This window comes from Wolffia australiana, chromosome 16, assembly GCF_029677425.1.
Source record: "Wolffia australiana isolate 7733 chromosome 16, ASM2967742v1".
NCBI lineage: Eukaryota > Viridiplantae > Streptophyta > Magnoliopsida > Alismatales > Araceae > Wolffia > Wolffia australiana.
Window position 1 is genome coordinate 11,498,323 of NC_135850.1, and position 72,089 is coordinate 11,570,411.

At 38.8% G+C, this 72,089-nt stretch overlaps 5 protein-coding genes across 10 annotated transcripts in view; 1 reads left to right on the forward strand and 4 right to left on the reverse strand.

Annotated features, from left to right (window-relative positions):
- The window catches only part of LOC144713806 (uncharacterized), a 4,886-nt gene extending 3,045 nt beyond the window's left edge, over positions 1–1,841 (reverse strand). The window contains exons 1-2 of the mRNA XM_078588499.1: positions 1,611–1,841; positions 157–298 (exon numbers count right to left, since the gene is read on the reverse strand). The gene's annotated coding sequence lies outside the window, so the exon portion shown is untranslated. The remainder of the gene's footprint in view (positions 1–156; positions 299–1,610) is intronic.
- A 16,038-nt stretch (positions 1,842–17,879) lies between these two features.
- LOC144713722 (large ribosomal subunit protein eL31) lies at positions 17,880–19,248 on the forward strand. The gene is made up of 2 exons (XM_078588392.1): positions 17,880–18,039; positions 18,836–19,248. The coding sequence occupies exons 1-2, from the start codon at positions 17,954–17,956 to the stop codon at positions 19,116–19,118; spliced, it is 369 nt and encodes a 122-aa protein (XP_078444518.1). The 5' UTR covers positions 17,880–17,953; the 3' UTR covers positions 19,119–19,248.
- Positions 19,249–21,218: 1,970 nt separating this feature from the next.
- On the reverse strand, positions 21,219–41,855 carry LOC144714005 (sporulation-specific protein). Of its 5 annotated transcripts, none has more exons than XM_078588739.1 (13): positions 41,715–41,855; positions 41,567–41,630; positions 40,964–41,080; positions 40,318–40,518; positions 40,094–40,216; positions 39,868–39,905; positions 39,673–39,787; positions 23,809–28,344; positions 22,936–23,070; positions 22,745–22,855; positions 22,515–22,657; positions 21,524–21,789; positions 21,219–21,422 (listed from the first exon to the last, which is right to left on the reverse strand). In XM_078588739.1, the coding sequence occupies exons 3-12, from the start codon at positions 41,039–41,041 to the stop codon at positions 21,555–21,557; spliced, it is 5,715 nt and encodes a 1,904-aa protein (XP_078444865.1). In that variant the 5' UTR covers positions 41,042–41,080; positions 41,567–41,630; positions 41,715–41,855; the 3' UTR covers positions 21,219–21,422; positions 21,524–21,554. The 5 variants fall into 5 exon arrangements, with proteins under 5 accessions (XP_078444865.1, XP_078444866.1, XP_078444863.1 ...); XM_078588740.1 differs by having other exon boundaries at positions 40,094–40,205; positions 40,964–41,113; XM_078588737.1 differs by having other exon boundaries at positions 40,964–41,113.
- An 11,793-nt stretch (positions 41,856–53,648) lies between these two features.
- On the reverse strand, positions 53,649–54,866 carry LOC144714010 (DUF3339-domain containing protein). Of its 2 annotated transcripts, XM_078588745.1 has the most exons (3): positions 54,518–54,866; positions 54,052–54,102; positions 53,649–53,938 (listed from the first exon to the last, which is right to left on the reverse strand). In XM_078588745.1, exons 1-2 carry the CDS (start codon positions 54,864–54,866, stop codon positions 54,065–54,067), a joined length of 387 nt encoding a protein of 128 aa, XP_078444871.1. In that variant the 3' UTR covers positions 53,649–53,938; positions 54,052–54,064. The 2 variants fall into 2 exon arrangements, with proteins under 2 accessions (XP_078444871.1, XP_078444872.1); XM_078588746.1 differs by lacking the exons at positions 53,649–53,938; positions 54,052–54,102 and having other exon boundaries at positions 54,362–54,859.
- A 4,418-nt stretch (positions 54,867–59,284) lies between these two features.
- On the reverse strand, positions 59,285–62,502 carry LOC144713712 (pentatricopeptide repeat-containing protein At4g18520, chloroplastic-like). Its single transcript, XM_078588379.1, has 3 exons — positions 60,560–62,502; positions 60,213–60,487; positions 59,285–59,492 (listed from the first exon to the last, which is right to left on the reverse strand). Exons 1-2 carry the CDS (start codon positions 62,370–62,372, stop codon positions 60,402–60,404), a joined length of 1,899 nt encoding a protein of 632 aa, XP_078444505.1. The 5' UTR covers positions 62,373–62,502; the 3' UTR covers positions 59,285–59,492; positions 60,213–60,401.
- Between the last annotated feature and the right edge of the window lie 9,587 nt (positions 62,503–72,089).

Below are 72,089 nucleotides of genomic sequence, written 5' to 3' on the forward strand. Positions count from 1 at the left end.
AATTAAAAAACAAGAAATTTATCTCAACTAAAAAGGTGAAAGTAGAGTCGTACATCACACGGGTAAATAATTAAGCAAACAAAGTGAAATATAAGGCAATTAACGTAAATTGAAAAATTATCCAATCTGTGTACCATTCGTCACATAAGTACGCACCTTTTTAATTTCCTCCGAGGCAAATTCAAGACTTGTTCAATAGATAGATAAATGCTCTGAACGTTATGGAGAGTACAGAGAACGCCGCGTGGAGCTTTGTATCGGAAGGCAGAAAAATTTTCAGATTACCACAAACGACTTCCTGTTGAAAGAAAATAGAAATCAACCAAAACGTCCAATGGAGATAGTTCAAACGATACTCAGAGAATGAGAGGTAAAGCGAACAAAAAATGGAATCAGGGGTTGATAAAACATAAAGAAATTTGTGTATGCAAAGTTGACAGATAAATCCATAAAATCAGATAATTACAACCATAGAGAAAAATCAGAGAAGTAGGGAGAGAGAGAATTAGCGATAGATAAGGAGGAAAAGAGAGAATAATACAAAGAGATAAAGAGATTACTAGGGTGAGAGGAAGAGAGGATGGCCGAGAGAGAATTAGGGATAGAATTGGGGGACTAGAGAGAAAAAAATAGAGATTTAGGGATAGCCAATTGAAGAAATAGAGAGGGAGAGAGCAAATTAGAGATAGAAGAAGACCAGGTCACAGATTTAGAGACAGACAAAGAGAGATACAGAGATAGTGACAGGGACAAATCAGAGAAAAAAAGATAGAGAATTTGAGAGAAGGTTTGAGTCGGAGATTTAGAGAGGTAGTGAGAAAAATAGGCGAAAGGAGGTTTTGAGATAGTGAAATAGTGAGAGGGCGAGAAGAAGAGAGAATTAGACATAGAGCAAGAGAAAAATCAGAGAAGTAGGGAGAGAGAGAATTAGAGATAGATAAGGAGGAAAAGAGAGAATGATACAAAGAGATAAAGAGATTACTAGGGTGAGAGGAAGAGAGGATGGCCCAGAAAGAGAGAAAAATAGAGATTTAGGGATAGCCAATTGAAGAAATAGAGAGGGAGAGAGCAAGTTAGAGATAGAAGAAGACCAGGTCAGAGATTTAGAGACAAGACAAAGAGAGATGCAGAGCTGCGAGAAAGAAAAAAAATCGTCGATCAGCACTTGAGAATCTTTCAGATTTCAGATTTCACAACAACGGAAGATCTGACCAATTTATCAGTAAAGACTCGATCAGATTTCATCAGAACATCGAAGAACAAAAACATGACAAGTTTATCCACGATGCAGATAAAACCGTCGATCAGAACTCAAGATTTTTTAGGTTCTATCGGAAAAAAACAATTAGAAAGATTGGACTGCTATTTTTCCTTGATCTGACCAAATTTGTTCGCAATGCAGATTAAACCGTCAATAAGATCTCCAAAATCTTTCAGATTTCAACGGAAAAAAACAATTTAGAATGGTATGACTGTTCTTTTTTACGTGATCTGACCAATTTTATCCGCAATGCAGATAAAATCGTCGATCAACACTCAAGAATCTTTCAGATTCCAACCAAAAAAAACAAAAAAGAAAGATATGACCGCTTCTTTTTGCGTGATCGGACCAATTTTATCCTCAACGCAGATAAAACCCTCGATCAGGACACAATAATCTTTCAGGTTCCACTTTGAGCCTTGTCTGCATCCGCCGCTAGAGATGCAAGCTCGGAGTAGAGCTGCCAAATTGGCGGGGAGAAAGACGTGAAGGAGTCCACAAGAGAGAGGCGGGATAAGGGTGTCTAGGGGCCGTCATCGAGACTCGAGAGAGATGGATGGAGGAGACGGGATTGAAGAGAGGAGATGGGATTCCGAGAACGAAGAAGAGACTGGGAGAAAGAGAATGAGCATATTTTTTTCTTAAAAAAACCCTTAAAAAATGTGAATTGCACAGCCATCTGTGCGAAGTTCTGTTCGTTTTCATCAATGTTCTATTCAGTAATCCGAACAATTCGCGCAATTCGGTCCAATTCGCACCGTCCGAACAGAACTACCATGTCTACCTCTGTTCAATTTTTTGTTGATGTCGCTCGATTCGTTCAATTCTTCCGCTGCGAATCGTTTTGATATGTTCATCCAGATCTAGGCCTCTAGAACCCAACAGTGGTATCAGAGCCAGGTTCTGCTTTGATTTGGATGAAGATCGGCATCAAAATCGTCCAAAACGGAGTGCAAAAAGATGTTTTTTTGGTTCATTCCTGTTCGGATGGCCTTCCCGTTCCATTCTGGACTCTCTAGAGCTTGAATGAGCCCCATTCAATGGTTGAACGGGGTCTGTCCAGGGCGAAACAGGTCCCCGTTCAGCTTGAACGGGAACCGTTACCTCCTCAGGGCGGAACGGGGCCTTGTTCTACTTGAGCGGGGCCTTAGCAGGTCGGATGAGGACCCCCATTCAGCGGAACAGGGCCTTCCCAAGGGGAAAGGGGTCCTGTTCAGCTTGAACAGGACCTCCTTACAGCGGAACGGGGTCATGTTTAGTCTGAACGGGGCCCTTTCAATGACGGTGGTCCTCCGGCAGCTTCCGGCGGCTCACCGGCGGTCCAGCGACGGCAAGAGCCCGACCAGCGCCGGTTGACCCGGGCTAGGCCGGCTCAGGCCGTGCGGGGCCCGCCTAGCGTGCCACCTAGCGCGGACGGGTCAAACCTGATTCGCTCTAGGCAGCCCGCACACGTGGCGGATCCATGTAAGCGTCGCACCTGCGTGGCACGCACCAACTAAGCGCGCCGCCCGTGTGGCAGGGCCACGTAGGCGCATCGCCCGCGTCGCGCGCGCCAACTAGGCATGTCACCCCGCATGGCAGGGCCATGTTGGAGCGCCGCCCGCGTGCCTGCACCAGCTAGGCGAGCCGCCCGCGTGGCAGGCCAGCTAAGGGGCGCAAAAATATTCTGGCCCCGATGGGTTTGGAACCCAGGGCCTGGTGGTCGTTGTGTTCGGAATTTGGATTATATTCATTTCCTTAAAAATCGGAATATTTAATTTATTTAAAATAATTAGAAATAATTATTTTAGGCATGAAATAAATTCCAAAAAATTCTGGAAAAATCAGGAAAATTATACTATTGATTCCTTGACACGAGAAAAATTTAAATGTTAAATTTTAATGTCAAATAAATCAAAATATAAATTGGAAATGGTTATTTCCCTTTATTTGAGTTCAATAATTTAAAAGTTAAATTATTTAATGTCATATAAATTCCAGAAAAATAAGGAATGATATGTATTTGATTTTACTCATCAAAATGAATTAAAATTTAATTTATTTGATGTGAATAAAATTCCTTAACTTAGGGAATGCATATATATTTGGAATATTTGAATGGAATAATTTAAGAGTTAAATTATTAAATTCAATAAAATTCCTATAACCATATTAAACTGTTTAAGTGGTTTTTTTTATTTATTTTTCATGATTGTCATAAGTTTTAAATTTGGAAATGGTTTAATGTCATTAAATATTGCTTTCATTTAATGTGATTAAACTTTGCTTTAATATTGCATTTATTTATTTGATTTATTATTTGCAATATTATATTGTGGGATGGTGGATGGAATGAGAACCTAGAAACTCTAGATGGACCTAATATAGGATCCCTAGAACATGGTTATCCAATATAGAGAGATATTGGGATTAAAATTTTGACTAAGGTTGATAGTCAAGATACATTCACGTCCTTGCACCATACACGCCGATATGTATTATTCCTATGTGCTGGATGAAGACATGTGATATGAGATGTCACTTAGTGCTCCTCGTGATAGTTGAGACCAAACAAAAAATCCCTCATATTAAACTCTAATCCATAGCGCGAGAGTGACGAACTCAAGCGTGGTTCTCCTTCATTATAGTCTTAGGATTCAAATCTCTTTAAGTTGGGTTGGTGGAGTCAACTCCAGGCTCACTTATTCAGGAGGTGGGACTAAGTACTAGTGTATGACACAAGGCCGGGGTAGAGGAACCGTGTAGTTTGGTGGGGGTATACACCAAGATTACACGCAAATCTATTTCCGTCGAGTAATGAAGGTACTGCTTAGACCAAACTCAGTGGTTGGTGGGGGTATACTCCAGGCAGCATGGGCATTGGGGACCGAACTATGATCAGATATTGCAATTGATTGCAAGTCCCATGAGATGGCTGCTCAGTGATATGTATTATGACTGGCGCGGGTATACTCCAGGTTGTAGTATGTGTCTTGAGATTCTGATCCCCACTAGGAGAATGTCAGTTTCTCCGCTTCCGTATGCGTGAGGGTTGTATGGATTGATAAATTTTAGTGGGAGCCCTTATAGATGATTAGAACATCTGCTAAAATGTTTTAGGTCTTTTATTGACCTAATATCCTATAAACACTCATCGTCAAGTAGCCCATTAATTACATGTTTGATACAACTCATTGACAAGTCGATAATTATGATGTGCTCATAGACTTGATGAGAGTCTTCAAGTCTAAAAGGTTAGTTTATGTCCTTACGAACAATGACTATGATGGTGATGGGATACGAGTAAAAGGTTGAAGTGAAGAGTTCACTATGACATGGTTCAACGTTAACGCACCATCAATGAGCTGTTAGCTATTGAGGTAGCATGAATACAAAGAACCTAAAGCCATGTAACACTCTATGATAGTTATTTGGATGTGCAATCCAAGAGTCAATTCAAGGCTCACGTGGTCGAGGGATCTTCTGCATATGAGGGTATGGTGAAGATGATTGAAATGACAAGAGACTAATATCTACTAGGAGAATGGTTCTCCGTTCAGTTTATTTCTGATCTTGTCATTCAATTCCTTCATGACTTGAACTTAACTTGCTTAAGAATGTCAAAGGTGAACCTTTAGAAGGGAACATCCCGAGACACCTTATTTGGTATGACCAATTGGAATGTGTTCCATGCTCTTGAGAAGGACAAAGGAACAAAGCATGGTAAGGTGTCCCTATCACATAAGGACATAAGTAGCAACAAATATTTATACCACGGTCTGAAAGGTCACTAGAAGAGGAACTTTGCATAGTAACTCGTTAAGATTGCTCAGAGAAAGTTGAAACATATGGATGTTTTAATTGATTAACATGTGGAAACATGAAGTTGAGGCTATGAAGTATCGTAAAGGTTAGATGATCACTATTTGGATAGTGAACCTCAATTTTCACTTTGGAGATATAGTATCTTTGGAAGATAGTCATGTTCCTATCATGAATAAGAACATCGCATATGCTATGAACAGATTTGGATATTCCCTAACTACTGAGAACAATAGTTTCTCCATTTATTTGAAGAAATAAGTTAATTGCTTTGGCATCGATAGAAAGTGAATAATCCTCCATTATCTCAAAGTGATATTTCTCCTGAGAAGAGCAAGAACTATGTGAAGAAAGCTCATCTTTATGAGCATATATAATATTGTCAAAAGGCATGTAACCTACTATGCATAGGATGCATATTTAGAGCATTTTATTTTGAATCATTTGCTAAATGCTAATAGTACCTTTTGGGTAAAGTACCCATGCCTCCAAACTTATGAAGTGGAGAACATGTCAATGATTTTTGTAGTTGATACATGCGGATGTTCGTTTCTACATATCTGAAAGAGTATAAAAACTTTTTGATGTGATCAAAGAGAATAATACTTATGGATTTCAGATAGTTCATGAATGAAGATGCTACCTATCTCAACTTAGTCATCCACTTATAAGCTGAATGGTTCATCAAAGGCAGATTCACACTGTGTTGGACACAGTGGAGTCCATGATGAGCAACTTAAGACTTCTAGTAAACACATGTGTACGTGAAATCATTGCAATTGCATGAATGCTGAACTTGTTAACCATTTAACCTGTGAATTCTATTCCATAAGAGTTGTGGAAAGAGAATGAAGCCCAACATTATGAATGGGAAGTCTAGCTTATAAGATGACGCTTGACTCAGATAAGATGGAGTTGAGGACTATTAATATCCAAATTGGAAATTTAGGACAGTTGACCATACCCTAAGTCATCCAAGGACCGTCAAGTGGATGAGGGATTATACATATACGTAGACATGGTCCAAACCGTGCGAGCGAATCCCACTCGTGCGGTTGGGCGTAAGTGCAGTGCGGTTGTGCGGTAAATCGCACAGGATTTTCGCACAGGGGTCGGTGCGGTGCGAATATTTGCTGTTGTGTGAATTCCCCTCTAGCCTCCCCGCGCCTCCCCGCACCCTCCCCGCCGGCCCCCACTGCAACCACATCAACATCGTCCTCTCCAATGTCTCCTACGCCTCCTCCTCTGCCTCTCCAGATCCATCTCTCTTCGGATTCTTCATCATATCCGAGGAATCCTTACTCCAAGTCGCCTATGAGTACCAAGATCGCGCCAGCGCCTGCATCCTCTCAAGCAAATACATCAATCTTCTCCTCAAATTCACCAATCTGGGCAGAAATCCGCCCTCTTTCAACAAAACTTTCCCGATCACGCATCCCGACAAGTACAATCTCTTCTTCGCCAACTACGTGCGCGGGGAGAGTGTGTCGATGTCGGTGCGCACTGAGATGTACAATGGCGCGCCAGGCCGATCGAGGGATTACCTCTCCGTCGGCCAATCCAGCCTTCCAACGATCTTCTCTGTCTTCGCGATCGCCTACAGGGGATTGGGCTAATGATCTACCTCTGCTTCTTCAAGAACAAGACTTTCACGCACAAAATTCATCTTCTCATGACGGGATTGCTTATGATCAAAGCTCAGTACATCGTCTGCGTGGCCGAGAATCATCACAAGATCAAAACCTCTGGATCTTCCCACCGAAGCGTGTCAATGTCTGCGCCCCCCCCCCACCCTCCCCACCCCTGCCCCGCCACCCCCCCCTCCCCCGTCTCCTACCCTCCTACCTCTGCCGCCGCCCGCCCCCCTCCACCCGCCGCCCTCCTCCCCCGGCCACCGCCCCCACACACACACCCCCTCCCTTTTCGTCGCCCGTCGCTTGACGACTGCCGCCTTCTCTCCACCCCTCCTTCGGCCGCGTTTGCCGCCTTCACGGGCACCGTCTTCTCCGGCGCCACCGTCTGGGCGACGCCATTCGACTTGTGCAAATTTAGTGTGTTGTGTAGTGCGCTTTTCTGCACAAAAGCGCATTGCACACCGCACATGACATTTTGTGCGTGCAAAAATTCGCACACGCGGTGCAAATTTTCGCACCACACCGCACGACCATCTCTACATATACAGTAACTGATGATTAACAGGTTCCATGAGTGAGTCGATACACACACCTTTGTATCTTCTAGGACATTAGGTGTAGCTTGGCACCCCACGTGTCGGATTCTCGACCTATCGATTGGGTTAAATCAATCCGACATTAATTAATCCATATGATGATATAGTTAAGTAATTTGGAAGGCCAATAAAGGTTATTGGGCCGCTGGAGTCGTTAACTAGACTGATACAGGGGCCTAGAGGGTCACACTCAAATGGTCTTTTGGACGTCGGAAGATATACTTAAGTTTTGGGGGGTTTTATAAAAAATACCCACTTAGTATAAATAGGGGAAGGCCCTGAATGAAATTCACCCAGGCCTGAATTGTTCAAGGGCCTTTCCCCTTCTTCTCCACTCTCCCAACACCCCCTCTCCCTACCTGATGTGATCGGGACGACGTAACGACGCCGACGGTCAAAGAATGGGGCTCGTCAATGAGAAGGAGGAGATCTGACGTGCCGAGGACCGTGTGGATACGTCTAGTGGCTGCACACGTGAGCAGCTCGACTCGGCTCACTCCAGGATCCAAGAAATCACGGATGAGATCCGTGGAAAGGTACCTCTGTTCATTTTTTTGTTGATGTCACTCGATTCGTTCAATTCTTCTGCTGCAAATCGTTTTTATATGTTCATCTAGATCTAGGCCTCTAGAACCCAACAATGGTATCAGAGCCAGATTCTGCCTTGATTTGGATGAAGATCAGCATCAAAATCGTCCAAAACGGAGTGTAAAAAGATGTTTTTCGCATTGTTTTGGTTCATTCCCATTCGGATGGCCTTCCCGTTCCATTCTGGGCTCTCTAGAGCCTAAACGAGCCCCGTTCAATGGTTGAACAGGGTCTGTCCAGGGCGGAACAGGTCCCCGTTCAGCTTGAACGGGACCTGTTACCTCCTCAGGGCGGAACGGGGCCCTGTTCTACTTGAACGGGGCCTCACCAGGTCAGATGAGGCCCGTTCAGCGGAACATGGCCTTCACAAGGGGAAAGGGGGCCCCGTTCAGCTTGAACGGGACCTCCTTACAGAGGAACGGGGTCCCATTTAGTCTAAAAGGGGCCCGTTCAGCAGCGGTGGTCCTCCGGCGGCTTCCGGCGGCTCACCGGCGGTCCACAGGTGGCAAGAGCCCGCCCAGCGCCGATTGACCCGGGCTAGGCCGGCTCAGGCCGTGCGAGCCCCCCCCAGGGTTCCACCTAGCGCGGACGGGTCAAACCTGATCCGCTCTAGGCAGCCCGCACACGTGGCGGATCCACGTAAGCGTCACGCCTGTGTGGCACGCACGAACTAGGCGCGCCGCCTGCATGGCAGGCGCCAACTAGGCGCGTCGCCGCTTGTGGCAGGGCCACATAGGCACGCCCCTTGCATGGCGCGCACCAGCTAAGCGAGCCGCCCACATGGTGGTCGCCAGCTAGGCGCGCCAACCGTGTGGCAGGCCCAGCTAGGCGCGCCGCCAATGGGGCCCGCGCCACCTGGGTGCGAGTCCCGCGTGGCAGGCCAGCTAAGGGGCGCAAAAAAATTTTGGCCCTGATGGGTTTGGAACCCAGGACCTGGTGGTCGTTGGGCAAGGCCCACTACCACCAGGCTATTTGTCTTCCCCGGCGCCGCTATCTGGGCGACGCAGCGGCGCCGCTATCTGGGCGACGCAGCGGCGCCGCCATGGCGCAGCGATAGTGAGATGTGCAAATTTTTGTGCTCTGTAGTGCAAATTTCCGCACAAAATCGCACCGCACATCGCACACTCGTTGCAAATTTTCACACCGCACCGCACGACCAACTCAACAACAATTTATATGTTGAAAAAAATCTCAAAATCAGTACAAAGTATGCTAAAAATTAGAAATTTATCACAGTGTCGAGGATGTGCGGAGTTCAGATCTCAGCCTTCTTTTCTTTGAATCTTGAAATACCTTGCACCAAAAACCACGATTCTAAGTTCTATGGACTTGGATTGATGTTAGGAACATGATCTCTTCAAGGAATGCTCAAAAATTGCTTTAAAGTTGATCCAGGAATTGAGAGATCTCTCTAGCTTTTAGACTGCGATTTTCAATGGGCAAGGCGAAGTGTGGTTTGAAATTATGGCTCAAAACTGCATATATGGATGTGGAATTCTGAAAGGGCATAATGGTAATCTGTCAAAAGTACAACAGTCATATTCATTTATTATGATTAAGCAATATAAAATAATAATCATTTTAATTTCAATTTTTATATGTATAATTTTGTCATCAATTCAAAATACCTTTCAAGAGTTATGAGCAAAAACTAGCCGTTATGCCAAGGACTTAAGCCTTAAAATAATATTAAACTTTTAGATATTTTAGCCACAACATTTAAATAAAGATATCACCATTTGATAATGATACCTTCATGTAATTAATTTTTATTAAATCATCAATAAATTCAGCCTTAAATACTCCAAGGTAGTACTTAAGATTTTGAACCAGATATTCAACAAATAAAAGGAAGGCGAATTTGCGCAAATACCTGAACAATGGTAAAAACTATGTTTATCTTCAAGTCATAAAATTACAAGTCCTAAATACATGATTTGACTTGTTTAGTGTGTGATCAAACTAAGTAACCTTTTAATATATCTAAGGCTCTTATTTTATCTTCACATACAAACAGGCAACTATTTGACTGAGGGCCTATCGCGCTTTGATCAAAACCCATATTGTGGCATGCATCAGTTTGAACATTCATCAAAACACACATTAAAGCATTGTCTAAAAATACCCTTAAAGCTTAATCTTCACAAGGAAATTGGTCGAAATTGAAGAACAAAATCCAACTTAACCCCAAAGGTTCTATCATTTCCTGCAATGTTTTGAAAGATATTAATATGCTTCTCCAATGTTGATTTATGTGGCATTCAAAATTATTGTGTCATTGATTCCTCATGTAAGATCAATTTCAAAGATTTAAAGCATATATTAACTACTTAAACTTTAAATTATGTCAGATTTTTTTTCTAATGGAATGCTTCTCGATGTTCTCTATATTCTCTAAGTGTTCATCAATGAGGATGAGAACAAAAAACTCTTGCTGATACACTCTAAATTCTTGTCAATCTGAAATATATTTTTTTGTCTAGGAGACAAAAAGGGCACAGATTTTTGAATTTGGGCCATCTTATCAGATAATATTACTCATTTATACCCATTGGGGTCGAAGAATTTTTGTTTTCATATTTATATTAATTTCAATTTTCAAGTTATAGAAGCAGAATTAAATAATAAAAGTAATTTAAAAAATGTACCCTACAAAAAGTGATGTTCTTTCACATTCTTTAGAAAGTGACACTATTTCTACCATCTTGAAGAGTCACTTTTGTCTTGTATCAATACACTATTATAAACATGATTTGTAATAATTGGGGTTGGATTACAATCAAATGAATATCAATGTCTTGATATAATGAATCTCTTTAGGTCTTATATGTCTCCTCCATTCTCAAATTTTCCATGTATCCTATCATCAATGGCTATAGAAATGATTGAAGCCGGGAAATCCACATCATAGTACATGACAAAAGATATGACTAAGCCTTGTTCAACCACTCCATAGATATTATCTCTATAGGTTATAATTTATAAACGCATGAAAATGGGCAAGATTCCATGTGTAAATGATGTGAATTTAAGGGATTTCCCGTTTCCCATCAAACCATATAAGAATCATAATATAAAATTAAATATTCCAAAATATGTAATCTTAATGTATATAAGGAGGACCATGGCATCCCTGAACATTCATTCGGAGATTCAGAAGAGAAGAAGTTAGATGGATAAGCAGTGAGATATATAGAGATAATGCATTGGGATGGTTTCTGATAAAGCATAAAATAGAATGTTGATGAACCCAGACTTAGTCTGCAGAGGCGAAAATAGCTAGCAAGATTACAAGAGACAGAATCCAGAAATTTTAATATGATACAGATGTAACAGTTAATATTTTGAACTGCAGAATTAATGTTTTGTACATGTTAATTTATATGCACTAAAGTGGTTATCAATTAAGTTTGGAGGACAGGACGAAAATCCTGTACTCCAAACTTAAAAATTCAGATCAATGGCTTATATTATAATTTACTTGTTTCAACGCATTAAAAAGTATAATAAAATTTAATTTACATAAATGAGTGATTAATATTTTAAAACTTGTCATTCAAGTCATCGAACGAGAATAGGAAGAAATAAGCTCTGAAATAAATATGTTTGTTGCAGCTTGTTAGAAGGAATAGAATAGATCATCAAATGGAAAAGCTGAGAAAAGCTGATTTCATTGTGCTATTTATCGGAGGGGTTCTTTACCCTTCTCCAGTTCAGTACCTCATCCAATGAGTTATTGATAGCACACGACTATCTAATAAAGGAGAGATGAAGCTCATTTTCTAGTACGTTTGCATTATGATGATTGGTAACTTTGCTTTAGACATTTCAACTGGCATTGGCATGACAACTTGTAGCCATTTTTAGTTGTGACACTGCTCAGTTCACTACTGACAGCTTCATCGGCAGTAGCTTGTGGATCCCTTGAACCAATATGCCTTTTGCCCATGGGTTACTAGTTATCTTATGATTAGACTTTACTAGGATGAGTAGGTTGTGGCTGAGAATAAGAATCAAATAATGTGTGTAGTACTTTCAGTGTCATTTATAGTACTTTGTTGACATATTAATGGTTTGAATGGAAAGTTTGTCTTCAAGATGGAGGACATCATCTCATTTTTGAAATAACTCATAGATGTCTCACAAGTTAATCAAATAAATCATAGATGTATTACATAATATCTATTATTCTTGAGAAGTTAGGCCCAGGCTTGAAGCCTGAGGTTCACAAAGAAGTATGAGAAACCAAATAGAAATAACCAGTAGAAAATAACATAACATGGTTTACAAGGAAATAAAAATATCCTAGGTACTAATAAAACCTCTTTATCCAGGAGCATTTGTAACGCTATAAAATTGTGTGGATAGAGTGTATATTTTCAACATTTATGAATGGATAATTTAGTTTAGCAAATGGAAATGATAACGTAAATATAGATGCATGAATTAATGTGTTTTTCCCCATAGTTATTCTTGAAAAATATGTAAATAACACACACTGAGCATTATTTATTGAAAGAAACATTCGAGTCTTAATTGTGGTATTTTATTTATTTATGTTATGAGACTAACTAAACTCTCCTCCGTAGAATTTTAGTAGTTATGTTCTCATATTTTCTTGAGTTTGTTTAAACCCAATGACTTAGGTCTATTTTCATGAGCATTTATGGGGTCAAATGGGAAAAAAATGAAGGCCCAATACATAGAAAGGAGGAAGGTCAAGCCCTGACCTGGACCAGAAAATTAGGCTCAATACATAGAAAGAAGTTGACACAAATTCAAGTCATCATGCCTTTTCAATTGAAATGATCAAATCCAAGGATACACGAGCATTGAAGAACCTCTATTTAAACCACGTCCTCTCATTTTTGGTTTTCATCCATTGATTTAATTACCAACTTCTGGGGGTGAAGAATAATTCATCTCTTCAAGACTCCTTGGGTCCATCTTTGCATCCCAAGCGTGAGGAATCAGGAGTTTCAGATAGGGTGAATAAAGGTTAAGGAAAGAACCAATCTCCCACTAGGCCCATTGACTGAGAAATTTGTGAGATATTTCATCATTGTCCCCATGCGTTTCATACCCTTTTCTAGGTTACCATTTCAGTGGATAGCCTAGACATTTTTTTTCCAATACCACCTTAAAATATTCAACCGGTAATAAAAGTTACTTACAAAAGAATCCAGTACATAATTTAATCATTGACCAACACCAGCGGTGTGCTGCCAACCAACTACCGCATATTTTTCAGGCGACCAGTTTGACGAGGTTGAATCCCTTGATTCAAGGGTCAACTCAGTAGTTCTTGGACTCGATCCGCCACTCTTAGCTCATTTGGTCCATTGATCACAACTAATCTGATCATATGCTTGAATGTTTGCCACTCTCCTTCTTGGCCAAGTGCCACCCCTTCACACTGCTATAGCATTGGCAAGGATTATTTCAAATATAAAAATAAAAATTTCTTTGTCGTTTAAAATTAGTTTAAACTGTTTCCTCTATTTTATTGTCTTTAATTAAATTTAATTCACTTAAAATTAATAAATATGTTTCAACTAAACATTCACTTTTTCAATACTTTCTCTATGTCGTTCAACCATTACTCTATGCTTATTGAACTAGTTACACAAATCAAAGCCTTCAATGAAGGTTTTAACTCCAATGTCTAGTTTATCATGGAGCACATGAGGGCGTGACATATTATTTGATTCAGATAACCTCAATCCTTTATATAAACCCCAGGGGGTTTAGTTTAAAATCTACCCAACACCTTACTTGTAACTCAACCTTGTTTCTAAGCATATTTATGTTAAACCTCTATAAATAATACCTTAATGCCAAAATTTATAAATTTTATTTAATTTGGATGTCAATTATATGATAATATTTAATTGACAATGAATAATGTGTGGAGTTACACTTTATGAGTTCCAAAAATATCCCTGTTTGGCAACATACAAAGGATCATTTGGGAATTTATTCTTTGTATATGTATGAGCTTGAATTCAGTTTCCACACACATTCTAAATTTTTTTACATCATCATGTAAACATAGGAATATAATAATGCCACTGCATTTTTGTGCAGCTAAGTGATTACAATCACATGATTCAGAATGAACATTTCAAAGTAGTCCAACTTTCTGGAGAACAACATGCAAAGTCCCACTTGAAGCTACAAATTTCTCGACGAATAACACCCATAAGAGTAGTATGCTTTATAAATACCGTATGTTGTAACCCTTTCGTAACTGGAGCTGCAATTGTCGAGCCTTTGCCAAAATGACATGTAGGCACCTGTCTGTTTTGAATTAACTATTTAAAACTTGATTTAGGATGAATGATCAATCGAATGGGTAATTATTTTATAGATATCCCTTGATTTGATGCCTCCTAAATGTTACCTCATTTTTTAACACTCCATAATATAGATGAAAAATATAGTATGATGTGGATCTCCATAGCATCCAGCAAAATCAGAATCTGAATTCTCAGATATCTTCAATATCTTTCTTGTATGTGATCATGCGTTCAGTTTTTTCAGTTTTTGTAGCTATTAAGTGGACCTTTCTTGGATTGATCATCTTTTTATCATCTCTATTATGTATGCAATAATTACACACACACATTTGCGCATACATCATAATTCCAAAAAACTGATGAATAAGTAATGTTGCACATTTTTTATCTTAGAAAAGTTTTAGTGCATTGATGATACAAATTTGTCCTCCATTGGAAAATATTTTTTCCTGGTTTGAATTTTTATATGCTAAACCTTTTTTGATTATCTTATCATTTCAAGCCTTTTGTGAAAACTTAAGAATATTTTAAGTATAATTATAGCCCAAGAACAAAAGAGGCTTCATGAAGATCCTTCAGAAGTAAGATTTGATTTTAGATATTAGGCTCATGGCATTGGAGGCAAAAAAAATCAACACAAAACCAGAAATATATGTATTTTACCCCTCTAAACTTATGGTATGTACAGACATCAAATTTATTCACCATGAAACCGTGTGACATGATGAATTATCAAACTTTTTATGCCACCAAAAGGATGCTTGTTTCATTCAATAGAAGTATTTCTTCAAATCACAAACCATTTTTTGTTTGAATCCTATAAAAAAAAGTTCCCTGATTGCATCATGAATATTATTTTCAATGTCTCCACTGAGAATCAGTCTTAAATTCTATTGAATGGAGGTTAATAGAAGTATATGGCCTTTTTCTCAAGTTTATTCAAAATAAATTTCTAGTCTAATAAGAAATTTATTAAATTGTGGACATGGGCACTCTAATCCTTGTATTTCTCCATATTATCCTCTGTATCCCTTTTGATTTGAATTATCCATCACAACATTTGGATTTTCTCACTATTAAGTAATGGGCCAATATAGTTAATGTCATTATCATATATCTACTTCATTTTCCTGGTTATATACATATTCATCTATGATGAAATGTCTTCTTGTTCAACTTCATCTCCTTAAAAGAATTGGTTATTGAGGTTGTAATTTATTTTTCTGATAAAGTGTATTCAAGAGTAATATATTGGTATGGATTCATTGCATCAACTATATCAGCTATTGAGATTTCCATGAATGGGGTATTGTTCAATAATTATATTAAAATATAATTTATCAAACTTTATCACCCCCAAAAAACTCATAATCCTATTAAACGAGTTTTACAAACACCTGTCAGTATTGAGGAAATAGAAACACACAACCTAGTTCACAACTTAAGCCTAACAGGATTTAACGTAAAGAGTAGCTAGAAATAAAAGGACATATACTCTCCACTTGTTGAGAGATTTAATGGCCATGATTTTATGTAAGTTAAAATATATATATGATTCAAGATAGAAGTCCAGGATTAAATCTTAGATAAGAGACATGTAGACATACATGATTTCATCTAAACCTGGCTGTTAAACCTGTTATAACAGCTAGGATTAAACAATAGAAACTTTTCGTTATAACATTTTATATTTTCTAATATAAATATCAACCCACATCTTGCTCTTTGATCTGTAGATCAACAAACCAATTCTCAACCTCAATATCGTGTTATCTTTCTCTCTCCTTCCCCTCCGTCTCTCTTATTCTTGTTCTTCTTGATATGGTTCAAATCTTTACGTAGTATCAAAGATTGACATGTCTGAAGAAGACCTTACCTCCACTGATGCCACCTTAATATCCTCCAACCAGATAAACATGTCCACCGCAGTACAAGTCCCAGTAGTGATTCCATTGGGGACTATACTATCATTAAAGCTGAATAATGTAATTACCAGTCATGTAAAAGGTTCATCATGCCTTCAATAAATGGGTATGATGAAAAAAAAAATTATATTAAATATATCATCCAATTTCTATCACATATTTTCAAGAAAACATTCTAGAAAATGCATGATTTGAGAACCAATGCAGGATTGACCAACAGATCCTTGAAGTCCTCCATCCAAATCTCTGCCAAACAATAATTCCCTACTTCAGCAAAGTGAAACCATTAGGAGAAGCATGTGCAAAGCTACAAGCATAATATTAAGCAGAAATGAATCATGAATAATGAATAATGGAACTACCCATCCATTTCACAATTTGAACAAAGGTACAAAGACCACTAATAAAAATGTGAAATATTTTAGATCAATTACATATTCGTTGGAAGCAGATTTTCTGAATAACCAAGAGTTTTTAATCACTTATTATACCAACATCTCATAATGATGTATATTCTTAATTTCATTGAAAAGGACACTACTACATAACAGAATTCTTCTCCAAGGAACCGCTAAAGATGGACTCTACTACATGGAACCTTGTATGCCGAAATAAGCAGCATACCTTGGAAAAAGAATTTCATCAGAAATATGGAAATCATCACTTGATCATCCACAGCTTTGAACTCCAAAAACTGGTATTCAAATGTTTGGCCTTCCTATACCACATCTTCAATGAAATTAAGAATATACATCGTTATGAGATTTTGGTTTAATAATTGATTAAAAACTCTTGGTTATTCAGGAACATGGAAATCATGACTTGATCATCCACAGCTTTGAACTCTAAAAACTGTTATTTACTATCACATGGATAAATTGGGCTTGCCATCTATAAAAAAGGTAAAATACATGGCACAGCAGGGTCAAAATTCATACAGAAAAGAAATGTGAAACGAAGAGGTACTGTTTGTTTATCCAACTGTATTTGATTCATATGGTTATCTGTTTTTAGAAGTATGTCAAAAGTTTTTACTTTATTCTTTATCAAATGAAACCGATAAGAAGATAATTCAAAGGTATCTTGTTCCTTCCATGATCATGTTAGCCCTGATATATTTTTATGATAATTTTATCAACATCCACTTAGACCATCAAAACTTCATACGTGAATGAAAGGGGTTAATATTTCTGTTTCTTCTCTGGCTCATTGATTATTGAATTCCTAGTTGAGCAAGAAGTTGGACTTGTTGAGCACTAACAGGGCCTATGAGGGAGTAGCAGAGGTTGGATAGTCGACAAAGTAACACAACCTTTATTGCAGAATCAACCATTATATACGTCTTAGCAGGGGAACTTCATAAAAAATTCATTTGTTAGTCTTGTAGCATTTCTAAATTGCATCTTCGTAAACATCTGATATTTTTTTATAAATTGTTCATCCTATACCACATCTTCATTAACATTTCATTTGTTAGTCTTGTAGCATTTCTAAATCACATCTTCATAAACATCTGATATTTGTTTATAAATTGTTCGTCCTGATATATGGAGCACATCACCAGTTTTATCACATTCAGGTCACTCTTATTAAGTTTTCTTTATAGATGATTTCATCAAATATTCCTAGATTATCCTATTAAAGGAAATAACAATTATTTCATTAAATATTCCAAGATTTCATTAAATTCCGAATTGGGTCCGGCCCATCTCCAGTGAACCGCCGGTCCGGGTCAAAACAAGCCGAACCGGTCCTTCTCCAGGCATATAAAAGCTCGCTACGACATCGCTAGTTCTTTCTACGAGTTAGGACTCGAGAAGATTAGGGTTTCGAGGGCGCCGCAGCAGCCATGGTGGAGAAGGGAGCCAAGGGCCGAAAAGAAGAGGTCGTCACCAGGGAATACACCATCAACCTGCACAAGCGTCTCCATGGATGGTAGCTTTCACTTCTCTCCGAGATTCTTTATCCTGGGTTGATGACAGATCCTTGCTATAATGTGCGAGGATGGATCTCGTACGATTTTCTTCTATTTCTGATTATCTTAATCGTGGGTTTTGGTATGATTCTTGTAATCTCTAACATAGCGGCTCTGATAGTCTCGATCGTGGATTGGTGAAGAACGTCGCTTTTATGTGCAAATCTCCGAAAATTGTATCCATAGATACTCATTTTCTCTCTATTCGCTAATATTATCCATGGATTAATGTAACATTGTTGCATATTTTGAAAGATAGATCTCACAAGTGGCGATACCATTTGTTGTATAATCATTCTCTACGATTTTCTATAGCGTGGGTTGGTGAATAATTCGCCTATACTCTCTACTGGTGAATCTCAATAGAGCGCCTCCATTGACGTTTCAGAGAAAAACTTTGTTTTTGACGTGTGAATCTCGTCAAAGCGTCACCATTTATGCATTTCACCATCTTCGATTCACTTAATAGAAGTAAATTTGAATCTGTAAACCTCCAAGTTGCCTCTCAATGAATGAATTTTTCCCTTTCTGCCAGTCTGATTCATGGAATAGATAGAAATCGTTTTTATTTACTGGAAATATCCGTACGGTAACTCCATGTTTAGTATTTCCTCTCCCCCCTGTGACATTGTTTCTTGTTCATTAATCTAAATCCCAAACATTGCGTATCTTTGAATTTTGCTTGCCCTGTCTGGTGATTTTAATTATGGATTAGTTAAACTTATTCTGATTTTTTTATGGGTTTTGCTTCTGTAGCACCTTCAAGAAGAAGGCCCCGAAGGCCATCAAGGAGATTAGGAAGTTTGCACAGAAGGCGATGGGGACTACAGATGTGAGAGTCGACGTTAAGCTGAACAAGCAGATCTGGAGCCGTGGTATTCGGAGTGTTCCCAGGCGCGTACGTGTCCGCATCTCGCGCAAGCGCAACGACGACGAAGACGCCAAGGAGGAGCTCTACTCTCTCGTCACCGTCGCCGACGTCCCACCGGAGGGCCTCAAGGGGCTGGGCACGAAGGTCGTCGACGACGAAACCGATTAGGGTACTCTGTTTCCTTCACTATCATCATCATCATCATCATATCATTATCCTCTTCAGTGTCTACTGCTTAATTTTTGACCTGTTAAGACAAAAACCTTTCTTTTTTTCTTTGAGGAGATCGTTATTTGCATTGTGGGTTGTTGGGATTTTTTTAATTTTGCTATTGTATCACAATGCATAGCAGTTCTGAGAGATTGGGCCATTGTTGGTTAGAATTTTCATTTTCTGTTATAGGATCATAATGCATTGCGGTTCTGAGAGATTGGGGCTATCAAAATTTGCAGCAGTTCCTTTCCTAAAAGAATTGCTGTTGGGTTTTTGCTTCAATTCTATTTTCCTTTAATTTGATGGCCACCTCAGTCAAATGGGTTTAATATAGGTTTTTGAGACTGGGTCATTTAAATCTTAAAGTAATTAATGATCAGGTTATATAGAATTTTTATAACAGCTCATTATCGGGTTCCATTTGTTATATAATTTCAATGATCCTTCAACTATCATTTCAGAGCAATGCGATAAAGGCATAATTCTATAGAACCCGGTAACATTTTATATCGTTTCTTAGAGATTGGGTTACTCAAATTTAAAATAAGTAGAAAGTAGGTTCAATATTCTGTGTCGTTTGATTATTTGTGAGATTTTCCCTGTTTTGCTTAACTTAGTTCAATTTGACAGTATCAATGTAAGATTTATTTGCTACGTACGACTGATGTATGTCGGTTGATTCTCGAACATTAACAGACTTAAAAACAACATTTTGGTGTTAAAATTATACAGGAAAATTAGAATTCCTTGTTTCTAAGCCATCCCCCTGCATTTAGAATCAATATTTAGACAGACTAAGATTAAGATGAGAGTATGCTTGTCAGAGTGAAAGAATGAGATAGCAATTAGAAAATCAAAGAGAAAGAGTGCGAATAAGAGGGGTATACAACAAGCGATCAGAAACCATCTATGCCTTAATATATATTAGTCTTTCCCAAGCATTTAAAAACATTGTTTTAGACAGAGAGTAAGATTTAGACGAGAATATGCGTGGGAGAATGAAAGAATGAGATAGAAATGAGGAAATCAAAGAGAAATAGAGTGCGAGTAAGATGGGTAGATTAAAAGTGATCAGAAAACACATTCTGCATATATATTAACTCCTTCCAAGGGAAATTTCCCCTTTTCTAGTATTCAACAGATTCTGTGAGATTTTTTAAACACAGTTCCAAGAATGATAGCGAAAATCTATATTTATATTCAATCATTAATTTATACAACTGTTTATTATCAGGAGACCTTAACAGAGAAGACCAATTTTCTCGCGTACTGGATGGATTGATTTTTTTCTAGCATTCAACATATTTCGGAGGAAACTATATCAATGATGCATTTTTGGTTTCCAGATAGAGAGCAAAAAATATATTTAAAATAATTAAACGATGAACAAGTTTAATAAATGGTATATTTACTTTTAATATATAAAACTGTTTCATTGATATATTTATTTTTAATCATTAATTTACAAAACTGATTTATATCAGGAACCCTGAACAGAGAAGACCAAGTTTGACCCGTACTGGATGGGTTGTTTTTTTTTCTAGCATTCAAAATATTTCGGAGGAAACTATATCAATGATGCATTTTTGGTTTCCAGATAGAGAGGAGAGAGCAAAAAATATATTTAAAATAATTAAACGATGAACATGATTAATTCCTGAAGGGTAAATTCAAGTGAGCCAAAATACAGCTCACGAGGTCGAGGACCTCATCGCATCATGATTCCTTCAAGTTATAAACAGATATGAATAGAGCTTAATGGTTCTTCACATGTACCTTTGGGTGGTTACTTGCGTTGTCGGGTAACCGTCTTAAATCAGCTTTCAAAAAAAAAAATTTACAAGAGCATGTTATATGAAGATCCTCTGGATCATATAATCAGGATCAATTTTATTTAACCAAGATAAATAATCTCCAACATTGCCGCGAATAAATCCATCCTAAGATTCATTCATTATTACATGAGTTATTTTTGCCTCTTCCAGCGTTCAATGAACATTGATGACCAGATATAGACAGGGAAACTATCATTTTTAATATTAGATCATGAACATGTTTAGTTTCAAAAGGGTAGCTTAAATTGCTCCAGATGGAGAAAAGGTAAATCAGAAATCAATAGTAATAAATACACGGACTTTCCAATAAATACCCAATAACAAAAACCTGTATACATGGATCTCCCAAGGATTTGCAAGGGCTTCTGGAGTTCTTCAGTTTCAAAAGGAATTCTTAGCTCCTCTTCCACTTGCTAACAAGAAACTACCAATAAAATAGTAGACTATGAACATGTTTCATTTAAACAGGAGAAAAAGAAATCAGAAATCAATGATAATAATAAACACCCATATGTAAACAAAAACCTGTATAAATGGACTTTCCAAGGATCAGTGGCTAGGATTTGCGAGGGCTTCTGGAGTTCTTCAGTTTCATGAGGAGTTTCTGGCGCTCACCTTCCACTTCAGCCAGTTGCAAACTCAATTGCGAGAACCGGCTGTGCATGTCGTTGAGCTCTGATTCCATGGCGGCGTGCCGGCCCTTAGCGTTGAGTACGTCCCCGATTAGCTCGTTGATGTCTCTGAAGCTCCTGAGCACGGCCACGTCGTCGCCGGGGGGGCGAGCAAATGAGCTGCCCATTGGGAGATAATGAAGTTCACAAACAAATTTGGATTATTAGATGCCATTCAAACAAAAAAAATATTCCTGTTTTCTCCTTCTCTTTCTCTGAATTGTTTCTCTCTCTCTCTCACCCACCTCTTTTTCTTTCTCTCTCTTACCCGTTATATTGCATTTTCTCTCTCACACTCATGCCCTCTCTATAGATTTCTTTCTCTCTCTTACCCGTTATATTGCATTTTCTCTCTCACACTCATGCCCTCTCTATAGATTTCTTTCTCTCTCTCTCTATCTCTTTCTCTATTTATCTGGTCTATTCTCTCTCTCAAATACACACTCTGCTTCTCTCTCACCCTCTCTATGGCTTCCTTTTTCTCTCTTACACTCTTTTTCTTTCTCTCACTTGTCCTTGAATTCTCATCATAATACTCTCTACCTCTCTCACCAGTATAAAACTATCTCGTTTGTCTCTCATATATCACTCTCTCTCTCTCTCCCTCTCTCTTTCTCTCTCTGTTTGTCTCTCTCTCTCTTTCTCTGTTTCTCTCTTTCTTTCTCTCTCTCTCTCTCTTTCTCTTTCTCTCTCTCTCTGTTTCTCTCTCTCTCTCTGTTTTTCTCTTTCTCTCTCTCTCTCTATTCCTCTCTCTCTCTCTTTCTCCCTCTGTTTCTCTCTCTCTGTTTCTCTCTCTTCTTTCTTCTGGTGTATTAAGATGAGTAACTTGAGTGTAGAATACGTACCTTTGGAAGGCAGAGTCCGGCTTCTTCGCCTGCAATGCTTCTGCTAGCTCGAGCTCCAAGGCAAGAACTCTTTCCAATGCACTGCCACTACTACACGGAGGATCTTGTAATGAGGGAAATAGCGTGCCCAAATTCCGATTCGCCTGAAAATCACAAACAGAGAGAGAAACGAATTAATCGCCACTAAATTATTTAACTTTCCATTTTTTTTAGCCAAAAAATGCTCTCACCATTTCGAGCTGGAGAAATTTCTTCTCCAACCCCCGAAGGGATGGATCAAGCAGTTCTTGCCCTACTTCAGACAGCGGGGATTCGAGGTTCTCGTTTTTAATCCTATCTAGCTGCGAATTGGGAGAAGATATCAGACGAAAATCAAAGCTATTTTTGATATTCAAAGAGTTTTTTTTAATTTTGAACATACCTCCTCCTTCAGGCGTTTGATCCCAGCCTTGAGATTCTCTTGCTCTCTTCTTTGATCTTCTATGTCAACAGCGTAATCTGTATTTTCTGAAGGAAAGTTTCCGTTCGCTGGTATTTTTAGAGACAGTAACCAATCCTGTTGATGATAACAGGATAACATGATTAAATGATAATAACATGATTAAATGATGATAACCTCTCTTGGAATTCAAATGATGACAATGACAATGATGATAACCTCTTTTGGAAACTGGACGACAATGACAATGATGATTGGTCGACCGATGTATGATAGTGACAATGACAATGGAGACTCTTGGAAAACGGTTAACAATGACAATGAAGATTTGCCATGTCATCACCAGGAAATAAGGAAAGATTTCTTTGACAAATGATGGCGATGATGATGAAAAAATTTAACAGAACTGGATTAGGATGACGTGCTGATTAAATGATCTACCTCTCTTGGAAACCTGCGTAAACAAAGACAATGAAGATTTCTCATCATTAAGTGAAAATTGAGCAGAAACATGGAGTACGGAGATTTTCCTTGTCAAATGATGATGATGATGATAATGACAATGAAAATTTTAACAGATGATGACGGCTCTTGGAGACCGGATAATGATGACGACATGATTAAATGATCTATCTTTGCTTAGGAACTGATGTATGGCAATGACTATGATGAGACATCACTTGAAAACCAGATGATGATAACGATTAGTCATCTAGCAATCAATGATGGCAATGATGACGATAATGAAGATAAAAATGAAGATTTGTCATCTTTAAGGCCAAACTCAGAAAAAATCAAGCAAAGAGAAATTTCCACAGGAATGAAATTTGGAGAGTTTCTCCTCGACATTATTACCTCTGAAGGTTTTTCTTTCGAATGAGAAACCAAGCAGGTACGACCACTGATCGAAACATCCAAATCATTTCTCTGTAAAGCTGTTGCTTCTTCTTCAGAAATATCAACAGTGGGTGCCTTTCTGGGTTCATCTTCACCACAAACTGGTTTTCTGAGTTCCGAGGTCAACTGTTCGAGATGCCTTTGCACTGACTCAAGTTCAGCTCTCAGTTTTTCAACCTCCTGATTACGTTCCCTCAGAGAAGACTCCATCTTCAATCTTTCCTCCTCCCAACATTCGGCATTGATGGCAGAGCACTCCAGCTCCGTCCTAATCTCGTCATATGCCTTGACAAGCTCGCACCTATCTGTTTCCAGTTCTGAGATCCTGGACAGAAGTTCCTCATTTACTCTGGCTTGAGATGCTTCACTCTTTTTCCTCAGCTCAACCTCATCAACAGCATTCTGCAGCTTCAGCAACAAGTCCTCTTCATGTTTCTTGGAGATATCCAACTGAAGTTGCAGATCATGAACCCTAGATTCAAATTTTTCTCTAATAAAAGCAACTCTGAGCGACTCGGCCGCCACACTGCTCTCTTTTTTCTCTTTTATTTGCTTTGACAGGAGGATGGACAGGTTCTTATATTCTTCCGTCTTCAGATTCAGCTCGGAAAGCTTATCCAAGAGGGCTTTAGTCTCCTCCTGCAAAAGAAATATCTGTTCACATTGCTCAATTAACGTGGACTGTAGGACTGTCCCTACGATTGCGTGTTCTTCCTTCGAAGACCATATGCTTTCCATCTCTTCAAATTCCCGTAGTAATTTAAATGCCTCCACCTCCTTTTGAAGATCTTTATTTCTCCCTTCATTTCGAATTATCTGGTCTAAGAGTTCCTGGATATTTTTCTGATATTGAGTTTTCAAAAAAGTGGCTTCGATAATGGCAGATAATGCGAGTTCTTGCATTTCAGAATTTTCTAATTTTATGTCTGCGATTACTCTCTCTAGAAGGATTAACTGCTCTTGTTTTTCATCCAACCGAGATGTAACTGCAGAAAGTGCAGACCTAAGCTCCATTGCAATCTCCTGTTGATCCTCCATTTTCATTAATCTCTTCTTGAGATCTTTCAATTCTGCTTCGTCTTTTTTAAAGGCTTCAATATATTGATCTTTTTCATTCAAAAGGGACAAAAGCTCGGAAGCTTCTCTCTCTATATCTTCTTTTTCTGATTTTAAATTTAGAACTTGCTGCCGAAAACAGGTTAACCCATTTTTCTCATCTTTTTTGGATGGCAGTTGCTCCTGTAGCTCAGAAATGGTGGAATCCATTTGGAATCTAAAATCTCTTTCTGACATCAGCTGAGACTGTAGATTTGATATTTCAGAGTCCAGTTCATTTATTCTTTCTGTGCTGCTTATCAACAGTTTGTCAACAGTGGATTTCTCTGTTTCTAGAGTCAGCATCTGTTGTCTGAGATTTTCCAGCAAAACCATTTCGTTACTAAAATACACCACTTGCGCCTGTGTCTCTTTCAGAAGAGATGTCAAATCAGAAACTGTTCCTTCCAAGTTCCCCCTGGTCTCCCTTTCTGACTGTAACTCATCCCTCAGACATCCCAATTTCTCCCTGGCTTTGCATAATTCAGTGTCAAGATAAACAATCTGGAACTGCAAGTTGGATATTTGGGCCTCCTGTTTTTCAGACGAAGATTTCTTAGATTCCAGATCAATGATTTGTCGTTTGAGATGAGCCAATTCAGAATTCAACCCATCCAATGACAAAATCTGAGACATAAGATCAGCTATTTGATCTTCCAGTGCCCTACTATGAAGCTTTGCGTTCTGCAGCTCATCACTCCTAGATCTCAAGGCTTCATTTACAATGCTAAGATCTTTCAAATTTTCTGCAATTTGTTTTTGCAGAGATGACATTTCACCGTCACGATCATTCAGTTTTTCCTCAAGATATTGCCGACGATTTTCTAAAGAAGAATTCTCCGATTCAAGTTCAGATAACTGCAACCCAAGATGTGAAGCCATGGTTTCATTTTCATTCAATCTTGAAGTCAGATTACTAACAGTCTCTTCTAGTTTTTTCTTTGTCGTCCTCTCTGTTTTTAGTTCATTCCTCAAATCCCGAATTTCCTTCTCCAGTAGAACTGAGGATTCCTTCGTGGAATCCAGTGAAAGCACCCAGCTTTCTTCTTCACCCTGATACTTCACAATTTTGTGCTGAGCTCTCTCTAACTCCTCTCGTATTTTTGAATTATCCCTCATCTCATCGAAAGCATCTTTAAGCTTATATTCCATAATTGTAAGCTTTGATACTAAATCTTTGTTCCGGTCAGCAAGATTTTGTTCAGATTCAGCTTTACTTTGCAAATCCAAATGAAGTTTCTCCAATAGTAAACTAGAAACATCCAACTTCGATGTGGTCTCCTCTAGCTCTGAACTCCTTTCCTTTAAAAGAACCGTTAGAGAACAGGTCTCCTCATCTTTCTCAGTGATCTCTTTTCTGAGGTCGAGTATTTTTTTGAAAGCTTCACGTTGAAGCTGCTCAACAAGCTCAACTGTTGCACTGTAATCTCTGTTCTCAATTTCTTCAGATAGAGAATTCAATATAGAACAAAATTCAAAGTTACTTCCTTTCATCTGGCTGACGTATTGCTCCATGTTAGAGAGTACATTTCTCAACCTCTCCTCAAAAAGATCTATTTTTCTCTGGATATCATGCAGTGCTATTGACTTCTCATCAAGTTCCGCCTTCAACAAAACACATTCTTTTTCAACATGACTTTTCTGCAGGCTTTCTTCTTTTAGCATACTTTTTAAATGCGAATTTTCTTCAATATACCTCTGCTCGCAGATCTTCAAGTCATTAACCAGTCTTTCATACTTTGCTAGATTTTCTGCAATAGAAGAGTTCTGTTGGCAAGATTCCTGTAACCTAGACTCTAAAATATTTTTCTCCCCTCTCCAATCTTCAGCTTTGGCTTTGTATCTGGCGACATCCTCGTCCAAAACCCTAATACCATCAAGTGCATTCTTGAGATTGATCATCAAAGATCTCTCAGACTTTAAAAGGTCGTCCATCTTTGTCATTGTATCTTTTTCAAAAAGACTCCTTTCAAGCAGTTTTTCTTGCAGAAGTTTCACCAGAACTTCTAAATGCAAATTCAAGGCATGAAGGTCATGGAATTCTTCTTCACTCCCTGAAATTCCACCATTTTCAAAATTTCTCACAAGCATATCAGAAGCCCTAAGAGCTGAACACGGGTCCTGATGGCACTCCAAATGGTTTGATTTATCAGCAAAAATAGGAGGTTTAGGATTCTCACAGGACAACAACTTTGGCGCTTCTTCTAGGATTTGCTTTGCAAGGTTCTCATTCGTCTCAAACATAGACAATACCTGAGCTGAAAGCGACTCGAGATCCTTCTGCAGCTGGTCAACAACAGTTGATTGCGTGCGACGAACTCGCTTGAGCATAGACTCAGAGGCTATCACTCTTTCCTCTAGTTCTTTGTTAATGGCCTCAAGACGCTGCTTTTCTTCGGAGAATTTAACAATTTTCTCTTTCGTACTGCACTGAATTTTCTTAATTTCATCCTGAAGGACCAAGATAGTAGAGAGAGAAGATGAGTGAGCTGATTTGATTCGTTCCAACTCACTCAGTGTTTGTCCATTCCTCTCCTCCAGCTCTACAATGAGAGCATCGTACCGTACAATTTTCTTATTGATGGTTCTAGTTAGAGTCTCTTGCTTGGCCTTGGAATCTTCAAGCTGCGTAAGGAGCTGACATATTCTTTCATTCATAATTTTCTTGTTTTCAAGTTCCTGGTCAAGAAGGCTCTGTAATGGATTAGCCAGGTTTACACCAACTGCTAGACCTGGATCCAAGCGCAAAGAGTTAAGGATACATTGCCTAAGGTTCTGAAGAACAAAGTCAAGGTCCTCAAAATCTGGAGGTATGTCACCATTTTCCTTGCTTCTGACTTTGCTTCGAAGAATTTCGATCTTTCTCTCCAACAGTGTGAATCCCTCCAAGATCTGTGGCTGGTATTCATGAAAGCTGTTGGGAATGTGCGAAAGTTCTGTTCTTCGTCCACTTAAATGAAGCATTGGCTTGTAATGTCGTAGCACCTCTAACTCATCTTTCAGTGTTGAACACTCAGATTTCAGAACAGGGACCTCCTCAAAAAAGGCTTCCCCTGATTCATTAGCAAATTGCTTAGAGGAGTTGACTTCCATGGATGATTCTACCATCTCGTCATTGAGCAAATTTACCTGACTATCCTTAGAAAAGTATGAGCTCCATCCATGAGCTAGATGAGGGTTTGAGGATCCACCGTGATTATTATGGATTTGGTCTCCCGGATTGCCTTCAATGGTATTTGTTGCAGCACCACTGCTGTTTGTGCTAGAAATTTCAACCCTCTCAGCATACAAGCCATCGGAAGTGACCGAAGAATTGTAGATTCCTTGGCCAGAATCTTCTGTCTCATCTGAGTAGTAAAGCTCCCCAGATTCTTGCGTTAATCTCACTTGCGTATTTACCTGCATTATTTCAAGGAATCTGATAAGTTCTATGACAAGAAATACATCAGAAGAAGTAAACATAAGGCAGGTCGGCGCCTAGTTGACTAGAGGCGTTGACCCAAGGGGACCAAATAAAGTGGGAGGACTTGCCGCCTATAAATAAAAGGCGATCCAGGTATGGAGACTATTGCTATTTTTCTTGAAATCGACTTGGCGGTTACAGCCGAGAGGCCGAGCCAACAGGAGGGAGTTTCCGTCCTGCTGATCGGAGGGAGGAGCTCGACTCGTCGGGCCGCCCAGGGAGCTTGGAGAGCAAGCTACCAGCTGAGGATCGCGAGGGCGCCAGTCACGAGGACCTTCACGATCGGGAAGAGCATCACCGCAGGAGAGAAGCGTTGATCTATGAACACCTGTATCGATCTGCACTGACGATTGTATTGAGGAACTACCGAAACAAATTTGGAAAAGTTCATTTACTCTAATTGATACAATTGCGTTGTATCAATCTGGTATCAGAGCACAGATCCGTAGTATCAAGCCATTCCAAAATTACGAGATCGGCAAGGAGACCGAAGCCAGCGCTCGGGGAGATTGAGAAAGGTCAGTGAACAAGCGTACTACCAGGTGTTTGGCAAGCTAACTGGATCCAGATGGATGATAGCACGGACAAAGGAAAATCGAGGTGCGAGGATATACCTGTACCGGCAGAAATCTTGGCCGGCATTATGCAGCAACTTCAACTGATGAATTCCAAACTAGAGGTGAATCCAGTTGCGGCGTCCAATCCAAGCCACAAAGATGTACCAAAGTATAGCCGAGTCCAGACGCTTCAGGACTCGTCCACTGATCAAAGAAATGTCTTCCGTAAGGGAGATTTACCTTATTTCAATGGCTCAAATGCGCAGATGTGGTTAAACTGTGTTGAGAGGTTCTTTTCAGTCAACAGACTCTCCGATGACGAGAAGTTGCAGCTCGTCTCACTGCATATGGAAGGACCAGCACAGGGATTGTTCATATACACCGAGAAAAATTTTGGATTTGATAATTGGCTGGTATTTCGACATTTCTTTGAAAAAACGATACAACTTCTCAGTGAGATCACTCTGCACCCAACTTATGAATCTCAAACAGACAGGCACCGTATCAGACTATCGGTCAGAATTTGAAGACCTGGTGGCCTTCTTATCACACATACCAGCGGACGTCCAAGAAACGGCGTATCTCAAAAGGTTGAAACCTGAAGTACGCGTTGAGCTAAACAAATATAGACCATACGGCATCCAGGAAATTATGGATTATTCACTTGAAGCTGAGAATAATTTGGCCATTTTAGATGAACAGGAACACCCGGCGCCAGTTGTTCAACATGCTCCAAGAGCAACTCTCAGTAATTATCAGAGACCGGTGATTACAAGTAGAGGAGATGGTCCATCTCAAAGACACATCCCAAGAGAGGCACAAAATCCAATCAGACATGAAATGCCTCCGAAAGAAAACAGGAAGAGAATTACTCGGCTCTCCCCTGAGGAATTTTTACAAAGACGAGAAAGGGATTTATGCTACAATTGTAATGAAAGGTACACACCTGGCCATAAATGTCAGAAGAAGTTGAGCATTTATATGCTTCAAGAGATGTCGACGAAGAAGATCAACCGATAACGGAGGAAGATCTCATGCAGCTTGATGAAGGACCTCTGATAAGAGGAGAAATCATGGCAATTCAAGGATCAAAGGTGGACACAGGGCCCAGACCAGCTCCATTTAGACTCTGGGGCCGGCTTTACAACCAACGGGTGACCATTCTCATTGATGGTGGGGCCACCTTCAACTTTATTAAACCAAAAGTGATCCAACAGCTGAAGATACAAGTTCGACCATATCATAAATTCAGTATTACCTTGGGTGACGGATTTTGCCGACAGACTGAGGGAGTATGTTTGAATCTCCCAGTAGAAATTCAGGGGTTGACATTTACTCAAAATTTCATTCCATTTCCGTTGGGAAGTTGTGATATTATTCTCGGCGTTCCATGGCTGAAGACCTTGGGGTGGTTTCACTGTAACTATCACCACCTGATGCTCAAATTTTATCTGGATGGGCAGGTTCATACAATTATTTCGGACCCAGAACTGAATTCCTTGAGATTTTCAAGGTTTTATATTGATCAAGCTCATCAAGAGTGGGAAGAGTCAATGATCAACATTAACGAGGTCAAAGATCAACCAGCCTACCAGACTTATGAGGTACTTGCTCTATCTCTAGATCATTTCTTGCATTGGTTAAAAGAATGTTAACCTCATGATTTTGAGCAACCAATTACATTACCTCCGGTCCGTGATTGTGATCATCGAATACATCTTGTTCCCGGAGCTAATCCTGTCAATAAGAGACCCTACAGATACTCACACACCCACAAAAACGTACTGGAAGAGTTGGTACAAGAACTCCTGGAAACAAATATTATTCAACATTCCAACAGCTGTTTTGCAAGCCCAGCATTATTAGTCAAGAAAAAGGACGGAGGGTTTAGATTATGTATTGATTACAGAGCATTAAATCAGTTGACAGTACCTAACAGATTTCCAATCCCCATGGTAGATGAGTTACTGGAAGAGTTGCATGGAATGGCTATCTTTTCAAAAATCGATTTAAAATCCGGTTATAATCAAGGATGCATCCTAATGATATTCATAAGACGGCATTTAAAACACATCATGGCCACTTCGAATTCCAGGTTATGCCATTTGGACTATCCAATGCCCCTGCCACATTTCAAGCAATTATGTATTCGATCTTCTACCGGCATCTCCGGAAATTCGTATTAGAGTTCTTTGATGACATCCTTATATAGAGCAAAGACCTTCAACAACACGAGCAACACCTCAAGATTGTGTTTGATTTACTCTCAAATAATCAGCTTCATATCAATCCCAAGAAATGTAAATTTGGGTGCCACTTCATTGATTTTCTTGGTCATGTTATCTCATCTGAAGGCGTGTCAACAGATCCCTCCAAAATAGAAGCCATAGCCCTATGGAGAACACCAACCACTATCAAGGAATTGAGGGGATTTCTAGGACTTACTGGCTGTTATCGACGGTTCGTGTCAAATTATGAAGCCATCGCCCAACCGCTGACTACTCTTCTAAAAACGAATTCCTTTGAAAGATACATCCTTTGAAAGATTGAAACTTGCACTATCCAAGACCCTGGTGTTGAGGCTACCTAGTTTCTCGTTACCCTTTAGTATCGAGACAGATGCTTCGGATATGGCTGTGGGAGCAGTATTATTACAAGAGGGTCATCCAATAGCCTATTTCAGCAAGGCCTTTCCCAGTCCGACAAGGTACAAATCTGCATATCAGAGGGAGCTTATGGCAGTGGTGTGGGCTGTCAACAAACGGAAGCACTACCTTATGTTCAACAAATTTACTATACATACAGATCAGTTCAGCCTACGCTATTTAACCGATCAAAAGGAGGTACCCACTCAATACCACCGATGGGTATCAAAATTACTGGGTTACAATTTTGAGATACAGTATAAGGCAGGCAAGAACGCGGTAGCCGATGCATTATCCCGCTCTCAACCAGAGGTCTCAGGAGAGTGCAACTCAATTTCTATGACACATTGGTTGGACAAGCTAAAGCTTATTCAAGAAGTCAAAGATGACCCAAAGTTGGGAGAAATTTACAAGGGAGTAGAAAATGGTGAAGATCAATTTCATAACTACAGGATCCACCAAGGGTTATTACTTTACAAAGGAAGAATTATCCTACCGTCAAACTCCTCTCTGATTCCTACGATCTTACAGGAATTCCATGAATCCAATGTCGGAGGACATGGCGGTTTTCATAGAACCCTTCAACGAATAGCACATCAAATTTCCTGGCCGGGTATGAGAAAGGCAATCAAGTCATATGTGAATGAATGTGCAACATGTCAGCAGCAAACATCTTCAACATTATCCCCAGCTGGGCTGCTACAACCTCTACCAATCCCCAATCAGATCTGGGAGGATATTGTAGTCTTTGAGCTTTCGGGAAATAGGATTTTGAGGTAAGAAAAACAATAACGTACTTTTCCCAATCTTTTTTTTTAATCAAAAAAAGATCCGACATACATCATATTCCCTTCCTTTTAGAAGAGTTGGACAGATTGACCGTTGGAGGAATATGACCGTTGGAACCAACGGTCATATTTCACTATGGTCGGGCCCATTTATATAACATGGGCCCAATGATACATTAACTTATTGGGCTATATGATCTAACACCCCCCTGCAAGTTGGGTATAGCTGTTGATCATGCCCAACTTGGACACCAATGCCTGGAACTGCGGACCAGGGATCCCTTTAGTGAGAATATCCGCAATCTGCTCCTGAGAAGGAATGTAGTGAGGTATAATGAAGCCCGCATCAATACTTTGTTTGATGTAGTGTCGTGCCACCCTTGCATGTTTCGTCCTCTCATGTTGAACGGGATTTTTTGCCATAGCAATTGCCGATTTGCTATCAGAGTACAGAGTCATTCCTTTGTCTGGAAACACTTTCAAGTCCTGCAAGATACCTTTAAGCCACATTCCTTCACATACTCCCTTCTTCAGTGCTCGAAGTTCAGCTTCTGCGCTTGATAATGAGACCTCCTTCTGTTTCTTGCTACGCCAAGTAACGAGGTTCCCTCCTAGGAAACTGCAATAGCCAGATGTGGACCGGCTGTCCTCAAATGATCCTGCATAGTCAGAATCCGTGTAGAGCACCACACTCGGCTCACTTCCTCTGTTAAATCGCAAGCCAAGTCCAATTGACCCGTTTAGGTAAGCTAGGATGCAATCTGCTGCATGTTGATGTGATTCCCGGGGATCATTCATGAATTGGCTAAGAGAGTTGACAGCAAAAGTAATATCTGGCCGAGTATGGTTGAGATATAGTAGTTTGCCGATGAGACGTTGGAATGAGGTTTTGTTTACTGGTGGGTCTTTCTCACTTTGTTCAGCTTTTAATTTAACATTACCATCCACTGGTGTAGCCGCGGGTCGACAATCCAACTTCCCGGTTTCCTTCAGCAAATCAAGAATATACTTATGCTGAGAAAGTACAATCCCTGTACTAGAGTAGGCCACTTCAATTCCCAAGAAATAAGTCATTAAACCGAGTGCCTTAATGTCAAAAGATAGTGAAAGATGCTTCTCCAAATTCTGAATTTCAATGTGGTCATCTCCAGTGATGATGATGTCGTCGACGTACACAATTAAGATTGCGATCTTCCCATCCTTGCCATGCTTAATAAACAATGTGTGGTCCCCCTCACTCTGGAAGAATCCCACTGCTAACATCACTGTTGAAAATCTTCCGAACCATGCTCTTGGCGATTGTTTCAGTCCATACAGGGACTTCTTGAGGTGACATACATCTCCTGAATTCTGACTCAAACAATATCCAGGAGGAGGTGCCATATACACTTCTTCTTGCAATTCTCCATGTAAGAATGCATTTTTCACATCATATTGATAGAGCTTCCAATTAAATAGTGCTGCAAGAGCTATTAAAACCCGAACTGTGTTCAGCTTTGCAACTGGGGCAAAAGTTTCGTTATAGTCAATGCCGTAAGACTGTGTATATCCTTGTGCCACCAAACGAGCTTTATGTCTGGCCACTGACCCATCTGAGTGATATTTTAAGGTGAATACCCATCGACTTCCCACTAGTTTCTTGCCCGGTGGGAGTGGGCCCATCTCCCAAGTATTATTTTTCTTAAGTGCTGCCATTTCTTCCTCCATAGCTGTCTTCCATTCTGCAGATGACATTGCTTCGGTCACATTCTTCGGAATCGACACTGTCATCAGGGCTTGAACCACCTGATTATACTCTGGAGAGAGCCGGGAGTAAGATATATAATTTCTGACCGGATATAGTTTAGCCTTCGTGCAGTTACGAACTCCTTTGCTTAAGGCGATGGACCAACCATCATTTCCTGGGTCTCCTTCTCCTGCCGGTAGTATGGTTGTAATTGAATCGTCACATGGTCTATAAGTCTCCTCCTCCTCAGAAGGACTTGGAGAGGGACTTATAGCAATGTCCTCAACATAAATTTCTGATGTGGAGGGAAAACCTCGCTGCACATTCTCATTTCCTTGCTCCAAAGACTCTAAATATGCTTCTGATCGTTCCAACTGGGCATGAAACATTCGGACTTCGTCAAACGTAACATCCGCAGTAATATAGAACCTCCTCGAGCTTGGATGATAGCATTTATAACCTTTCTGGGTTGACGAATATCCCAGAAACACACACCTTAGGGCTTGATGATCCAACTTCCCTGCATGATGAACGTGAACGTATACAACACAGCCAAACACCTTGGCTGGGAGGTTAGTTCTTAAAGATAAATGTGGAAATTCAGCAGATAAAAGATCAATGGGAGCATGATAATTTAGTGTCCTTGAAGCCGTCCTATTTATAAGGTGAGTGGCTGTCGCGACTGCTTCAGCCCAATAGTTCTTGGGACAATTCCCTTGAAACAACAGAGCCCTGGCTGAAGACATTATATGGCCAATCTTTCTTTCAGCCAGTCCATTTTGTTGAGGAGTATTCACACATGAGGACCGGTGAATTATCCCCTCTTCTTCCATGTAATTAGTTACTTTCCCACAAAAATATTCTGTGGCGTTATCTGATCTAAATGTCCGTATTTTCTTTCCAAATTGTGTATGAATCATCTCACAAAATTTTATGATAATAGGTGGAATTTCAGTCTTAGATTTCAGTAGATACACCCATGTGTATCTAGAGAAATCATCCACAAATAGGATAAACCATTTTTGATGGTAGAGTCCAAGCATGGAGCAAGGTCCCCATACATCACTATGGATACAATCAAATGCTGATTGAGTTCTGTGATCTGAAACTGGAAAAGAAGATAGTTTGTGTTTAGCAAATTGACAGCTTTCACAGTTCAAATTATCAAAAATAATCCCTTTAAACAAATCGGGATGGGAGTGTTTCAAAATGTGGAATGAGTGGTGTCCGAGTCTCTAATGCAGTAGATTGATCCGTTCTTCACTCTGGGCAGTGTAGGTGGCTTTCTGCGTTTCACCCTCCTCCAATCCATCTAGCAAGAGAAGACCTCCTCTCCTCTTAACAGATGAAATCTTCTTGCCGGTTTCCTTAAGACATAGGAAACAAGAATCTGAGTCTAATACAAATCGCCAACCAGTATCGTTTACTAACTGAATTAAGGATAACAAATTCGCTTTTAATTCAGGTACATGCAGAACGCCTTTCAGTAATTTCCCTTTGATCTCAATTGAACCTCTCCCAATCACTGCTAATACTCCACCATTTGCAGTAAAAACTTTGAGATTATTAGTTTCTAGCTCATAATGTTTAAACAGCATTCTGTGGGGTGACATATGATCTGTCGCCCCAGAGTCCAAAATCCAAGAAACATTAGTGGGTGTATTATTATTAGTAACGGTAGTGAAAGCAAATTTCTTACCTGATTGTACGAGTGAAGTAGAGCCAAACTTCTGAAGAATCTTGTTTACTTCTGACTGAATAAGTTTCTGAATTTCACCTCCGTCCTCCCCTTTCTTTGCAGTAGGTAACTCCTCTCATTCACTTGCCACATAAGCTTTCTTGTGCTGCCCTGGATTCCACGTCCCTTTCCTGATCTGTTCTTCCTTCCAGGCTAACTTTCTGCAGTCCTTTTTTAGGTGGCCTGGTTTCCTACAATAGCCACAAGTAAGTTCGGAGGAATTACCTTCCTGCGGAGTGGACTTCTGGTGCTGAGAAGAGGTGGCTGCATTGTTGATGTTGTGCCTTGGTTCCCCTTTCTTGGCCAAGTGGGCTACTGAGACAGGAGTAGACATATCACCATCCTTAGAATTCAACTTCTTCCGTCGCTCTGCCCCTTGTAGTTTAGAGATAGCTTCCGCTAAGGTAGGGAACCTCTCTCTGTGTAGCAATTGGCTTCTCAGATTTTCGTACTCTGAATTTAAGCCCATCAAAAAAATGAGGGTTCTGAACTTGGTCTCTCTGAGATAAGATGGTGAGTTCTTGTCGCCAGTAGGCCAGAGAAGATCAAGCTCCCTCCATATAGCTTTTAATTTTGCAGAGTAAGAGGAAATTGATAGATTGCCCTGTTTCAATGCTCTCTCTTGTTCTCGAAGGTCATAGACACGGTAATCGCTGTGAGTTTCTAAACACGATCTCTGAATTTCTTGCCATAAGTCTCGTACGCAGTCAATAAGCAGATTCCCCAGGTATATAGCTTTAAGGGATCTTTGGACCAACGTGATCCATTTCTGCCCATTAATGCCATTATATTTGATATCCAAATCAGGTAAAAACAACCTTGGCTGAGCAGGTGTCTCAGCTGCTTTGACAACGGTGGAGGAAGTGCTCTCGGATTCCTTCTCAGCCACCCTAGATTTTCCCATCTAGAGGTCAAAAAATAAGCACAACTTCTGCAAAATAAGCACAGCTCCTGATCTTTGGCAGTTTCTCCGTGTGACGCTTGAGGAGAGAATAAGCAAATCAAAGCTTCTCTCTTCGTCTGCACACGTTGGTGTTTGCCCCAATCACAGTTTCTGAAATCGTCGGATTCGTCGCAAATCACAGGAACTCGTCGCCGAAATCACAGGGATTTGTCGCCGAGCTCGCACGAATTCGCCGCCGCCGGAAAAAACACAGATCACAAGATCTGCGTCGCCGAAATCGCAAGTAGTCGTTGCCGAGCTTGCTGAAGTCGCCGCCGCAGAAAAAATAGAGATTCGTCGCCGAAATCGCAGGGATCCGTCGCCGAACTCGTACAGAGTCACCGTCACAGAAAAAAATCACAGATCGCAAGATCTGCGTCGCCGAAATAGCAAGGATTCGTCGCCGAGCTTGCCTGAAGTCACTGCCGCAGAGAAATAGAGAGTCGTCGCCGAAATTGTAGGGATTCGTCGCTCTGATACCATGTAGTCTTTGAGCTTTCGGGAAATAGGATTTTGAGGTAAGAAAAACAATAACGTACTTTTCCCAATCTTTTTTTTTAATCAAAAAAAGATCCGACATACATCATATTCCCTTCCTTTTTGACCGTTGGAGGAATATGACCGTTGGAACCAACGGTCATATTTCACTATGGTCGGGCCCATTTATATAACATGGGCCCAATGATACATTAACTTATTGGGCTATATGATCTAACAGATATCACCATGGATTTCATCGAAGGCTTACCCAAATCCGAAGGGTTTGATTCCATTATGGTGGTAGTAGACCACATGAGTAAATACAGTCATTATATTGCAGTCAAACACCCATACTCAGCGGCCACTATTGCTGAAATATTTGCTAAAGACATCGTCAGATTGCTTGGGATACCTAACTCCATTGTGTCTGATAGAGGGCAGCCTATTTACCAGTCATTTTTGGAAGGAACTACACCGACTGCAAGGCACTCAACTCAAATTCAGTTCCTCGTACCACCCGGAGACAGACGGCCAATCTGAAGTCACAAACAGAGGTTTAGAATGCTATTTGAGGTGTTTCGCCTCAGAACAACCAAAGAAATGGAAAAAATGGTTGCACTGGGCTGAGTATAATTACAATACTTCATATCATACATCTATCAAGACTACCCCTTTCAAGGCAGTTTACGGGCGGGATCCCCCGTCATTAATTCGTTATGGGTCGACTCCATCTCCTTTTGATTCGATAGACCAGCTATTAGTGGAAAGAGACCAGATGCTAACAACCTTAAAAATGCATCTGTCAAAGGCCCAGTCAAGAATGAAAGACCAGGCCGACAAACACAGACGAGATGAAGGGTTTCTGGAAGGCGAGGGGGTCTACTTAAAAATACGCCCATACAGAATGAAATCATTAGCCAAGAGAGCATGTGAGAAGCTGAGTCCAAGATTCTTTGGACCCTACAGAGTCATTCAAAAGATAGGACCAGTAGCCTACAAGTTAGATCTGCCCAATACTTGTAATTTGCATCCCATTTTTCATGCGTCCTTATTAAAACGAGCATTGGGATCTATACAGCAGCATGCTCAACCTTTACCTCCTTATCTGACTGATGAATATGAATGGCAGGTATATCCTGAAGAAATACTAAAGATACGACAAACTCCTAATGGAACAGAGGTCGTGGTCAAGTGGACGAAGCTTCCGGTCAATGAAGCCACTTGGGAACTAGTACATCGGTTCAGGAAATCGTTCCCAGATTTCCAGCTTGAGGACAAGCTGGATCTACAAGGGGAAGGTATTGATAAGTTCTATGACAAGAAATACGTCAGAAGAAGTAAACATAAGGCAGGTCGGCGCCTAGTTGACTAGAGGCGTTGACCCAAGGGGACCAAATAAAGTGGGAGGACTTGCCGCCTATAAATAAGAGGCGATCCAGGTATGGAGACTATTGCTATTTTTCTTGAAATCGACTTGGCGGTTACAGCCGAGAGGCCAAGCCAACAGGAGGGAGTTTCCGTCCTGCTGATCGGAGGGAGGAGCTCGACTCGTCGGGCCGCCCGGGGAGCTTGGAGAGCAAGCTACCAGCTGAGGATCGCGAGGGCGCCAGTCGCGAGGACCTTCACGATCGGGAAGAGCATCACCGCAGGAGAGAAGCGTTGATCTATGAACACCTGTATCGATCTGCACTGACGATTGTATTGAGGAACTACCGAAACAAATTTGGAAAAGTTCATTTACTCTAATTGATACAACTGCGTTGTATCAGAATCAAACGAGAGGTTCAGAATAATGAGTGGACGACCTACCATGGGTAAAGAGAACAAAGCGGCGCAATTAAAAAATGTCACATAAAATAAAAAAAATCATTTCGTTAAAACGGTGTACAGCACAGTGGCAAGAGGGCTTTCCAAACCTTACAAAATGTACCCCAAAGAAAGGTGTTGAAAAGTCTGCAACTAGTTTTTACTTAGATTCGGATTAGCCGACATTGGAGACACATAAACAAAAACCATTTTGGTAAATCTGGATATAATCCAATCTCTCTTGTGTTTTCAAAATTATATGAAATTTTTTTGGTAATTGTTTTTAAATTTTAAAATATCAGAGAGATGCTGATGCATGTAGGGTTACTTGGGAAAAAGAGAGGCATGATGACTATCACACATGACAGGCTTCAAACACAGGATCCATAAACCTAACAGGAGTAAGTTTACAAGGTTGACGATTAAAGAGATGATAACATGAGCTAGATCAAAAACTATCATCGAGACTTGTTATACCAGCACTATTTTTCAGTGTTTTCCTTTTTCAACCGATTTCAGAAGAGATGAATGGAATAAATCTATGGAAAAAAAGAAATTAGAAATATTCAACGAAATCTTACCACTGTATCCATGATCTTGTTGGAAGAATCTCCAACTTCTCTCACAGGCTCATGACATGGATTTGAGATTTGATGAAAAGATTTCTCCCTGATTTCCCTCTGAACCTCAAATTCTCTGACAATGAAAACTTACTGAATGAAAATTGGTCCCTGTACTATTAGGAGAAGCAAAAATAATAGCATTAATCATTGTACCTGAACCCAGTCTTAGAAGTTAGTAGCTGGATTGAAACCTGAAAATCCAACGATGGAGACATGAATTCATATTTGATTACTCGATGATTTTTTTTTTTGAATTAATTGATTACTCAATGATGCCTAATATTTTTAATATTCTCAAGATTCATTTGCCACGCCTAATGAAATTAAACCATTATTTCACTTTATGAATTCACAAAGAGTTAGAGACTCCAGGTCTCACATGCAGTATTGTCCCGAATTTGCATCCCTCAAGGGGTAATGTGGCGGAGACAGGCTTCAGAGCATCAGCATAGTCTGATAGATTTATGTAAGCTTCTCCAAGACAACTTGACCTAGAAGTGCCCTAAATTTAGCATCCAGTAGCGATTATTTTTAAGGAATAAAATTGATTATATGGCTCAAAAGAAAAACAATAAGAAAAATGACCTAGCAAGAAAAAAATACCATTGCCACAACAAGCTTGTATAATTTGTCTTCATATTTCTTTGCAATTGTGTCCTGGATAAGTCTCGTAGTTTCGTAAATGGGATCTGCCCACTTGCAAGCCCCATTCCTCACATTTGCTTTGTTCGTCTTGGCAGTTACTCTTCCTACATCTTCAGGTATGAAAGACAGGAATAATTTGTCCCAACCCGTTAGTGGTACCTGCCCGGAGTAAAAAGATATCTATGATCATAGAATAAAAAATAAAAATATCTATGAGGAAAATAAAAATATCAACGAATAAATTGACCCAGTGGAGATTGCCTTATATTTAGAGATATCAAATACTGATATTTGTTGAGGAAACGATAGAGACAGCTAGTTGGATTGATCTACAGTTTGAAGAGCCTGATAAAAGGAAATAATAACAGAGCCACCGGTTCATCTTCCATTAATTACTCGAGAAGTGAACTATAGCTTCAAACAGTGACGTCACCACAAATATAAATTTCAGGAATAACTCAAAAACTAGAGATATCAAATAAGGAAAATTCACCGCAAAGTAAGAAAATAGAAAAAGGGAATCACCTCCGAACGAAGAAGAAGAGATGTAGAAAAGAAAAAAAGGAAAATTTACAGAAAACGGATTTTAAGAGAAGTAGCTTACATGAGTGGCGTGAAATTGAAGCCGGAAAACAACTTTAATCTTTGTCTTCTCTAACTTCCACTTGGGAATGCGCGACATTGCTTCCCTCGACAAGAAATCTTCAGCTTCTTTCGATCTCTGTCATCGATCAGGGCCAAGGAGCTTTAATCCCTGACGAACACCAGCCACGAAGATGCTTGAAAAAACATAGAAATAGAAGCAGCACAAACGATCAAAAAAGATCGCAATAATAACAAATAGATCGACGATCTACCTTCAACCTCTAATAATTAACAGAATTCCAAACCTCTTGCGGATAGTTAAGAGTAAAAAACTCGTTACTTTGGTCTGCAGTTTGAAAAGCCGAAAACTGATAGTATCAAGTATTCAGTATTTATGCTTCGAAAAACATTGTCGATTGTAAATTATAGCTTCAAACAATGTAGTTTAATCCCCAACGAACACCAGAAACGAAGATGCTTGAAAAAACTTCAAAACCTTAGCAACACAAAAGGTCAACAAATCCTCAATAAGAACAAACAGAACGATGATCTGCCTTAAAACTCTGATAATTTTCAGAATTCCAAACCTCTTGTGGATGGTAAGAGTCGAAAAACCACTTACATCGATTCACCGTCCGTGGCGGCAGATCCAGACGAGAACCTCCGCCACAAAATGCCAAACAGATCTTCATCGGCGGAAAAACAAATAAGTAAACAAGAGATCAAATCGACGACAAACAAAGGATGAAGAAGACCGGCGAACACCGAACTGTAGATAAGTAGAGATCTGAGTCTGACGTAGGCGGAGAGAAACCGAAGAGATCGACGAGATCGCTGACCGCAGTGCAAGCAAGTTCTCAATCTCTCCCTCTCTTTCTCTTTCTCTCTCTTTCTCTCTGTGTGTTTTGTGAAGGTAGCGGACTTCCCTCTCTCTTTCTCTCTCTTCGGGCACTCCACTGGTCCACCACAGTCAACTCGAGGAAGACGAAGAAGAAAAAGCAGAAGAGAGAGAGAGAGAGAGAGAGAGAGAAAGAGATAATACAGAGAGAAAGAGAGAATAGAGAGAGGAAGATGAGAGAGAAAGCGAATAGAGAGAGAAAGAGGAGAGAGAAACCAGAGAGAAGATAGAGAAACGAGAGAGAAGAGGAGAAAAAGAAAGGAAAGGAGAGAGAAAGGAAGAGAATGGAGAGAGAAAGAGGAGAAAAAACCAGAGGGAGAAGATACTAAAATAGAGAAACGAGAGAGAGAAATAGGAGAGAGAAGGAGAGAAAAAAGAAAGAGAGTAGAGAGAGAAAGGAGAGGAAGAGAGAGGGAATAGAGAATAGAGAGAGACAGAATAGAGAGAAGAGAGAGAGAGAAAGAGAACAGAGAAAGAAAGAGAGAGATAATAGAAAGAGAAAGAGAGAGAAAGAGAACAGAGGGAGAGGGAGAGAGAGAGCAGAGAGGGAAAGAGAATAGAGAGATAAAGCGCAGGAGATTTAAAGAAAGAGAAAGAGAGAAAAGGAATAGAGAGAGAAAGGGAAGGAGAGTAAAAGAAAGAGAAAGAGAGAGAAAAAGAGGGAGCAGAGAAGGAAAGAGAGAGAGAGAGCAGAGAGGGAAAGAGAATAGAGAGAGAATGAGAGAGAAAATTAATAGAGAGAGAAAGAGTGGGAGCAGAGAAGGAAAGAGAGAGAGATAGCAGAGAGGGGAAAAGAGAGAGAGAGAGAGAGCAGAGAGGGAAAGAGAATAGAGAAAGAAAAAGTGGGAGCAGAGAAGGAAAGAGAGAGAGAGAGAGAAGAGAGCGGAAAGGAGAGAGAGAGCAGCGAGGGAAAGAGAATGGAGAGAGAATGAGAGAGAAAGGGAAGGAGAGTAGAAGAAAGAGAAAGAGAGAAAATGATAGAGAAAGAAAGAGAAAGAGCGTGGATGAGAATAGAGAGGGAAACTGAAGGAGAGTAAAAGAAAGAGAAAGAGAGAAAATGATAGAGAAAGAAAGTGGAGCGTGAATGAGAATAGAGAGGGAAACTGAAGGTGAGTAAATGAGAGAGAAAGGGGGAGAAAAATAGTAGAGAGAGAGGGAAGAAGGGTAAAATAAAGAGAGAGAGAGAGAGAGAATAGATAGAAATATAGAGAGAGAGAGAGAGAAGAGAGAGAAAGACGGGCGTAGGTGGAAAGTAAAAGCGAAGAGCTGCCTGCCACCTGTAATTTCCCGCCGAAAAATTATCCCCAAATCAATTTTTTAATATTAAATTTATGTCGTTGTTTCAGGACAAAAGGACGTTGACGCTCCAACGCCCCGAGTATGGATACCGCCTCCCAGGTGAGGTGACCACACCGCATCGCGACCCGCGAAACCACAACCCGACAAGCCTGGACGGTTAAAGTGGTTGGGCCATCCGAAGGCACACTGATCCGACGGTCAGAATTCGTTAATTGGGTGAGCCCTTCTTTTGATCTGACGGATCTCCATTAATTCTGTTGATTGGAGAAGATTACAGTAGGTGATGGGTAGTTCCTCATGTCTCCCGTCCCGTCACATGTCACATGCCGTCACATCCATCATCAACTAGGTATCGCCCAACTGAGATCCGTCCGTCATCCCATATCGGACAACCGATATCTGATATCCAGGAAAAAATGGGACAGTGCCAGATATCGGATATCGGATATTGGACTATATCTGTCTCTAAGGGGTAGACGGATATCGGTACTGGATACAGTAGGTGGAGGGACGCGACAGATACCGGATGCCGAATATCGGTACCAGTATCGACTGAAAAAAATTAAGCTATCTATCTCATTCATTGGTTTATTTAAATCTAAGGACTTGCGTTTTGATATGTTATCAACCTTGATTAATATAAACAGTGTAATATTTTTATTTTCTTCCATATGGGATAACAGGATTCGCACTTTACGTTAAAATTTGAATGACGAATGGTGACGTGTGACCTGAATTCTGTCACCGTCACTGTCACGTCATCCGTCACATTTCCGTCATGGTGATGTGTGACGTGACGGATGACAAATGTCGTTCCCTACGTGTGTTTATATGAAGACTAGTGGGAGCATAATTAATTTTATAATCCTTTATGTCAAGGACATTCTCCTCATTATGAATAAAGTATGAATGTTATCCTCGATAAATGAATGATATTCAATGATCTTCTCTATGAAGGGATTTGGGATAAAAAACCTGCATTTTAGGGGATACAAATCTATAGAGATAAATCGAGGAGGTTATTAAAATTCCCCAAATCCATGAACCTTGAAACCGTCATTAAAAGGGGTATTGGTATAGAGAAATCCAAGAGGTCTTATGTTGATGAGACATGAAGTTCATCTGTCTAAAGAATATTCATCAAATCATCCTACAGAGAGAATGAAGATTAATCCACATGCCTCAACTGTTGGATCCATCACGTATGCAATGTTATGTTCGAGGCCCAATGAGGATTTTTTTCCCTAAGTCTAATGAGTAGATTTTTGGTTGACCTAAGAGAGGAGAAGTAGAATGTCTTAGAAAATTTTAAGCTAAGTACCACTACAAACTTGATGATGAAATCTGAATGTAATTAGACAGCTAATGTCAATAAGGAGGCAACATAGATGCAGAATTCAATACTAACATCGGCATTGTTCATTCAATCCCTAAACCTATGTGTGTTGTGTGAAAGTAATGGTCCTTAGTTTTGATTCACCAAAAACACCATAGTTTTTTTATTGTAGCCCATGATTCTGTATTCACAATATTCTAAATGTTCGTTGCTGAAATGCAGAAATCATGTGGCGATCAAACCAAATCACACCACCATGTTTTATCTAAGTTACAGTTAGGAATATCATTGTTCAGTGTCGAACAAATGATGTTTGACGACGAACAAACAAGCCAAAATCAGGGTTCTTCTTCATGTTCATTCATGAATAGTACGCGAATGTAACACATTCTCAAAAAGGGTAAAAAAACTTTTATTATGAGAGATTGAGAGAGAGAGAGAGAGAGAGAGCAAGGGGGAGGTTATAAGAGGGGAGGGGGGGGGGGGGAAGAGGGGGGCACTAGAGAGGGGGCAGGGAGAGAGAGAGAGTCATGTGAGAAGGGGGTGGGGGGAGAGAGTGGGGCACGGGAGAAGCAGCGGGGAGAGAGAGAGAGGGGTGCATGGGAGAAAGGGGGGGGGAGAGAGAGAGAGAGGAGTGAAGGGAGAGGGGAACATGGGAGAGAGAGGGATTCCTCGTGAAAACCAATCATTCACAAATGGTTCAGCTGATCGCAAACACACTCAAATGGGATTTTTCTCATTCCTTTTTGTGTTCATTTGCACGTTCGATAACAAATGAAATTTATTTTCCCATCCCTAATCTAAGTTCAATAAATGAAATATTAGTTCATTATTATTCCAGTGTGATGTTTATAATGAATTCCCTCAATACGTGAAATGACCTAATGAATTATGATGAGGATTTCATAATACAGTGATTGCTAGTCTTTAAACATCTGTGCTAAATATTCCTATTCAATGGAGATTCAATATGGACAATGAATTGTCCAGATAGAATATCACTACTTGGTCCTACTTATAAGATAAGTATAGTCGATCTTGTGGCTATTAGTGTGGAGACGCTAAAGATAGATGGTAGGTGCTCTTTGGAGAATGAGTTCATTGAACTAATCTGTATGAATCCTTTGATGGTATCATACCAAAATGTGAATCAGGTTGATTCATGTCATAGTTGTATAATTGATCCATTGACATAAGATACTGATGTCGGACGTCGTCGATGGCATCGTCCGACAGATAGAATCGCTGAGTGAATATACGTGATGTGAATATCCTAGGTGAATTGTACGTGCAGGGCCGACGAACGGGGAATCCGCCGAATCCCGAGCTCCGGAGTGGGCTACCGATGATGATGACGGTGACCTTTTGACCCTCGTCGGAGCGACGACGGCAACTACAGCGCCGAACGGAAGAATTCCGTAGGGGCTCGCACGAAACGAACGGGCTCGACCCATACCTAAGAAGACACTCAACACGTAGTTTTCTCGATACTTTTCTCTCACCTATTCTAACCCGAGCGCGGTGGAGTGCAGTCAAAAATATACTGAAACACGTAATTAACCTAACGAGCAAAGGGAATAGTGTACCTCGTCGGTGGCAGCGTTTGTCGTCAATATTTTCATTGGAGTAAGGACAGGGACGGTTAGGTGGTGGAGGTAATGCAGAGAACCAGCTCAACAGCAGGCAAAGGCTCGAGGCTGGAGCGATAGGTGGATATCAGAGATGAAGAGTCAACGGAGAGGAGCGAGGTCGAAGCTTGATCAAGTGTAGGTGGAATGACACAGTCGGGCGGGAGACTGGATCAGGATCATCCCCGAGTCCCACAATGACGCCTGGCACTCTCAAGTCACTCATCCCACGATCACTGGGCAGATACTGTGCGATTGGCTATCAATAAAGCAGCCCTCTCTTGACAGAGAATCATTGTGCGTCGGTCGATTGATGGGTGTGAAACTTCCTTGTCAAAGCTTGAAATGTCAAGGGCACTTGACCGCTGGCCCGTCGGGCACCGGGGGGACACCCGTTGGTCCAAGAAGGGAATGCCAAGTGTCCAGCCTCAAGTCTCGGGCGTCAGGCGTGCAGCGGGTTTGGTGAGTTTCCGATATGAAGCCTAGTTCGTCGGTTGACCAGGCGGCTTGTTGGGATCGATCGCACGTACGAGCCATCGGTGTCGAGCGTCCGATCACAAATCGGGATTGTCGGGTGTTCGACTTGGCTCGCCAGGTGCCTGATCGCACGTTGGAGTCTTCGGTGACCGAACTGGATGAATCGTGCGTCCGCGCACACGTCTGGGTCGCCAAGTAATCACCTTGCTCTCTCGAGCGTCTGACCAAAGTTAGGCTTGTCGGGAATTGATCTGGCCAGTCGGGCTTCCGAATTTCAAGCCTTGACGTTGGTGCAACAGACTAGTCAGAAAATCCCCTTGCTTCACGACAACGTGAAATCAATCGGGAGACGGCCATGGTGACTGACTGGAGATGACAGTGCTCGGCTGTGTCCAAGTGGAGGAGGGGTAGGAGGAGGTTGCCTGACAGATACAGGAGAACCTTCCTAGAGTCGTCAACTCTACCTTCCTCCCTCTCTTCCTTCTTCTCCTCTTCTTCTTCCTCTGATCCTTCTCCTTTCCACTCTTCTAACGGTGAGACCTGGACAATAACTGACAATTGCAAATCGAGATCTAAGAAACAACGCGGGGGGGAGCATCATGGCCTTAAATAGGGCCATGATGGGCCCCTTAGAGAGGGTCCAACAAGGGGAGTCCAATAAGGGACCCCCCTTTTACAACACAAATAAAAGACATAGGAATTGAAATGACAAGACGGATGAAAACGACGATGAAAATAAAACCAATACGAACAAAGACGAAAACATAACGATGCGACTGCAGACGTGCTCTACCCGGGGTATTTAAACCTGGGCATCTTCATGAACGCTTTGGCGTGCCAGTCAGGCTAGACACGGACCGGTGGTGATGCTAATGACTGTGATGACGGCTCCGCTGGTGACTCGTTGGCGTCGTATGGATGCGCTCCATCAGATACCAATGACATATTGCGGATGGACAACTATGTTTTGACTACGAGTTACAAGTTGACAACCATGTGATTCAAATAAGTTATAGCTCGGTAATAGGAAGAAGCCCACATAGATGATTGAGTGGTCAAGAAAGGATCATCTGCCCTATGTATAAGAGGAGATTGAGTCAAGGAAGATGATGCTACTAAATCCTTGGCTAGGGTAGTGAGGATATTAAAAGAGGCATTCTCTAATGCTCCACACTACACATTAGTACTAATCAAATGAAAGATTAGGTTTTGATGATTAACAAATACCCTAAGTCATTCAAGAGTCTCACACAGATGAAGGATTATACATATACGGTAAAGGTCCCATGAGAGAGTTCAAAAAGTACTCGGTATTTTCTAGAGCACGAGGTGTACCTTATCCCACCACCGACTAGGTTAAATTCATCATCAATTAATTAATTTATATGTTGATATAGCTAATTAATAAAGTTGGTCAATAAATATTATTGGACCTAAAAGTTATTAACTAGAACAATACATGGGCCTAGAAGGTCGCATGCATAAGACTAAAAGGATGTTGTAAGATATACTTTATTGTGAGGGTTTTTGTGGAAAATATTTAATGAGTATGAATAATGGGGGGCACCCATTTCAGGTGCCCAAGCCATCTAGATCTGTCCCCCCCTCCTTCTTTCTCTACCTTCTCCACTCATTCCACAAGTCATTGATGGTGAGAAGAATCACAAGATCTTCAAGGAGTGGTGAATAGTAAGAGGAGATCCAGAAACCTTCTAGTTGCATGGATACTATCGAAGGCCGAGCAATTGATCGGCGTGAACAAACTTTCCCAAGAAGAAAGTCAAGGGTGGAAAAAGTTCCCAAATAGGTACTGAATGCATTACATGTTTTAGAAATCATTTATGAAATGATCTCATGATTCTGCTGCTGAAAATTACTTTCATGTATAAAAAAACCATAGCCACACATTCCAACATGGCCAACACGAGATCCCTTGCTAGGGTAGTAGAAATATCGAAGAAGGTGTTCTTCGGTGATTTTTTCACACCTCAATAATAACTATAATGACCGGCTAGAGTTTGACGGTTTACTGCACCCTACTATTTGGGAGTCTCAAGTGGATGAATGATTATACATGCATGGTAATTAATGGCGGTAAATATTCCATGAGATGTGGGTACAGGGGATAGCTTGACTTCACACGAGTTGATGACATAACCAAACAAATGGGTTAAATTTATTCTTGATTAATTAATATATATGTTAATATAATATATAGGTTGAATAATAACATTAATTAGGCATTAATTAGACAATAGATGGGCTTAGAGGGTCATATGCATAATATTTGTAAACATTGGTGGATAAACTCTAAGTTCAAGGTATTTTACGAAATATTCCTAGGGCTTTGATAATCTCAATTTTAGGGGTTTTAATTTCATCGTTGGTAATTGAGATGATTCAAGAAAAATTATATTTACCATATTTAGTTAGTGATGAGTAATGATCGTCTACACAGGGAATGATGATTAAGGATTTAATTTTCTCACTATAGTGATTATCGGTATGAGAAGAGATAAATACGAGAATAGAATAGGCGAGATAGTGATATCGAGGAAATATAAGTAGAATTACGCGAGGTGTTACGGGAATAAAGTGGATGGTGTGACAGATACTATAGTGATCGAATGCATGAACGGTATGATGATAATGATAGAGACGAGATAATGGGGACATAAGTAAGTGAAATGATAAATGAAAAGTTGATAAAAAAACTATAATTATGATAATGATGATGTCAGAGGAGAAACAACGTAAGGTGAAGACACTTACCTTATATCCTTATGTTCCATCAGGATCACGCTGATTTGCAAGTGCCGATAAACTCCCCCTTTTCTCTTATGCTTCTTCCCACACACCCAAGACACCAATAACACACTTGATGGATCTCAAAATTCATTATCTTTCAATCAGCCCACACAAGTAGAAAGCAAGTTCAAGATGAATTTCACAATGATCCAGGCCTCTATTTATGTATCAAAATGGATGGAAAGAGGAGGGGGAGATGAAGTAATGCTGAAAATTTCAGCTCAATTGGAGTTGTAGATCGTCAGATATCGCCGTTTGAAGTTGGAGCAATCCTAGCCCTTAATTTTTTTTCTATCCTCATCATCGTATCTTTAACTTCTTCTTTTTTCGAGGGTATGGATGGAAAGAGGAGGCGAAGATGAAGCAATGCTGAATATTTCAGCTTAATTGGAATTGTAGATCAAAAGTTATGGTCGTTTGAAGTTGAGCCAATCCTAGCCCTTGATTTCCTTCTCTCTCCTAGTCATTGCCCACATTTTCTGTGCCCATTAAGAAGTCAAGGCCCATGAGATTCCACGCTTTTAGTACTTCGTGCAGGCGCTTTTCATATTTCGTGGCACGTGTACCTGGAAAAAGGACAAAGAAAAAAAGGAAAAACATTAAAAAAACTTTCTCGAGGATGATGTGGCGGCGCGTCAGCGCACCACATCACCCTCTTTCATCTTTCTTCTTTTTTCTTTTGCTTTGAATGGGTGGACGTGAGCGCGCCACGTCATCGTGCACCAAAAAAACCAAAAATACTTTAAAATTTCATATTAAATAAAATAAAAGCCCAAAAAATACGTATAAATATATATTCGACTTAGAAAAATTATAAATTTCCAAATTTATTGTCAAAAATTTCCATAAAAATCATATTCTGTCTCAGAAGTTATATTCTTATAGAATATATTGTTAGAAAAATCCCAAAAATGTAGAAAATTCAGAAAATTGTTTTAAAAATAGATTTAACCATTTTTAGCTTGATAACATGAAAATATGAGTGATTTACTGCAAATATACATGTGGATATGATCATGTTAAAGCGCTAAACATGCATGTTATCAGGATTAGACTTTATAAAACTTTACTAGATAATATAAATTTGGGGGTGCCCTCATTTGGTATACATGCGAGTCACTTTGAGTGCCCTCCCCTTTATTCTCTTCCTCTTCCTAACTATTGTTATATGTATTAAATGGAGAGTAAATTAACTTCTAGGAGCTCAGTTGGAGGAAAGATGAGGAGATACATTTCTCTAAATATTATGTGGATACATCTTGAGGTTTTACATCTTAATGGCTTGAAGATGCTCACTCGAAGAACCAAGAAATTACAGATTTCTGATTACAAACAAATAGTTAGGCTAATACTACACAATTTTCATGGCTTTATGCATTGAAAAATTATATGTGGATGTTATCAAGCTTAGATTATATATATATATATATTTATAGTGATATTGTAAAATTTGAGTTTATTAATATTTTTATAGAATTTTATGACATCATATTCTTAAAGAAATAAATATTCTGAGTCGGAATATGTTTTTATGAGTTTTACGATATTAATGAAGATATTATTTTTTTGAGTCTGCATTTATATATAATGATTTATAATTTCTTGTATGGGATTATTTAATTTTTTTGGGTATTTTTTCTAGTAGTGCCACCTGGAGCCATATGAGTGGTGACCAGTCATGACTTTCAGCAATGAATAGGCAGCTAATCATTGTAAAACTTTGTCATTATGGCATCTGAAAATTGTGATACCATAATGGTCAATATTTTCAGATGCAATTGAAGTTATTCATCTGTGGTGTGACTTAGACCAGCAGAAAAAAAATGATTAAAATCATAATAAATGTGTGTGGATATTCAGAAAAGAAGTCATTATTTTTTATGTCTCTTGAAAAGTGGAGAAGTTAATTAAAATTTCTAAAATAGACAAGATATGCGACATGGGACGCAAATCCACACCATGTCATTGCAATGATTGAAATATTATTTTGTTAAATTTTTTACTAACATGCAATAGGTAAAGAGAATCAAATCCTTAATCACCATTCCATGTGGAGATGATCCAAACTAATTACTAGCTAGATTTATTATTGTGATTACAGGTTTATATCTATTATTTCGGTACATCTATGTTTTTTTTTTAATTGCTTCTTTGATTTCATTGTTCGTGTGAGGAATTGAATTCAGATTGAGTCTATAGAAACCACAATTCCCAGCATATCACATGAGACCACCCACTTGGACCCCTTGTCATCCATCATGTCATTTTCGTCCACCCTATCCATCACGTCTTCCCTCACTGTGGTGGACTCCCAAACCCCTCTCCTATTATGTATGTCTCTCATCATGTCTACCATGACATAGCGGAAGGTGTGATAGATGATGATAGCTCAACCCAAGATAAGATCAAGTCAAATTACATTAAAAAAATGCTGAAGTTTGGATTGTGCACATAAAATGAATTTTTTTGGTGTGACAGTCATGCGCTTATCGTTTGGGACAGCACACGGCATGTATCTGAGCCAGAATTGGTTCTCTAACAGCTGAATAATGAAAGTTTGAAGATCTGAGCATCCAAAAACATTATTAACTTCATTCTTATTAACGTCGTTAGCATTTATGTATGGGTAGACGCATGATAATTGTTCTAATGCAGTGATAGAGAGAAAAATAGATTTAAAAACATATAGAAAGAGGTAAATATGATGGACGATAAAGACATATATGTGCTTACTTTGTTAAATCCAATTATCAAAGGCTCTCTTCTTAATTAAAAAATCCAATTAAGAAGAGAGCCTTTGATCCATTATTCACCTCTACCCAGTCTTCTTTGTTTGTATGTATGTGTGTATGTATGTATGTATGTACACATACATGTTTTTCCCTTAACACATCGGTGTACTCATCCATTATAGGAAAATCAATGTGAAATATAATGTTATTCATCATATTGTCGTTGTATTTAGTTGGCCTATACTCCAAATCTGTGACCTGTCTCATGCCCAAGAAAATTAATCATCTCAATCAATTGCAATATTGTTCTTGAAGGGTGGTCTTTTGAGTCAATAACTATTCATCTTAGTCTTGAGAATGATGGGTCCTATCAAACAATATTTCACTTACAACTCAAGGATTGGTGTTTTTGTTTGCAATAAGATAAGTTTAAACATGTCTAACGTTATTTAATCATTCCATCATTTAATTAGGAAAGACGGCCTCTACATGATAATTTAACACCAGACTAACTGAAAATATCTCAACCACTTATTTAGGGCTTAAACACCAGCTTACATAAATAATGATATGTATTATTGTCCATATAAGGAATTACAACCCAACATCTATATGATCCAGAAACATATATCAGATGTTGATATCGATAAGCATTTTGTGAAAATAAGTTCAGTATTAGGGGAATCCTTGAGCCTTGTCAGATATCTGTTATTGGATAATGGATCTGGATAACAGAGAGTTATCTTACAGTATGTGTTATTGTATTTGTTATCCACGAGCATTTCTTATTTTAATTGGTTGTCATGTTTTGATATCTGATATTGAAAGTTATACATCAGAGATCAATATCCAATAAATAAATTTTATATTTATTACATGTCAACTAGGTTGAGAATTAAGTTGAAAACTTGAGATGGAGAGGTTGAGAGCCAAATCATCTATTTTCCAGGCTTCCAATATCCACCAACAATATCCGACAACTGATTATTGGATATTGGATATTGGATATTGGATACAGATACAGTTAGTAGCACCTAGTGTTCGCATGTCTAATGCACGTCCAATAAATGATTTTGGGCAATCAATATCTGATTCCCAGATAAACGAGTGGCGGTTTCAGATTCTGGATGTTGGATATTGGACGGATATCAAATATTTCATCCGAAACCAGATTCGAGGACGGATATCATATAGCAAATCCAATATTAGATATCGTATGCCTCCGGACATGGTGGATACCAATACCATATAGCAAATCCAATATCAGATATCAAAATCTGATATCCAAATGTCGAAACCCGATATCCGGATATTGATATCCGAAATCCGAGTATCGAAATCCCATATCCAGGTATCTAAATCCCATATCCGGGTATTGAAATCCCATTTCTGGGTATCGGATATTGAAATCCGTATCAAAGTAGGTATCTAGAAAATGATACCAGATATCCGGTGGTCCTTACTAGATGATCCGTTTTAATCGTCACTAGATGATCCAAACATATCAGATAACCAGAAAATAAACATTAAAAAAAATAGGAACGATTCTTCTTAGAGAGAGAGAGAGAGACTCCCCACTTGATCATGGCGGATTCTTCTTAAGATTGAGACTTAACAAACATTGATTATCATCCCATTTTAATCGTTACTAGATGATCCAAACATACCTGATAACCCAGAAAACAAATATTAAAGAAAATAGGATCGATTCTTCTTACTGCTTAGAGAGAGAAAGAGAAACTCCCCCCTTGATCATTGCGGATTCTTCATAAGATTATCATCCCATTTTAATCGTTACTAGATGATCCAAACATACCTGATAACCCAGAAAACAAACATGAAAGAAAATAAGATCGATTCTTCTTAGAGAGAGAGAGAGAGAAACTCCCCACTTGATCATTGTGGATTCTTCTTAAGATTGAGGCTTACCAAACATTGATTATCATCCCCTTTTATCGTTACTACATGATCCAAACATACCTGATAACCCAGAAAACAAACATTAAAAAAAAAAATAGGATCGATTCTTCTTATGGAGAGAGAGAGAGAAACTCCCCACTTGATCATGGCGGATTCTTCTTAAGATTGAGACTCGACAAACATTGATCATCATCCCTTTTTGATCATCACTAGATGATCCGAAAACCTCTGATAACCCAGAAAATAAACATTAAAGAAAATAGGATCGATTCTTCCTAGAGAGAGAGAGAGAAAGAACACGGAAGAATGGCTCTCTATCTTGAAAGAAATGAGAGATTTCCCTTCCTGAATTGGGTTTCATCATTCACAATCACTCCCTTTAGATGAGAAAAATGAAAAGAGAGAGAAAAGCCGGGAACTTGAGGCAATAGTCGCCGGATCTTTCCCAAGGAAGAGAGATAAGATGGCTACCGACCGAAGTAGGTGTGGATGTCGAGTCCGATGACAAAGACGGAGACGAGAACGAAGAAGATGACGGTGTGGACGATGATGGAGGCGCCGCTGGTCTTGAAGTTGCCGAACTGTACACACCTCTCGTGCCCTGGTAGCTGGAACAACAGCCCAGGCGTTAGCAAGATGAACAGCACCGCCGACGTGAAAGCTGGCCCCCAGTCCTCCATCTCTCTCTCTAGCTCTCTCTCTCTCTTTCTCTTTCTCTCTCTAACACTATCTCTCTCTATCTTTCTTTCGTTCTTTCTTTCTTCCCTGGTGCATCTCTTCTTGAAGTGGCTTATATCTCCTCTCTGCGTCTCTGTCGTGCTCATTCCCTTGGCGCATTTATCGCTTTCCTCTCCGTCTCTCTGATCTTCCATTAACTCTCTCTCTCTCTGTCGTGAAGATTTTTATTTAAAACTGGCTCTATCTCTCTCACCCCCATACAAATTTCTTTCATGCTGATAGTGAGGACCGGGATTTTACCGCTAGTTTTCCCTCTTATCTTCCTTATCAAAACCTCTCTCTCTCTTTCCCTCTCTCTCTCTCTCAATCTATAAATCTATCTCTCTCTCGCTCAATCTATCTATCGATCTATCTATCGATCTATCTATCTATCTATCTATCTATCTATCTATCTCTCTTTCTTTCTCTCTCTCTCTCCCTCTCTTTCTTTCTCTCTCTCTCTCCCTCTCTGTCTATCTCTCTAGCTATCTCTCTAGCTATCTTTCTATCTATCTATCTCTATCTATCTACTTATCTATATATCTCTCTATCTATCTACCTATCCATCTACTTATCTATCTATCTCTATCTACTTATCTATCTATCTATCTATCTCTATCGACTTATGTATCTATCTATCACTCTCTATCGACTTATCTATCTATCTATCACTCTCTATCGACTTATCAGTCTATATATCTCTCTCTGTCGACTTATCTATCTTTCTCTATCGACTCTATCTACTTATCTATCTATCTATCTATCTCTATCGACTTATCTATCTATTTATCTTTCTCTATCGACTCTATCTACTTATCTACCTATATATCTATCTATCTCTGTCTATCTACCTAGCTATCTATCTCTCTCTACCTTTACCTATCTACCTATCTCTTTCTGTCTATCTCTCTCTATCTCTATCTTTCACTCTCTCTATCTTTCACTATCTCTGTCTATCTATCTATCTTCTTTCTCTATCTCTATCTTTCACTCTCTCTGTCTATCTTCTTTCTCTATCTCTATCTTTCACTCTCTCTGTCTATCTTCTTTCTCTATCTCTATCTTTCACTCTCTCTGTCTGTCTTTCTTTCTCTCTGCCTCTGTATCGTTCTCTCTCCATTGTATCTCGTCTTGCTGTGGCCTATGTGTGGACTCTCTGTCGCAGAGTCTTTATGACCTGATATCTTTCTTAGACCCACTATTTTGTTGGCTCTCGCTCTCATTTAGACTCGGGCTCGCGCCCTCCGTCGTGCTCATTCCCTTGGCTCATTTATCTCTTCCCTATCACTATCTCCAAACTTCCATTTACTCTCTCTCTCTCTCTCTCTCTCTCTCTCTAGAAAACTTTCTCCCTCTAGCTCATAGTCCAGACCCACAATTTTCTACTCCCCCTCTTCCCCTCACTCTCTGGTTCTCTCTCTCTCTCTGGAAATCGCACAAAACTCTCGTTTTCTAGCTCATGGTCTAGATCCACAATTTAGTACTCCCCCTCTTCAAATCACTCCTGGGTTCTTTCTATCTCTCTTGAAATCGCATAAAACTCTCGTTTTCTAGCTCATGGTCTAGATCCACAATTTAGTACTCCCCCTCTTCGAATCACTCCTGGGTTCTTTCTATCTCTCTTGAAATCGCATAAAACTCTCGCTTTCTAGCTCATAGTCTAGATCCACAATTTACTACTCTCCCCCCCCTGTTCACTCTTGGGTTCTCTCCCACTCTCGCTAACTCTAGAAACCGAATTAAACTCTCTTTCTAGATCACAGTTCAAACCCACAATTTTCTACTCCCTCCCTTAGTTTACTGTTGGGTTTTCTCTCTCTAACTATGGAAGGCGAATAAAACTCTCTCTTTCTAGCTCATAGTTCGACCCACCAATTTACTGCATCTCTCTTTCTCTCTCTCAAGAAACCGCTTAAATCTCTCTATCTAGCTCATAGTCCAGACTCCAGACCCACAATTTACTTCCCCCCTCGTTCACTCTTGGGTTTCTCTCTCGAACTCTAGAAACCGAATAAAACTCTCTTTCTAGCTCCACAGTTCAGACCCACAATTTAATACTTCTTCCCCCCCCCCGTCCTTCACTCTTTCGTTCTCTCTCTCTATCTCTATATCTCTCTCCCACTCTCTATCTCTCTCCCACTCTCTATCTCTCTCGCTCTCTCTCTCTATCTCTATATCTCTCTCCCACTCTCTCTCTATCTCTATATCTCTCTCCCACTCTCTCTCTATCTCTATATCTCTCTCCCACTCTCTCTCTATCTCTATATCTCTCTCCCACTCTCTCTCTCCTTCTCTCTCTATATCTCTCTCCCACTCTCTCTCTCCTTCTCTCTCTATCTCTCTCTCTCCCTCTCTCTCTATCTGTCTGTCTCTCTTAGGCTTCGCGGATTCGAACAGATCGTTCGAATGTTCGATCGGATCGGGCATTCTTACGATCGAATCCGAACACCGATCTGCCCCGTTCAAATCTGATCCGAACCCGATCTGAGCATCTGTTAGGATCGGATTGTTCGAACAGGGTGGCTGTTTGGATCGAATGTTCGAATAAGATCCGATTCAAACACGTTGTTCGAATCGGATCGAATCAAATGTTTGAATCCGGCGGTGCCAGCGCGCCTGCCAGCGGCCGCCAGCACCAGCCAGCGACCATCCAGCGGCCGCCAGCACCAGCCAGCAGCCGCCAGCGCCGGCAAGAGGCCGCCAGTGCCGGCCAGCGGCTGCCAGCACCGGCCAGCGGCCGCCTGCGCTGGCCAGCAGCCGCCAGCGCCGGCCAGCAGCCGCCAGAGAGAGTCGCTGGCGGTCGCTGGCCATTTGTTAGAAATTATTCGAACTTGTTCGAACAAGGTCAAACAAATGGCAATCGAACACAAACGAACCAAATTGTTAGTTCTAAACTTTCGATTGAACACGAACAAAGGGTCTGTTCGATCGAAAGATTCGAACAAATCGTTCAAATCGGCTTTTGTTCGTTCGAATTTGTTGATCAAGATTCGAACGATCCGATCCCCGATGCCTAGTCTCTCTATTTCTCTCTCCCTCTCTCTATATATGTCTCTGCCCTCAATCTATCTCTCTCTCTCTCTATCTGTCTCTCTATATCTCTCCCCCTCTCTCTCTATCTGTCTCTCTCTCTCTATCTATTTATCTATTTATATATATATATATATATATATATATATCTGTATATCTCTCTCACACCCTATATCTCTCTCTCTCTATCTATCTCTCTCTCCAACAGCTGTTGAGAGAAGCAGTAAAAATAATGAGAATAGAGGTGGATATTGTGTACACCAGACAAGCTCATAAATTCTCCCCAAACTAGGCAGCTCGGTTGCAGGTTTCGAGTAGGTCCCATGTCATATTTAATTCCCCATATTTATGTAACCTTGGCTGATAATAATTACCCCTAAATTTATCCGAATGTATATTTTTTCTCTCCACCTTCTGGACGACAAAATTTATTAAAAAATATTCCATGCACAAGTCACGTGGTCACCTTTTGAAGAAATTATTTTCCTGCTTTCTTTTTATTATTATCTACCAATCATACTGATATTATCAAGTGTCATGAAATACAGTTTAGATTTTTGAGTGACCTCTCTAGATCCAAGACAAGTTGTAGCCTGACATTGTCTCAATTTCTTGGATATTAGGAGAATATGATATAAACAGAAGGCAGACTTATCTTGAATCTGTATAGAAGAAGAACATGATCTCTTCTGAGATCGATCTCCACAGAGATTGAATGTAGTAGAATCACAAAGGCTAGGGTTTGCACTTCCACTGAGAGCAAGAAACAGTAATCAGTGGAGTTGATTATCTATGATGACCCCAAGAGACCCTTTTCAAATAATTTTATACAGTGTTCTGTGATTGTCCAAAAATTAAAGGAAATCATTATATAATTACAAATCATCTGTGTATCCTACTTTCAAATTTTAAACCTATCTAATCTTGGCCAGCTCCTATAAGTCCACTATCTTGTCTTAGACCAGCTCAATTTCTCCTTGACATTAAGGTGTTTAGATTCATTTGAAAACCTGTATCATTAAATGTAAACTACTTGTATCCAAACAAAACAAATAGATAATTTTCTCCCATCAAATGTAGTTCTAGAATCAAACTGCTTGATCCTGATATCAGAGTATTATTACTTGTATGAATCATTTTCTGAGCTTTTCACTGCCACCTCTTATCTTCCTCTACAGAGATTTGCATTTTTAAGGTGAGAAAATCCATGCCCAATAATTTCCCAATTGTGTGTGTCGATGAAAGAGAGTTGCTTTCTAAGACTCATGTGCAAAAGTTTGGTCATTAAATTTACAATTACTGTCAAGTTTCAAAGTATCAAAATTACTCTATTGGTTCAGATATTATCAACATATTACAATGACTTAGGGTCTGTGTGGACTCTCATCCCATCCCAATCCAAGGACGCCGGAGGGAACAGGACGGACCGTGTACAGGACGGAACATATGGACAGCCCATTAAGCCCACTAACATATGACAGTGGCAGCAAAGATAGAGGCTCCTTGAGCAGAGCCAGTGGCAGCAAAGGCAACCAGAGATATTTTGATTCAATAAATAAAATATATTAGATTTTTAATTACATATGACTGGATTGCTGGATGCAGTGCAGGACGGGACGTATACAGGATGATACGGGATGTGACGTGAAACCCTGATTGCTGGAGGGCCCGTCCTCACGTCCCATCCTAGCACGTCATCGACCCTGCAGTGGCATGCAAGAAAAGATGTTTAAACTTACAATATTGCTCCCTACTAAATATTTCAGAGCCCACACAATCTCATCAGGACTAGGATTATCATATCATAAAAATTATTATGCTTCCTTGGATAAACTTTGGCGAGAGAAAGCGGTTGAAAAAAATCAACGGATAGACTGAACGGAATTTAAAAATTAGTTCAATAATGCCATAAATTGTAATATATAAAAGTATTTAACGTTACTTCTACAAAATTTTACTATACCAAGAGTAACCAGTAAACCTTCATCATCTGGAGCAACTTATTCAGCCTAACTGGTTAAGAAAATCAAACAGAAAAAATGAGAATCGAGGAAAAGGTTTAGGAATTATTATGGCATTTGAGGATCAGATGAAAACAGTAATATAAACGATCAATTAAACGGCACTGCGTATGACAATCTAAGCAGAAATAAGTCACGATTCGTCAGCAAAGCGTGCCAAAATGGCAGAAACTATTCCAGAAGTACCACATCAAAAAAAGTCCAAATTGCTTCATCCAATCAATTGGAATTGATTATGGTGATTAAAAATTTCCCTCTCTTAAATTTCTAATGCAAGAGACGGATATAAATCCTGGATGTACAAGCAAGGAAGGAAAAGGAAATGACCAGAAAAAATCAAATTTCTCAAAGCAGAACACATTCAGTCCAGGCCCTTCAAATAAGACAGATTTTCCGTCTAACCTTTATGATTCTTGTGATTGCCGTACTGCAATTTGGTGGAAAAGTTTAAAAACCATAATCTGAAGAACCCTTCCGCACAACATATTCCCAAAAATTATAAAGTTGGCAGGTCTTCCTTGGGAACTTCCGCTGTATCACTATGGCCTATTATTCATGACTCATTCAATCTATAATATTGGGCCACGTTCATCAAGCCCACGTAAACAACTCATCGCCCAACTCAAATGCAGAGATCCTGAGGTAAACTCTGGAAGCCTTCCCTCCAGCGCATAGATCTGTAATTCTTACGGTAAAATAGGAAATAAGAAATCAACTTCAATGAATAATTAAAAAGAATGATTAGTTACTCGTCAAATAACTCGTCTCAGATCTCAATTCACAGGGAAGATCTCCACAAGAGGTAAGAACAGTCGAATATATATAGTCATCCACCTCAAACCCTTCGGCTTGCATTCTATACATAAACTTGAGAGCCTCATCGCAGAGCCCGTTCTTCGCATACCCAATGATCATCGCCTTCCACGACACAAAATTCCGCTCCGGCAACGAGTCAAATACCTTCAAAGCATCATCAGGTAACCCGCACTTCATATAAAGGCTGACAAGAGAGTTACCCACAAACAAGTTTTTAAGAGATCTACTCTTCTTAACTGCGGCATGAATCTCCTTCCCTTGGCTGACGTCTTCCAACCGGGCACAAGCTTTCAGAACCGATGAGTACGTAAACGAGTTCGGCGTAATTCCCTCTAGTACCATCTGATTCAATAGATTGAGGGCCTCTGAGCCAAGCCCACTGTTAGTGTGACCAGTGATCATGGCTGTCCATGGGATCACATCCTTCTCTGGTAGCTCATCGAGGACTATCGATGCATACCCGTACTCCCCACACTGGCAGTAGAACCAGATAAGTCTGCTGGAGATATGTATGCTGCTCTGCCTTGAGCTTTTAAGTATCAGTGCATGGATTTCCTTCCCCAGGAGCAGCGATCTCATCGACCCAAGTGCGCCAAGTACGCCAACAACCGTCAGATCATTGGCAAAGATCCGGCGGCTCTTCATCTTCCTGAACAACTCCACAGCTTCCTCTGGAAACCCGTTCTGGGTGTATCCCCCAATCATAGAAGTCCATGTCACAGTGTTCCTTCTAGGCATTTGATCAAATACTCTCCGGGCATCCGCAACTTCGCCGCATTTCGCATACATGAACACGAGAGAGCTGCCGACAAATACATCATCCTTGAACATTCTCTTCACCACTGCTGCATGGATCTGTGTCCCCTGCTTGAGGGCTCCTTCATCTCCGCATGCTTTTAAAATGGTGGCCACCGTGAACTCATTTGGGAGGAGAGAGAGATGCTGCATCTGTGAGAACATAGAGAGAGATATGGCAGCTTGCCCATGTTGCGCAAAGGCCGATATCATGGTTGTAAAGCATACGACGTCTTTCTTAGGCATTCCATCGAACAGAGCGAGTGCACTATCTAGATCACCACATTGCACGTAGAAATACAAAAGGGCGCTATCTAAAATCAAGTTTCTCCAATTACCTTTGATGATGGAAGCATGTAGAATCCTTCCCAAGGCATAATCCATAATCTTACTGCAGAAATTCAGGATACAGACGTAAGTCAGACTGTTGGGAAGAACCCCGCTGTCTATCATATCCTTGAATAAAATTGCAAACTCCGATTCCTTGCCCAGTTGCTGATATCCATTTAAAATGGCTGTCCATGAGACGATAGTTCTCTCGGGCATTTGATCGAACAGTTTTCTGGCATCATCAATTCTACGGAATCTTAAATAAGCGCAGATGAGATTGTTGTAGAGAAAAGATGAGGGGCTTACGAAGAGCTTGATTACCATAGAATGAACCCTTTTCAGTTCTTTTTCATCTGAGCATAACTGGATCATGGGCACCAGAAAAGAGTAATCTTCATGTTGAGAAGAAGATGGACCCAACGACGAAGCTTCAGAGTCTACGGCGATAGGAGTTGAAGCGTAGCACGCTCGGCATGAAGGGGGATTTTTCCTGGTGACTTGTAAATTCTTACGGCAATACCAGCTGAGTTTATCTCTGATGGGTGGCAAAGAAGAAGGCCGGAAAGAGAAATGAGAAGATTCTTGGGTTGGTAGGAGCTTCAGAGGGACGGCTGAAGGCATTGCAGAAGAACTCTCCCACTGTTGTTGTTCTTGTTCTTGTTCTTCTTCTTCCTCTTCTTCCCACCGAAAATTTCCTACTTTGTGGATATGGAAGAACCCATCGACGGCCTACACTGCTCTCAAAGGAATGGGCTTTAGTATGCTAAGAGCCCACCTCAATATATGGGCACAAAGTTTTCTGATCATTGTTGAATTTTTACCATATTCATTACTCTTGGGTTTCTACTTCCATGATTTTTTTGTTAAGTTTCTTTTGTGAATTCCTTCCTGATTATTACATGTGTAGAAATTATGGTGATTTCAAGAGTGCAAAGTTTGTCTCATTCTATCAATAATGATGTATATTGCAGTGATATTGGTAGTCAACCACATTGCAATAAGGGGTTGGTTGAACATTTTTATGTAGAGTTGATGAATCCCATGAAAGTGAATTAGGCAAAGTTTTTTTATCCATTGGTGACAACTCAAGGTTCCCAACTGCCTCTTTCTCTAGTTTTATCTTATTTATTTTTTATCCAATCTTTAGAGTCTCCACATCATTCTATCTTCTATAAATGGTCCCAAAGTTTTAATAGCATAGTTGGACAAAGGATTATGAAATGGGGCAGAAACTTTGTTTTGGTGATAACTTGAGGGTTCTTAATTATTATTTTCCTTTAGTTTATTTTATCAATTGCCTCTCCAATTTTTTTATTATACAAGAATGAACATTGGAGTTTATTTAAATTGGTTACATCCACGTGACCTACTAAGATAATCTGCGAAAAAAAATTGCCTTTGAACTACAGTATGATACAAAATTATCAGAAAAAGTCTTAGAATGGATTACTTATTTGGATAATTCTTGTTCACAGTATTTTATTTAATTTTATGTTCCAATTTTTTTCTTGAGAACAGTATTGGTACCTACAATAATTACCTTGTTCTATCCCTGGTCATCTTTGGTTCAAACATATTCCCTCCAGGGGCCTCGTAATCATGATTTGAAACATGCATTTCCAATACAACATTTTTGTAGATCTTGAGCAAAATTCTCATATTTAAATGTTACGTGTGCCTTCATTAAATGCACCAAAGTCTTATCATTTTTCATGAATAGTGTGGGTTCTCTAAGATATTTTATGTTCATTTTGGGTCATCTTGACACTGGTAATGTATTTGGAAACAAAAATCTCTCACTGAAGCTGTAATCTAGTAAAGAATGCTATTGGTAACATTAACATGAAGTGATACTAGCTCTTGCTCAAATTTACACAAAAATAAGAGAACTGAGATCCAGTAAAATGGTTGGATATGATTTATATTATGAATATGCTTAATTGTAATATAAAATATGATTTATATTAATTAATACCGATCAAGACATTGAGTTTGTCATTGACTTGCAAGCCATACCTAATTCCATCAGCTAGGGATTGGGTGTCTACTCCACCTTAACCTTTCAATCAGTGAAAACCTCATCATGTGTCCTTATCCTATTACAAGTCTTTCTTGGAGTCATTTGCACATGTTTCCTAATCTGATGTAGTTTTTTTTTAATTCTTGCATGTCCCAACAGTTGGGACTTGACTTGGTAATATGCACTGAAATGTCATTATAAGAGATTAATAGTAAAATATGAGATAGTAAAATCAGATGACCATTAGAGATTATGGATAAGTCAGTTAAACAACAAACACATGATACATTTTAAGCAGAATAAATTCATTAGAATAGGTAATTTTATAATTGATATTAATGTAACTTAAATATTATGGTTTCAACACGTACAGTTACAAAAAAATTATTTAGCTCTCATTTTTTAAACCCTAAAAGTCATATAATAACATGAAAATTCCCAAATATTATTTAAATTCAAACAAAATAATATCTCACAGTAAAAAAAACATATGTTAAATTTTAAGAGCTTATGAAAATTCTTACGTTTATTTTTAATTCATGAAAAAAATGAATATTAAGGATTCAATTCAATATAACCCTTGAGATTTGTTTGGGAGTATCAAATGACCTAAACTTAATATAACCATCTGGGAAAATTTTATGATTTGGGTGAATCAATAATATTTGAATCCAGTAAGTTAAAAAATTAAGCACGATATCAAATTAATAAAATGAAGTCCAAGATAAAAATTTATAAACACATTCTCCATTTCATTACATGAAATGTAATGAAAATTTATAAGCACAATATTCTGTAAATTAAAAATATAAAGTAAATTTATAGACATACACTATTATTATTTAAGTAAAATATTTTTTTATTTTATTAGCTATTTTTTTCCAAGAACCTCTACAATTTGCATGGAGAGTTTGCATCGCATAAAATCCGAATGTGAATTCTATGTAACTTCTCAGTATTAATCCAAACTAAGATCTCAGATGAGTACACCCTATTAATATAAGACATGTTTTCTAGCTTATGGATACATTACGAATATGATAAACAGGTATTTAAAAGTTTTAATTCAATGAAAGAGATGTTAATCTATGAATTACCGAGCTAGAATAAATGAAATTATATTCAGTCGGTTATAAATCCAATTCAAAATTTTCTATCTCCCTTATCCTCTGCGATAATATTCAATTAATTTTTTCATCCTTCGTTGAATCCAATCGTGAATTATCTCACTCAAAATAACTTTATTACGATCAATCTAAGTTATTTGATCAATCTAACTTTATTAAGACCAATCTAAGTTATGTTTATGAGTTCTACCCAATTATTTCTATATATTTTATTTATGACAAAATATAATAGACCACTGTCTGGATCTCATCATGTGTTACAAAAAAATGAAGCAGTCAATAATGTTCCAGCTTTTTTGTTGGGTAAAATAAGAAAAAATTATAATGAATTTTTATGTAATCATTAATACGTATATACCATAGTGATAAAATGAAAAAATTACAGAGGTAAAAAATCTTTTTAAAAAAAGTCTAAAGGAGAATAACATCAACTGGATAGACTGATGGATGAAATATATACATCATAGCTCATAGTACCATTCATAAATCTAGAGGAGTATGGGATAGAATTACAGATCACTTAAAGGATGCAAAGAAGATAAATTTGTATTGAAAACCAGAGAGAGAAGCTAGAATGTCAGAAATATGTGACATCTTCACAATGACAGAAGTGTCAATCTCAGGAGTGTCAATCCCCTTACATGTCATTTGGATGTATATTAATGTGTATTATAAATAAATACTAGAGTAATAATAAGAGTAAATATATAAAATATTTGCTGTTTACCTTCATGAGAGAAACATTCTCCAGATATGTCACATTAGCTAGAACCACTTAGAAAACTGAAGCGTCATAAGATAAGAATTTTTCTGTGGTTAAAGTAGAGTAGAATCCAGGAACAAGTTGACCACTACATGAAAATTTATGGTGAACAATCAGAACATGCTCTTTTAAAATTTAAACTTGTTTCCCCGTACCAATTCACCCTCCTTGAATAGCCATCATTTTTTAAAAAATATGTCTTAAGTATATTCATGAAATAACTATATTTTGAAAAAAAAAGATCAAGAAATTATAAAATTATTTACTAATTTAAGTTATACTTATTAATTTAAATTAGCTTTCAATTTATCTCTCGAATGTTTTACAAATGAGAAAATTTTCTAATCAAAAGTGTCTTTGTTTCTTGAAACTCATCCTTACCGATGAAAACCTTTTCTGAACTCAATCCACTGAAAACTTGAATATAGTAGGAAAGTTGAATTTTGAAATGTTGATATGATCTCCTGATTTAATTGTTTCATAATTTAATTATGAATTTAGAAAAAAATTTATTGTTTTGGACATTCTTTTAGATGTATAATCCATCAATGATGTTCTTTATTCGGAATTGATGTCTTGTAAATGACCACTAAATTTTAACTTTGTGTTTGCCAAGTTCAAACTTCACTGAACCCATGCATGCCCATTCTTGAAAGTACTAGCGAAAGTTATCCTCATTGGAGGGCTAGATAAAAATAAAGTATGTTAATATAGTATTTCAATGACACAGAATTAATTATTTGCTCATGCTTATGCTGAATTATGTAAATTTAATGAATAAATAATATTTTTTAATAATATATTATTATTTCACGCCAAATGAGCCTACTTTTCAGCTAAGTTTCCTCTCCTAATATTTCCATATGTTTGACTCATAAATTAGAATATAAATGAACATATGGCACATGAGTCTATGTAGTGTTACATATTTTCACCATATTTAGTAAAAACGCTCTGTATGATATTATTGTATAAAATTAACATAGAATAAACTACCAAGCATTCATCATGTTATCCAAGCTCCTCTTATTGATTTATATTGTAATACAAATTTCTAACATTCATAAATTTTTATATGTGCTAGTTTTTATTTATTTTTTCCTTTACGTTTTAAGTTAAAAATGATAAATTATCCTTATTTCGAATATAAATTAATTAATTGAAGTAAACTATGGGATAGAACAAAGATTCCGCACTTTACATTAGTTTAAGTGATTTTATTCTAATTACAGTATTTAGCTAAGATGTTCCTCTAATCTTCTTCTTCCAAAATAAAATAATAAAAACAAAAAAAATCAAGAAATTTTTTTATCATTATTTTATTTTTAATATTTTTAAGGAAAAATAAATTCAAAATCAGATCTAAAAACTTGTCTTAAATTAGGGATAAATTTTAGCACAAATTTTGTGAGAACTTTATACACTGTCAATCATTTTCTTGGAAGTCTGAAATTCTTAAGGAGATTCATTAAGCAATCAAGGAATTGATGCCAAAAAATAATTTATGTCTTTAGTGTAAAATACCACCAATGGAAATATAGCATTACTATTTTGACAATGTCAGAGAATAACCCACATAATTCTAATATTCATGCATCTGCCCTTTATCTTCTGTCATATACTTTTTATGTGTTAAATAACTTATAACATACACCATAGTAATTATTCCAGGATGATGCTCCTCTCTGTCTTTCAGCTGCGAAAGAGACATCTCCAGAATGACCTGCTCAACTCAAAAATCTACTTGTTTACTTAGGTTACATGTTAAAATTACCATTTTACCCCCAATTAGTAATTAATTTTTAGCCATTGATGTAGGCTTGCTCTGACTGATTCAACTATACAGATAGAAAGAGGAGATTGAGACGAGAAAATCACAAAAAATTACCTCAGTCGGACTTCAGGATCAAAAATGATATTAATAAAAGAATTTTGACCAATCGTAGCCGTTGGATCAGTATTCATTTATTGAATTAATTTTTTTCCTTACATGCAATGATGTGACGACTGATGATTGGCTGAAAATTTTCAATTTCATTTGGCACCTCCTCTCATGGCGCGCCACGTAACCCCTGTTGGAAATAAGAAAAAAATATAAAAATAAACCTCATACAAGGCACTTCATACGTAACTGTATGCTTTTACTGCCATTATCCAATAACCTGTGCTTACGCCTAAACATGCGTTGAACTTACCACCTGGAGAGAGAGTTTCCCAGAATTTTTCAGAAAATTCCCTAATTGAATGGGCACGCGCCAACTGACACTGCCCAAAAAATAAATATGTATATGTCCCTTTTCACTTTCTCTCTCCTCCCTATTTCATTAAAAACCCATGAAAAAATCATAGAATTTTTTTTTAATTCAATAAAATCTTGAAAGTATTTTCATTGTATTTTGACGCCTACAATGGATGGCCTATAGTTGTTTTAAGGTCATAATTTCTACTAAAATTTAAGAAAAGCCACTCAGACTTAAGAAATTGCTTTAAAAACTCGTATTTTCCTTGTCAATATATCCTTTTTCTATTTAATAATTCATTTCTTCCTCAAATAAATTCCCAAAAATCTATTAAATTCTAGAAAAATCTATAAAATTCAGAAATGCATCCCCAAAATGATTAAAATTAAAATTAATTTGTAACCTGCCATTTTCATTTAATAGAGTTATTCCAAGCTTCAATAAATTCCATAAAATTCATAAATTACCAGAAAATAGGTAAAAATTAGAAATTACTTGGAAAAATTAATTAGCATGTAAATATATGATAACAAACTAATTTTAAACTCTTTAAATTCAAAAACTGTGCTGATTTCTTGAGTTAAATACCAACTTTAGGGTGTTATCACCACACAAACAGTAATTAAGGATTTACTATTCTTTATACATTTACTAATAAGATAAGATGAGATGAGTATAAAATATGGGGTTAAGGGACAATAAAATCTATGGCTAGAGAGTGAGAAAATTAAGATGATCATAGTAGATTGTAGATAGTGATAATTAGATGAGCAATTAAGAATGAAGGATGAGTGGCAATAACATTATGAGTGAGATGGTGAGTGAGGTGAATAAGAGACAGTGATGTGTGAGATGTGAAAAGATGAGAAGTTATGGTAGAATAGAACGATGAAATTGATTAAAGCTAACGGTGATGCAGAGAAGAATAAATGCAAGGTAAGATACCTACCATAGATCCTTACATTTTCCAATATCATGGCAATTCATGAGTGCAGATAAGCTCCCTCTGTTGTATGTTACCTCTTCCTATACACCCAAGACACCAAGAGCAAGCTTGATAGATCTCTGAAACTCACTAGCCTTCAATCCTCTCGCATGTTTAGGATGCAATTTTAAGGATGAACTTGTTAAGGATCCACATTCCTTTGATCTAGGGTATGGATTGAAAGTGGGGATGAAGAAAAGTAGCACTCAAAATTTCAGCTCAATTTGCCTTTTGGATTGTCAATTACCAAGCTTTCAAGTTGGAGCAATCATGGTTGTCCATTTTTCTCTCCTCATCACCGACACTCACACTTCCTCATTTACATTGAGGGTTGAAATACTAAATCAACACTAATTTAATCATTGGCACGATCACCTCTCCCGCTATGTGTCCTTGTGTAGAGGAAAATGATAATTTTTTTTTGTTAATCAATCATTCTGTGATGCTATGATACATCATCGCACCCCAGGTCACATGTGACGGGTATTATGTGGCTGTCATGCCAATCACACCACTGTGTTTAGTAAGTTCATTGAATAAAATATCACATTCATTCTTATTTTGTTTCATGTTTATAATGAAGTCCATTAATACGTGCAATGACTTATTGAACTATGATGATATCATAATACAATGATCACTAGTCTTTAAATATGTATTCTAAATATTTTTATTCGATGGATAGTCAAGAGGAACATCAATTTTTTTAATAGAATAGCAATAGCTGATCCTACTTGTACAATAAGTATATTTGATCATGTGGCTATTAGTGTGGTGACACTAAGGACATATAGTGAGTGTTCTTTGGACAAAGAGTTCATTGAACTGATCTGCACGAATTCCTAGATGGTATTTTACCTAAACGTCAATCATGTTGATTCATGTCACAGTTGTATAAGTGATTCACTGACTTGAGACACCAAGGACATCTCATGAATGGGCGACTACATTTTGACTACGACTTATGAGCCTCTAATCATGGGATTCAAACAAGTCATATCTCGGATGTAGTAAGAAGCTTATGGAGATTACGGGATCATTTGCCCTTGGTATAAGAGGAGATTGACTCAAGGAAGACGATGTAGAAGATCCCTGGCCAGGATAATGAGGATATTGGAGAAGAAATTCTCCAATGATCCCCGTTATGCAACAATACTAATCGAATGACGGATTACAGTTTGACAATAAACCATACCCTAAGTTGTTTGAGAGTCTCACGCGGATGATGGATTATACGGTAATCGATGACGATATAGAGTCCATGAGAGAGTTCAAGACTATTCGATATCTTCTAGAGCACGAGGTGTAGCTTGGCACCCCACGGGTGGGAAAATTAACCTATTGATTGGGTTAAATCAATCTTTATTTAATTAATCTATATCTATATTTAACTATTTAATTAATAAGGTTGGTCAATAATTTTTATTGGGCCACTAAAGTTATTAACTAAAATGATACATGGGCCTAGAGGGTCGCACGCACAAGGTCATAAGGGCATTGGTTTTTGAGAAAAACTTTAAGTGAAATATAAAGGGGGAAATGACTCTCATTTAAAGCACCCATGCAAGCCAGATTTCAGAGCCCCTCCCTTTCTCCATTCTCTTCTCCATGCGTCCAAGGAGAGTGTCTTCATGGTGAGAAGATCTTCTAAATTTTTAAGAAGAGTTGAAGAAGAGACATGGAGATCCAAGCATCGAGTGATCGCGCGGATACTTCTAGAGGCCGAGTGTAACGAGTTCCCCAAAAGGTACATTCAATGTTTTATTTTAACGATCAAATATGAATAGATCGACACTCTTCTGCATCCATGGATACATGTTTTCCGTGGACGAATCAAGGCACCGAACACAACAACATGTCTTCTTACTCTTCATTTTTTATATTTTAGTTTCTTACGTTGAATGACATGCTGACACATGTCATTCAAATAAGAAAAGACAAAAAATACCAATGGCGGTGTTGCACGTGCACGCCACATGTGACTCTGCAAATTTATACTTGTACTCTTATTTTTTACTCTTTGCTCTCTCAGTTATCACATCACATTTATTGCAATTTAGATATTATCTTTTTTCTATTGGTCCACATCCCCCACATGAATAAAGAAATAAAACTTGTGAGTTCGTGATAGTGCATTATGACATCGCAATTCGCAATGCCATAATGAAACATTTTTGCAGTGATTAATGGAGCTAGTCATTGCCAAAACTAGTGATTGGTCGCCATTCGATCGAATTGAATGATGACGCCTGGTGGGCATGATTTTATGCCTTAAAAATATTCATTAGTATTTATAAAATAAAACCTTATTCGCAAGAATATAATAAATATAAATTCTGATTAAGAAAACCTAATTTATGAATATGATGTCAACAACTTCATAGAAATATATTAAGAATTAGAAAAGTAATTTCTTTATGAATTCGATGTCCGTAAAATCCTTACAAGTAGCAATAATTCTAAAAAATCAGAATTTTAATCAAAATTATATTAATATATGCATAAAATATATAAAATTTAAAAAAGATCATTTTACACTTGATAATAAGCATATATGATTATTTTAATGCATAAATATGTAAATTTCATGGAATTAACCCAATAATTTGTGTATAATGATTCAGTTCACATGTTGGAGGATGCGTGAATTTGAAACATGGTTTTGGGTTCAAAGGAATAGGGGAATTTGGCATGAGGGGAAGATCCTGTGTATAATATCTATATTAGGTGATGCAAAAGGAGGTTAAGGCCTCCAGATCTTGAACTTTGCACAAAGACCAATATCAATGATGATGGAGATGGTTGGATCCTATTGGTCTTGATCCTCAGCTTAATCATATGGTTGAATTATGATATATTGCATCTTTAAGTTTGGACAGTTGCCGTTAGATCTTCTTTCTTTCTACTCCACATGACTACCAGAAAGCTCCAGTTTTTAAGCTCTGATTGGAAAAAAAATCTCCTCAATTTTTGGTATTGTTGGCAGAAATCAATACAAAATTAGATCAGGTTTTAAGAACTTATTAGATAAAAAATTAATCCCACCTCCTCCTGTAGTCAGCTCTCTCCATGCATGATATCTGGAAAAGTTAAAATTATACTTCATGATTTTTAAATCTCCTCCTTTTAATTTTCTATGCCACCAGGGATTCTCATGTATTTTATACAAAAAAATGGGACACCTTTTTTCTTTGGATCACATA

What these genes read in the sequence shown, in the direction of transcription:
- LOC144713722 (XM_078588392.1), top strand. Translation starts at nt 17,954, where the DNA reads ATGGTGGAGAAGGGAGCCAAGGGCCGAAAAGAAGAGGTCGTCACCAGG. An exon ending in CACAAGCGTCTCCATGGATG is followed by an intron (nt 18,040 to 18,835) that starts GTAGCTTTCACT and finishes TTGCTTCTGTAG; the next exon opens with CACCTTCAAGAAGAAGGCCC.
- LOC144714010 (XM_078588745.1), bottom strand. Translation starts at nt 54,866, where the DNA reads ATGAGCACGACAGAGACGCAGAGAGGAGATATAAGCCACTTCAAGAAG. An exon ending in CGACATCCACACCTACTTCG is followed by an intron (nt 54,103 to 54,517) that starts GTCGGTAGCCAT and finishes CTGGGTTATCAG; the next exon opens with GTATGTTTGGATCATGTAGT.
- LOC144713712 (XM_078588379.1), bottom strand. Translation starts at nt 62,372, where the DNA reads ATGCCTTCAGCCGTCCCTCTGAAGCTCCTACCAACCCAAGAATCTTCT. An exon ending in TGAGACGAGTTATTTGACGA is followed by an intron (nt 60,488 to 60,559) that starts GTAACTAATCAT and finishes TAAGAATTACAG; the next exon opens with ATCTATGCGCTGGAGGGAAG.
- LOC144714005 (XM_078588739.1), bottom strand. Translation starts at nt 41,041, where the DNA reads ATGTCGCGCATTCCCAAGTGGAAGTTAGAGAAGACAAAGATTAAAGTT. An exon ending in CGAAAGAAAAACCTTCAGAG is followed by an intron (nt 23,071 to 23,808) that starts GTAATAATGTCG and finishes TATCATCAACAG; the next exon opens with GATTGGTTACTGTCTCTAAA. An exon ending in TCAAACGCCTGAAGGAGGAG is followed by an intron (nt 22,856 to 22,935) that starts GTATGTTCAAAA and finishes CCCAATTCGCAG; the next exon opens with CTAGATAGGATTAAAAACGA.